At 38.5% G+C, this 72,089-nt stretch overlaps 1 protein-coding gene across 1 annotated transcript; it reads right to left on the bottom strand.

Annotated features, from left to right (window-relative positions):
• Positions 1–34,632: 34,632 nt before the first annotated feature.
• On the bottom strand, positions 34,633–49,189 carry LOC127108337 (uncharacterized). The gene is made up of 16 exons (XM_051045799.1): positions 49,022–49,189; positions 48,729–48,806; positions 47,642–47,691; positions 47,476–47,529; positions 47,273–47,325; positions 46,016–46,088; positions 45,613–45,674; positions 44,902–44,970; positions 43,307–43,412; positions 37,939–38,003; positions 37,675–37,775; positions 36,820–36,915; positions 35,973–36,040; positions 35,782–35,827; positions 35,103–35,184; positions 34,633–34,959 (listed from the first exon to the last, which is right to left on the bottom strand). Exons 1-15 carry the CDS (start codon positions 49,061–49,063, stop codon positions 35,107–35,109), a joined length of 1,041 nt encoding a protein of 346 aa, XP_050901756.1. The 5' UTR covers positions 49,064–49,189; the 3' UTR covers positions 34,633–34,959; positions 35,103–35,106.
• Between the last annotated feature and the right edge of the window lie 22,900 nt (positions 49,190–72,089).

Genomic DNA, 72,089 nt, shown 5'->3' on the forward strand with positions numbered 1-72,089 from the left:
CATTGGTCCCATCCAATGAGAACATTTCATTTTGTTTGCCAATGCTGTGTCGTTTCATTTAAGTTGGCAGAAATTACACAATTGCCACCGGTTGACTTTATTTGACCATTTGCCATGCCTATTGTTTCATGTTTCATCAATTATTTCACTTAACTTTGCAAATTATTTTCTCTTTCATATTTCATCCAAAAATCTTGAAATTTTTTCCTCATACTCATGAATGTGTCTAGAATTTTATTGTGAATTTTAATTATTTTTCCATTGGCTGGATTTTTAATGATAAATATTTTCTTGACATGTATGCATGAATGATACATTGTGCCATTCTCTTTGTGAAATTGTCATATTGCATCCAATGAGCTTGAAATTTTTTGTGGTAGAACTAGACACATTGACCTTCATTTCCATATAAAGTTTGTGCATTTATCATTTGTGGATTGAGAGTTATGATTTTCTGAAGTTATGTGTTACATTTGGTGCTATGCCATGATCATGCATTTTCCTGATTTTTGTTCACATGCTTCCTCTTATCCAATTGACCCCAAATTTTGCATGAATGATCCCTTGTATGTCTAATTGATGTATGAATTTTCTTGGAATTAATCTTTCTGTTTTCCATTTGATTGAGAACTTTCTTCCATATGTGGTCATTTGTTGACTTTTTGTGCTATGCCTTGCCAAATCCTTTGTGAAATTCTCAAATCATATTGTATGTCCATGAAATTTCATATGTGATAACTAGACATCTCAAGCTTTGCATTGGTGTTAATCTCATTCATTTCTCTTCTGTTTTCAAATTGATATGATTTTTTGAAGTTGACCCATGCTTGTTGACTTTCACCATGCTTACTTGAATTTGATTTAACTTCATGATTTTACTTGACTGCCTTCCTCTCATCCAAATGCCATGAAATTTGACATGTGTACCATGTTAGATGTTAGGATTGAGTGTGATTTATTTCGTAATTTTTGAAAATGTTTGAGTTGACTTTTGAATGAAGTCTTTGCTGTTGACTTTTGTATGCTTCTCTTGCCATGCTTTGCATCCTTTTGCATATGAAATGACCATGATGCATGATATGATTATGAATCCAATTGAGAATGCTTCTTGAATGTTTAAACTTGGTTTGGGTTGACTTTTTCCTTGCTGCCTTGATTTTTTCTTTCATCTTTGACCCTAGGCTAGTCCTAGTGGTCTTCTGAGCTTATGTTGAGTTCATCTGTTTCAGGTTAAGCATCAATGCCTTGAGGATCATTCTAATGTGCTTGATTTGAATTGTTTATATTGTGCTAACATTTGTTTTGTAGGTGACTCATATGCTTGAGTCTTTGTGCCTTGCACAATTGGTCCCTCTGTGTGACTATTGGTTCATTTCCTTTTGGTTTTTGACTGTTGACTTGTTTGCTAATAAGTTTGACTTTTGCAGGTACTTTAGTTGCCTAAGTTCTTTGAACTTGATTGCTTGCTTTGCTTTTTAGCATTTGCTTTGAGGTATAATTACTTCTTCTTCATGTAGTCTGGAGACCCGGTCTGTTATTTGACCGGGCAAACTGTCTGAAGTCCTCCTTAAGAGGCAATGCCTGTGTTTGTTTATATTTGTCCTAAGCAGGAAAAGTCCTTCAAGTAAGGCAATTGGTGGAAGGTAGGGATAAGCAATCTATCCCCCACTATTCAGTGTGTCCTCTCTTTGCTCCCATTACATGGTTGAAGCAATGAGATAAAAACCCAAGATCTAATCGAGTCAATAATGTGGAGAGAGTTCCTACTTTCTGAACTCCCACACTTTCTTTGATGCTCTCTCTGATCTGAGATAGAAGCAATGAGGCACACCCCTCATCTCCTTTTCATCTGCTTCACCTGAGTCCCTCAATGGCCAGGTTAAGAGCGACCTTCACCCATTACAGTGGACTTTTAAAGTCAAACCCTCTTGTGTGAGCCCCCATTGTTTGGCTATAGAGTGTGCTGTTTGATATTCATTGCTTGATTGATTGCTTCATATGCACTTGCTTGCCTGTATGCTATGCATCTATCATTATCATCAATTGCCATTAATGCATGATCATCTCATCTGTTTTGTGATGTTATCATTTGTTGCTTACCCATGGAGGACAAATTGTAAGTCCATCGCTTTTGGCCTTTTGCTCCTATGATATGGAAGGATAGAGTGTAAGACCTCATTGGTCACTCATATCTTCTGTTTGGTTTTGTATGTGAGGATACAGTTATAAGTCCCTGTAAGTTGGCATCTGTTGTCCTGTGATCATAATTTGATCTGTTTAATTTGTATGTGAGGTTGCAGTTATAAGTCCCTGTAAGTTGGCATCTGCTTTCCTGTGATCATAAGTTTGTTTTCTTTGTTGATGTGAGGTTGCAATTATAAGTCCCTGTAAGTTGGCATTTGCATACCTGTGATCATATTGTTGCTTTTGTTCTTGTATGTGAGGATCCATTATAAGTCCCAGTGATGTGGCATTGGTATTCCTATGAGCATATCTGTGGAGTTAACCTAAGTCCAGACAGATTGGCAGTTAACTTCCGTTTTTCATTCTTGTTTTCTTCCGTGGAGATTAGTGTAAGTCCATTGAGTGGCATCTGATATCCATTTCTGTTTTAGGAGACTGGTGTAAATCCATCTATTGGTATCCGGTATCCGCCTTTTATTTTCTTTGCCTGTGGAGATTAGTGTAAGACCATAGAGTGGCCTCTGATATCCTGTTTTGTTTTAGGAGACTGGTATAAGACCATTGATTGGCATCCGGTATCTGTCTTTGTTTTGCTTGTTTGTTATTATTAATTGCTATTCCAAAGGACACACTTGAATCATCTGCTATATGATTTCAAGAAGTGAACCTTCTAAGAAGTTTTACTTTCCATCTCCATCCATTCATCATTCATTATGTCCTAAACCTTTTCACACTTTATCTTTCAAACTTGACATAAGTGTTGTGCAAACATTTTCATGTTTTCTAACTAAAAACCTGGACTCAAGTCCTTGACCTTTTTTCCAAACTCCATTTCATAATACTTATTTGAATTGATCTTAATCATACCTTGACTCCATTTTCATAATCTTAATCAGTAATTCCACTCATTCACTTGTTTTGGCTTTGTCCATTAATCTTTTCATACATGAGCTATAGGTTTGATTTATCTTAGTGGTTGATGTTAATCTCGCCTTTTGTCTTTAGTGATTGAATTGTAAGCCTTCCTTGCCTATTATAGGGTTAACCCCTCCCTGGCAAGTTGAAGCTGTTCTCACATGGTGGACGTTGTTGTTTGTATAAGGTTGAGTTTTCTCCCGTGGATAACGTAAGACCTAGGGTTTGTGTTTAAAATTGAACCTAACCCACTTTTGGAAATCTTTTAGCCGAACTACGGCGTTCTGATCCTTACCTTTGATGGAAGGTACGTAGGCAACGGGTTCATCCGTTCGAACCCAATAATCCAATAAAAAATGTATATTCTTTTCCCATCATCCCAATCATGTTTGCACAATATTTATGTCATAACAAATAATAATTTAGCATAACAAGTGTGAAAAGGGCTCCCTAGGAGTACCTAGGACGTAGTGGGTGCCTAACACCTTCCCATTGCGTAATTTACCCCTTACCCAGACTCTCTGATCTTTTTATTAGTTTTCTACGTGTAAAACTTCTTAGGCTTTTGTTCGCTTTTTAGCCAATCCTTCGGATAAATAAAAGTGCGGTGGCGACTCGAAATTTTTCAATGTATCTCTTAGCTTATGGTTTAATCGATAGATCATATAGCGACGAATACACCGCTACAGAAAAGTGGCGACTCTGCTGGGGATCGAACCCAGAATCTCTGGTTGTATTGCCTACTTTTCACCCTTGTTGTGCTATATTATTATTCTTTATCTGACATATTTTTGTACAATTTGGGATAAATGTATTGACTGTAATGTGTGAATTGCTTGATATACATTTGCTTGTGTGCTTTGGTGATCTGTGAGATGAGTTCTATACCCGAACTCGAGTGCTCTCTAGGATAGGAGAATGGCATAGTCTTGTCGACTGGTGTGGAGTAGTCCTTAGCCAGTTGACTTGCGAGTCCATTCACTTGGTGGAGGTCATGTTGAACTAATAATGTCACACAAGTTATTTGTGGTTAGGCATTATTCTTTCAATCATGTTCTGCAGAAGCCAAGGACCTTAGTTTACCAAACCCATCTTGGCCTATTTTTAGGACCGTAGTGCGGAGGTCGTTCAGATGTCAGTTCTGATACGATTGTTACGCGATACTACACTCATAAGAGTTTCTCTTGAGAATATTCTTGGAATACGAGTATTCGTTCCTCCGATAATATTCGAAAGATGGAACGATGATTATGGGAACCTCTGATAGAACATGTCTGGCAGGTTTAAACCCTAGTACACTCCCTTTGGGTGGTTCTTAACCGAGACTCCATGCTCGTGACTCTCAACAAACCCTTGATTCGTGGTTGAGTCGTTCAAACATTGTTAATATCAATGGATCCCGGATCAGGTGTAAAACCTAAAATCCATCAAAGCGGCTGGTTGATATTAGGAATGTTAGAGCCGGTTCATGTACCGTTAATATCAATGGAACTTGGGTGTCGATAAGGTGAAAACCTAAATCCACCAAAATGGATGATTGATATTAGGGATACATAGAGCTTTCCCACGACCTTTGTTTGGTGTGCTTTGCTTGATCCTTGAGTGTGTTTGTTGCATTCATGCATTCACGCATTCATCTGCATTCATGTCATCAAAAGAGAAAATTTTCAAGGAACTTAAAGGGTTATTTGCAAAATTTTCAGACATGGAAAGACCAAAAAGGCACACAAAGAAGTACAGCTTTAAGCAGCCTGATGTAAAAGAGTTAAGGAATCTGACATCGTATGTATTAGATCCCTTGGGTTTCAAAGCTCGATATGGGAAGCTTCTGCCGTTGCTGACTACTCAAGTGGATGAGGGATTGATGAGCACTCTCGCTCAGTTCTATGATCCGCTCTATCATTGCTTCTTATTTCCGGACTTCCAGTTGTTGCCAACTTTGGAAGAATACTCTCACCTTATTGGGATTCCTATTCTGGATCAAGTGCCGTTCAGTGGCTTAGAGAGTATTCTATCTGCTCGAGAGATTTCCAGCTTGTTGCACATAGATGAAGATCTGATTAGAGCTAATCTGACTACCAAAGGCGGAATTCAGGGTTTTCCCTCCGAGTTCCTCATTGCCCAAGCTACCTTTTATGGGAAGGCCATGAGTGAGGATGCCTTTGAGGCTCTATTTGTATTGCTTATCTATGGATTGGTGCTGTTCCCCAACTTCGACAAGTTCGTCGACATGAATGCCATTAGGATCTTTTCAGTTCTTAATCCGGTTCCGACCTTGTTGGGTGATGCGTATGTCTCCTTGCATCTAAGGAATATGAAGAATGGAGGAGTCATTGTCTGCTGTTTACCCCTGCTATACAAGTGGTTTATTTCGCACTTGCCGCAGACAGTTGCTTTCAAGGAGAACAAGGGATGTCTACGGTGGTCTCAGAGACTCATGTCTCTCACCAATGATGATATCACCTGGTATGATCGCGTGTATGATACCGTCCAGATCATCAATTCTTGTGGAGAATTCCCTAATGTGCCTCTTCTTGGTACATGTGGTGGGATTACCTACAACCCTACGCTTGCACGTCGTCAGCTTGGGTTCCCCCTAAAGGATAAACCCCATAACATTCTGTTAGAAGGTGTGTTCTTTCAGGAGGGTAAAGATCCCCAAGGCCTGAAAGCCAGATTCGTCCGCGCTTGGCGCAATATTCGCATAAAGAGTAGGAATGAATTGGGTCCAAAGAACTGCATTGCTTTGGAGCCATACACCTCTTGGGTCAGACAGAGGGCTGCTACCTACCTGATGCCGTATGATCATCCGAGACCTACACTGTTGGATGTGGCTGGGCCTTCAACCCTCCCTACCCAACGTGTAGAGGAGTTGAGAGAAGAAGACCTTTCGCGTGCCTGGATCCGCGAGAGAGAGGAATTGCTGCAGCAGCTCAAGGAGAAAGATGATATGATTGAATTTCTCGAGCACTGAGTGATCGACGATCCGAACGACACTTGGACTTCTCTGCTTCCTCAGTCTTCCAAATTCTGGAAAAGGAAGTATGATCAACTTGCAAAGGAGAAAGCTGATATGGAGGCCGCCTATGAGAGAGAGATCAAGAAGTTGTACACTTCTCGTCTTCCAGCATCCCGAGCTAATAGGGATCCATAGGATGTCATTTACCTTTTCTCTTTGTAATAATTGAATCAAAAATGCTGTATTTCTTTGTCTTAATATTTTGAATGAAAATATTTTCCATGAGCAATTAAAATGTTAAATATTCGAAATATTGCAAACAAAACCCTAAGGGTTCCTTGAAAATCAAAGCATTTGCACAAAGCATTTCATGCATCATTCTTGCATAAACAGGTACCCTTTGTTTCTGGTCTTCCGGTTCTAACAATCTGTTCTTCATTTATTTTGAAGACAAGCTGACTCACCGGTATTATACGAGAGTCAACTCTGCAAGGATTATGGAGCAATTGGAACAAGAGAACCAGAGCTTGAGAGATGAAGTCGCCAGACTTGGCGCATTGATGGAGCAACTTCTCGCTGCTCAGAATCAGCCTGCTCCTCAACCAGCAACTCCGGTTCAGCGGACGGTTATCTCTGAAATAGCTACTTCAACGGTGCCTGTTAGTGCCCAGCAGCCAAATGCCATGCCTCCCGGTTTTCCTTGGGGGATGCCTCCTGGCTTTATGCCTGATCTACCAGCTCCTACCTTTGCTCAAATGCCGGCATCTAGCCCGGTCCCTATACCTGTTCCTCCTGTCGTGCATACCATGCCGAGGGTAGACGACACCATTTATCACTCTGAAGCGTCTGAGGGCTCAGATGTTCATGAGAAAATGGATGCAATGAACGATCAATTCCTCGAGCTGAGAAAGGAATTGAGAACTCTCAGAGGCAAAGATCTCTTCGGCAAGTCAGCAGCCGAACTTTGTCTAGTTCCCGGTGTGAAAATACCTGTTAAATTCAAGGTCCCAGACTTTGAGAAGTATAAAGGGAACACTTGTCCTTTGGCACACCTGGTCATGTATGCCAGAAAGATGTCCACGCAGACAGACAACGATCAACTCTTGATCCACTACTTTCAAGACAGCTTGTCTGGTGCTGCCCTCCGTTGGTACATGAGCTTGGACAGCGTCAACATCCGCTCTTTCAACGACCTTGGCGAAGCTTTCGTCAAGCAATATAAGTACAACGTTGACATGGCGCCTGACAGAGATCAACTCAGGTCTATGTCGCAAAAGGACAAAGAGACGTTCAAGGAGTACGCCCAGAGATGGCGTGAGCTGGCAGCTCAAATTACTCCACCATTAGAAGAGAAAGAGATGACCAAGATCTTTCTGAAGACTCTTGGGTCATTCTATTATGAGAGAATGGTGGCCAGCGCTCCCTCTGATTTCACCGAGATGGTGAACATGGGGATGCGTCTTGAAGAAGGTGTCCGTGAAGGACGGTTGTCAAAAGATGATGGTTCTTCCTCTAAGCGGTATGGAGCGTTTAAGAGGAAAGAAGGTGAAGCTCATGCTGTGCAATCTCAGCCAAAGCATCGAAGACCCTCTGTTCAGAGGAAGCCTGCACATCGTGCCGGACATCAGCACCAGGTGGCTCATGTAGCGCCTGTATTCAAGAACAACGCTCCTCAACCTCAACAATATCAGCATCAGCAGCAATATCCACAACCGCAATATCAACAGCAACAGCAACGTCCACAACAACAGGCTTACCAGCCTCGTGGAAGTACAACCAATCAAGCAAATGTGAATTATGATAGGAAGAAGGTCAGCTTCGACCCTATTCCGATGACATATACAGAGCTTTATCCCTCCTTGTTGGAGAGAAAGTTGATTTCACCCAGGGATCCTCCTGCTATTCCTGCAAATCCGCAATGGTGGTACAAACCAGACCAGCATTGTGTCTACCATTCCGGTGCTCCGGGCCACAACGTTGAGAACTGTTTCCCGCTGAAGAATAAGGTTCAAGACCTTATGAGAAGCGGAATTCTGAGTTTTGAAGACTCCAACCCTAATGTTACCAGGAACCCATTGCCTTCGCATGGGAAATCTGTGAATATGATCCAGGAAGACCTTGGGAAGTACAAGGTGAAGTATGTCAGTCATATCCGGCAATCGTTGGTTGATTTACATAAGATGCTGTGTCAGCACAGTTATTTGGAGCATAACCACGATAAGTGCCGTGTCTGTTCTGTGAACCGCTTGGGTTGTAACCAGGTTCGCAAGGAATTGCAGATATTGTTAAATGAAGGTACCATTGAGATTCTCCAGAATCGCAATGTTGATGTTGTTGAGCCCGAAGTGAGTGTCATCTCCCCGGTGTTCAAGATACCTGAGCCAGTTGTTATTCGCTACAATAGCAACAAACCAAAGGCTTCCCCTGCTTTGATCATCAAGCCAGCTGGCCCTGTGCCCTATTCATCTGATCGAGCTGTACCTTTCAGATATAGTCCTGTTGCTGTCCAGGATGGAGTTGAGGTACCTTTGCCTTCTACTTCTGTAACCACTATTGCTGATGTTAGTGGGTTGACCCGAAGCGGTCGTGTGTTTTCTGCACCTGCCAAAGCTCCTGCTGTTGCTTCTGAATCTGTTGAGCGCCCTGTAGGGAATGCTGTGAATGTTCAGAATCCGGCACTTGATGTTGCCAAACCCTCCTCGTCTGTACAAAAGACTCCTGTTTCTTCAGATGGCCCGAGTGGCATTGTTGATGAAGAATCTGACGAGATGCTGAGGCTCATCAGAAAGAGTGAGTATAATAGTGTAGACCAGCTTCTACACACGCCCTCCAAGATCTCCATTCTTTCTCTATTGCTGAATTCAGAACCCCATAGGGAGTCTCTGCAGAAAGTCTTGGACCTGGCATATGTCGATCATGACGTCACCCTTGAACAATTTGATAGCATTGTTGCAAACATTACCGCTTGCAACACTCTGAGCTTTTGTGACGCTGATCTCCCCGAGGAGGGAAGAGACCACAACATGGCTTTACATATATCCATGAATTGCAAATCTGATGCAATGTCCAATGTACTGGTGGACACTGGATCGTCCCTTAATGTATTGCCAAAATCCACACTCTCTCGATTGTCATATCAAGGTCCTCCTATGAGGCAGAGTGGGGTTGTTGTTAAAGCTTTTGATGGGTCGCGTAAGACCGTGATTGGGGAAGTTGATCTCCCGATCAAGATTGGACCAAGTGATTTCCAGATCACTTTTCAAGTAATGGATATCCACCCATCTTACAGCTGTCTCTTGGGCAGACCATGGATTCATGAGGCTGGCGCCGTAACATCCACCCTACACCAAAAGCTGAAGTTTGTGAAAAACAAGAAATTGGTTGTAGTAGGGGGAGAAAAGGCTCTCCTGGTCAGTAATTTATCTTCTTTCTCGTACATTGATGCTGAGGATGAAGTTGGAACTCAGTTCCAAGCTTTATCTATTGATAAACCAATCGAGAAGAAGTCTCCTTCATTCACTTCCTACCGAGATGCGAAGCTGGCCATTGAATGTGGTGCAGTTGCTGGTTTAGGGAAAGTGCTTGAACTTGAAGATAATCGATCCCGGGCTGGCATTGGCTTTGGTTCTGGGGCATGCAATGAGCAAGGTCTGTTCACCAGTGGAGGATTCATTCACGCTGATCAACCTGCAGAAGAGGAAGCTGCTGCTATCATTGAAGAAGAAGATGCGGAAGACTTGGACAATTTTGTTATTCCTGGTGGTGTCTGCCACAATTGGGTCGCTGTGGATGTTCCTACAGTTATCCATAGATCAGAGTAATTGTTTCATTTTGTTTAAAACCCTTCTCCCATGCCAAAAGGAGAAGTGATGACATTGTTGGCAAAGCATATATACAATGATATTTTCATTCAATTTTTGCATTGTCAAAACATTTGTTTTTCCTTTGTTTTCACTTTTTGCTTTTCTTTATGAAATCAGTGATCACAAAAAAAACCATAAAAACAAAAATAAAAGCTGTAAAAGCAACATCTTTTCATCTGCATAATGATTTGCTTGTTTAAAATTCTGAAGTTTTTTTCTTAACCAAAATCATTATGCAGGTTGATCCTAAAACCCATTGAACATAATGATCCAACGCCATCTCCCAATTTTGAATTCCCTGTATTTGAGGCAGAGGAAGATGACGTTGAAGAGATTCCTGATGAGATCACCCGTCTCCTTGAGCACGAAGAGAAGATCATTCAGCCGCATCTCGAAGACTTGGAAACAGTCAACTTGGGATCTGAAGATTGTGAGCGCCTGGTGAAGATTGGGGCACTTCTTGAAGGGTCTGTTAAGGAAGATTTGATCAGCTTGCTACGAGAATATTCAGATATCTTTGCTTGGTCCTATGAAGACATGCCGGGTTTAGATACAGATATTGTGCAACATTTCCTGCCTTTGAAGCCTGAGTGCGTGCCTGTGAAGCAGAAGCTCAGAAGAACTCATCCAGATATGGCAGTGAAGATCAAAGAGGAAGTTCAGAAGCAAATTGATGCGGGGTTTCTGGTGACTTCGACATATCCTCAATGGGTGGCCAACATTGTGCCTGTTCCTAAGAAGGACGGAAAAGTCCGTATGTGCGTTGATTATAGAGATTTGAATAAAGCTAGCCCAAAAGACGATTTTCCTCTACCACACATTGACATGTTGGTAGACAATACAGCTAAATTCAAAGTCTTTTCCTTTATGGACGGATTTTCCGGATATAATCAAATCAAGATGGCACCAGAGGATATGGAGAAGACAACATTCATCACACCTTGGGGAACATTCTGTTATCGAGTGATGCCCTTCGGTTTGAAGAACGCCGGAGCCACGTATCAACGAGCTATGACTACCTTGTTTCATGATATGATGCACAAGGAGATAGAAGTCTATGTTGATGATATGATTGCTAAGTCCCGAACGGAAGTTGAGCATATTGAGCATTTGTTGAAGCTTTTTCAGCGTTTGAGGAAGTTCCAGCTTCGTCTGAATCCGAACAAATGTACTTTTGGAGTCCGTTCCGGAAAGTTGTTGGGTTTTGTGGTAAGCGAAAGAGGTATTGAGGTTGATCCTGTAAAGGTCAAAGCAATACAAGAGATGCCCGCCCCCAAAACTGAGAAGCAAGTCCGAGGTTTTCTTGGCCGCTTGAACTACATTTCCAGATTTATATCCCACATGACTGCCACATGTGCGCCGATATTCAAGCTCCTCCGGAAAGATCAGTCTCATGATTGGACCGAGGATTGCCAGAAAGCTTTCGACAGTATCAAAGATTATCTGTCCGAACCTCCGATTTTGTCTCCGCCAGTAGAAGGAAGACCTCTGATTATGTACTTAACAGTTCTTGAAGACTCGATGGGTTGTGTACTCGGTCAACAAGATGAATCAGGGAAGAAGGAATTTGCTATCTACTACCTCAGTAAGAAGTTTACTGACTGTGAGTCTCGGTACTCTATGCTTGAGAAGACGTGCTGTGCTTTAGCTTGGGCAGCTAAGCGTTTACGCCAGTACATGATTAATCATACCACTTGGTTGATATCCAGAATGGATCCAATTAAGTATATCTTCGAGAAGCCTGCTTTAACTGGGAGGATTGCCCGTTGGCAGATGCTGTTGTCTGAGTATGATATTGAGTATCGAGCTCAGAAAGCTATCAAAGGTAGTATCTTGGCTGACCATCTAGCGCACCAGCCAATTGAAGATCATCAGTCTGTTCAGTATGACTTCCCGGACGAGGAAATTCTGTATTTGAAGATGAAAGATTGCGATGAGCCTACACTTGATGAAGGTCCAGAACCTGGTTCCAGATGGACGATGGTGTTTGATGGCGCTGTTAATCAATATGGAAATGGAATTGGGGCAGTAATTGTTAATCCCCAGGGTTCGCACATTCCATTTACAGCAAGGCTAACTTTCAAATGCACGAATAATATGGCGGAGTATGAAGCCTGTATTATGGGACTGGAAGAATGCATTGATTTGAGAATCAAGTATCTTGATGTCTATGGTGATTCAGCTTTGGTTGTCAATCAGATCAAAGGTGAATGGGAGACAAATCAACCAGGTCTCATCCCATACAGAGATTATGCAAGAAGAATTTCAACTTTCTTTACAGAAGTTGAATTTTATCATATTCCTCGAGAGGATAATCGGATGGCAGATGCCCTTGCTACGCTTGCTTCCATGATAGTTGTCAGATGGTGGAATGATGTTCCCAATATTACTGTGATGCGCTTGGACAGACCCGCTCACATATTTGCAATCGAAGAAGTGAAAGATGACAAGCCTTGGTATTTTGATATTAAGAATTTCCTCCAGAACCAGGTCTACCCGCCTGGGGCATCTGTGAAAGATAGGAAAACTTTGAGAAGGTTGTCAGGCAGTTTCTACCTCAGTGGTGAAGTGCTGTACAAGAGAAATTTTGATATGGTTTTGCTCAGATGCGTGGATAGACACGAAGCAAACCTGTTGATGACTGAGGTCCATGAGGGTTCATTTGGTACTCATTCCAATGGACATGCCATGGCTAAGAAGATGTTGAGAGCAGGCTACTATTGGCTGACAATGGAGTCTGACTGTTGCAAGTATGTGAAGAAATGTCACAAGTGTCAAATTTATGCGGATAAGATTCATATTCCTCCGACACTCCTGAATGTGATTTCCTCACCATGGCCTTTCTCTATGTGGGGAATCGACATGATCGGTATGATTGAGCCGAAAGCGTCCAACGGACATCGGTTTATTCTCGTAGCAATTGATTACTTCACCAAGTGGGTTGAAGCCGCGTCGTACGCAAATGTAACCAGACAAGTGGTTGTGAAGTTTATCAAGAATCAGTTGATTTGCCGTTATGGTGTGCCAGAGAGGATCATTACTGATAATGGATCCAATCTGAACAATAAGATGATGGATGAGTTGTGCGCTAAATTCAAGATTGCACACCATAATTCCTCTCCTTACAGACCTAAGATGAATGGGGCTGTTGAAGCTGCTAACAAGAATATCAAGAGAATTATCCAGAAGATGACTGTCACGTACAAAGATTGGCATGAGATGCTGCCATTTGCTTTGCATGGATATCGTACGTCTGTACGCACTTCAACAGGGGCAACCCCTTTCTCTCTTGTTTATGGCATGGAAGCCGTTCTCCCAGTAGAGGTGGAGATCCCATCAATGCGAGTCTTGATGGAAGCCAAGTTGACTGATGCTGAATGGATTCAGAGTCGTTATGACCAGTTGAATTTGATTGAAGAAAAACGTTTGACTGCCATGTGCCATGGTTAGTTATATCAGCAAAGAATGAAGAAAGCATTTGATAAGAAGGTCAAGCCTCGTGTGTTCCGAGAAGGTGACCTCGTGCTCAAGAAAGTTTTGTCTTTCGCGCCCGATTCCAGGGGCAAGTGGACTCCAAACTACGAGGGTCCATATGTTGTTAAGAGAGCCTTTTCAGGCGGAGCTTTGATGCTTACAACAATGGATGGGGAGGATTTCACTCGTCCTGTGAATTCAGATGCAGTTAAGAGATACTTTGCCTAAAAAAAAAAGTATATGCAAATGAAAAAAAGAAGAATGAAAAAAAACAGAATAGCTCGCTAAGTTGAAAACCCGAAAGGGCGGCTTAGGCAAAAATGAGCGTCTCGGTGGAGAACCCGCAAGGGTAATCCAGGCAAAAATTAGAGACTTGGAAAAAAAGAATATATTTGCATCCCGCTAGATTGAGTACCTCACTCTGGGACAATCTAGGCAAAAATTAGGGATTTTTGGCAAGTAACTGCATCCTGACCAGACTTTCTGGTTCATCAGTCGTCATTTCGTCAGAAGATTCTCGATTCGTCGTCAACCGAAGCTTCGGATACATCGAGATTCAAATTGGTAGAGAAAGGATCATTATGTTCAATGTAGCCCTCTTCCAATATATATCACTGATTTCAAATTTGTACAGATCTATGGAGTCTTGCCATTTGCAGGCTACCATTCCATCAAATCAATTTGAGCTTTTTATCCAATTATTTGCACTCTTACTTGTTTCGATTCAACAAATGTTTTGCATGTTTTAAATTGATAAAATGTCATTGTTTTAAACAATCAAATTTTTTAAAATTTTGTTCTAAACAAAGTGAACATTCACAAGATTGAAAGGGTACTCAAGAATATCTCAGTGCTCTCCCGAGGGTGGCATGATTCCCAACAGGTAAGACATTGGTTCATATTCCTGGTTTGGTGGTATCTTCTTTCTTCAGATCTTTGTTGAGGTTGTTCCTCAAACAAAGTTGTTGTTGGGGTTGTTCCCCAGTACAGTAGCAGAGTGTTGTTGAAGACTTCGTTTCTCCAGCAGCAGTTTCCCCCAGCGTGGGTATTTCTTTAGAAGTTTCGGCGGTTGATGGTTTGTCATCTGGGTGCCCGTCACTTTCTCCAGTGGGTCGTATTCCCCGGACTTTATTTGTCTCCTCAACGCAGTCATGAGTGTAACTGATTGATTGATACTCCCCTCGGAGTCGTGAGTAGAGCTGTTATTAATATCCCCACCAGGGTTGCAAGTGGATTTGTTACCGCTTCTCCCCATGCAGTGTGCCAGCAGGATTTGTCTGTTTCCTCAGCACGTTTGTTTTCTTTTGAAGACTTGGTAAGTCAGTGGTTTGATACCCGGCACTTTACCCTCTCCCCGGCGAAGTCGTCTGTGGAATTGTTGCTATCTCTCCATCAGAGTTATTCTCTCCGGCAGAGCAGAATTTATTTTCCTACTCAGTGGTTGTTTGGGTTGGTATCCCAGTATTTCAACCATCTTTTCCTCAGCTTAGTCTGCAGCATGTTTGTTGTGGCAGTTTCGCCTGTTGAATACTCTTTCAATCCCCGTATGGTCGGATGATGGCTCTAGCCTCCAGTGAACGGATTGATTTCCTGACTGTTTGTGATCCCCAGTAGAGTGGCTCTATATTGCAGAATCTACTTGTCGTGATCAGTTTGCTGTGTGTTCTCCCCAAGTGGAGTGGTTCGTTGCAGAATCTACTTGTTTGATCTGTCCTCCCCCAGTGGTTTATTCCCAAGAGAGTAGCCGACAGTTTTCCCCAGTAGAGTTGCTTATGCAGTTAGATTCTATCTGGATGATATCATTCTCCCTCAGCGGGTTGTTCCCTAGTGGAGTTATGAGGATTGGCTTCTACAGCAGTCTGTGCTTGTGCAATGCACCTTTTTTTGTTTCTCAGTTGACACTGGGATCCCCTGCAGATATCTTTGGGATTTCTCTTGTTCCCCTACAGATTTGTCTTGGTGGCTGTCTTGCCCGTTATGACTTTCTGTACCCTGATTGGGTTGTTGCCTGATATTTCTGATTCTCTGCTTCTTCAGCAGTACCTGCAGATCTTTGCTTTACAGCATGTAGATCTCCGCAGATTGGCTTTCCAGCTGTTTTTCCCCTGGAAGTATAATACCGGACGTTGTTCCTGAACCTGTTTGTGTTAGAACTGTCTGTTTTGTCAGCATTCATCAAACATCAATCACGCATATTCATGCATATTCATAAAACATTCAGATATTCATGTTGCATTTCTTGTCATATATCTTTTGTTTGTCGTGTCTCCTGCTATGGTGATATAGATCTCTTTACAGATCTCCCCAAGCAGATTGTCGGGTGTTATAAATCTCTCCATTTAGAGTCAACCCCATAAGCAGAAAAAGTTTGTCTTTCCTTCTGCAGTTCCCCACCGAGATAAACCCTCGTGGATGACGGTTTCTTCCGTTTCCTCCCAACACATATATTGGGATGGATTTTCCTATTTGAGTTACATCCTCATTAGGACGTGTCTTGATTCAGTATGTCTTTCCGGATCATTCCCGAATCGACTATTTATCACAATGTCTTGTGCTTCCCAGTGGGTTGTTCCCCAGCGGAATGTTTTTGGGCCTCTACCCTCATAACCGGTAGTTGTAAGTCCTACTTTTCCTGGCTTTCTTGACAGAATTTGTGGTTATACACCTTTTATTCTCCAGCCAGAGTTTTTGGTTTTCTACCCGTATACTCGGTAGTTGTAAATCCTATTTTCCTGCTCTTCAGCAGTTTGTGGTTTGTTATAAACCCTGTTTTGGTTTCCCGTGCGGATTTGTGATTTGTTCTATCCCCACGCGGAGTTGTTGGTCTTCTACCCCGTATTCGGTAGATGTAAACCCTAATTTTGTGGTTATTTCCATCTAAGTATTTGATGATGATTTTCCTTTGCTTGTATAAGTTGCTCAGATCATCACTTATATACTCAGCAAGTCTTTTGTGGATAATTGTCGTATGCTAGCAATTTTATCCCCAGTGGGTCTTTTCACCGTATGCTAGTGATTTGTTCCCCGGATCATTGGTTGTTTACCAGTGCATCCCCAGCTAGTCCCTGTCGATAATTGCCGTATGCTTGCAATTTATCCTCAGCAGTTCGCCTTTCATTTGCCTCTTTGTTGGTAATGTCTGTTGCTCCTTTTGATTGGTTATCATTATATACCTGATTTGGTATCCCGATGCCTTTCTGTTCGGTCGATTTATCCCTTGTCAACCCAGTAACCGGTTGTGGATAATCTTCCATGCGAGTATATTATTCACGGTCTGCCGGTAATGAATAGTATATCTCATGCACTCCTCAGTCGAAGCATTTTGTGTTTCCCCAGTCGAGTAAGATTCGTTATTTCCCTTTGTGGAGTCGAATATTTTCTTTGTTGTCGGATAATTGCCGGATGCTTGCAATTTATCCCTTTGAGTTGTCTTTCGTTTACCCGTATGCTTGGTATCGATTGTCTCTCTTTTTGGTTAGTCACCTATTATATACCCAGTAACCGGTATCTCTGGTGTCTTTTCCTTGCGAGTGTATTATTCACGGTCTGCCGGTAATGAATAATATATCTCATGCGCTCTTTAGTTGGAATCCTTTGTTGATTTTCCCCAACTGAGCAAGATTCGTATTCTTTGTAGAATCGAATATCCATCCTTTAACCAGTTTGTGTTTCGGATGATGAGTGTTTTGGAAGTGAAAACCAATTCACGTTTTCGGTAAATCACCTATTATATACCCAGTAACCGGTATCCCTGGTGTTTCTTACCATGCGAGTTTATTATCTACGTTCTGACGGTAATAGATAATATATCTCATGCGAGTATCTTATCCACGGTCTGCCGGTAATAGATATTATATCTCATGCACTCTTTGGGTTTGTGTCCCCATTTGAGTAAGATTCGTTTCCCGTTGTGGATTCGGATGTCCATCCTGTAAGTCAGTTTGCTTTTTCAAGCCCTCCTTTCGGATGATGAGTGTTTTGGAAGTGAAAACCAATTCACGTCTTCGGATTTTATCCTATAAACAACCCAGTAACCGGTTCAGGATAATTTTCCTTTCGAGTATATTATTCACGGTCTGCCGGTAATGAATAATATATCTCATCTGAGTATTCTATCCACGTTCTGACGGTAATGGATATTATATCTCGTTCATTCTTGAGTCGATCTTTTGATTGTTTCCCCTCAGAGTAAGATTCATTTTCCTTGTGGAATTGAATGTCCATCCTATAAACAAGTTTGCTTTTCTAGCTCTCTTCAGGATGATGAGTGTTTTGGAAGTGAAATCCAATTCACGCTTTGGTCGGTCACCTATTATATACCCAGTAACCGGTATCCTTGGTGTTCCCTCCTTTCTGCTCCTTTTTATGACTTCGGTCCCCCTGTGGAGTCAGATTTTCCTGAGTTTGTTACCCGTATGCCTGGTAACATCTCATTTCTTTGTTACTTCCCCAGTGGAGTTTTCTTTTGCTTCTCCTCAGGAGTCAGCTTGTGTCTCTCCAATGGATTTATTTTCCATTTGGAATTCTCTTCCCAGTGTGAGTTCTTCACTCCCCAGTGATTTCTCCAGTCTGTTTTCTGTTTTCTTAATCAGAGTCGTGTTTTGTTCACGTTATGTCAGTTTTTTTTCCCCAGTTTAGAGTCGTGTATTGTTCACACATTTCTTTTATTATCCCCATTAGAGTCTTGTTAGAGTCTCTGTTCCTGGTGAGTGTACTACTCCGATGGATCGTCTTTTCTTCTGTGTGAATCATATTCCTCACAGAATTTGTGTCTTTTGCATACATACATTTGCATCATGAGGTCTCTTAGGGACCAAAATTTGTCTCATTACTGTTATTTAAGTCCATTCTACCGCGTCGAGATGAAGATTTCTAAACTTCACTTCTCCGGCTAGAATGACCTTAAATAGGGGCATCTGTAAGACCCCAATTTTGGGCCCTAAGATCCCTCATGGCCCATATCATTCATATCATAACCTCAAGGATCATTGTATGCCTTTGTCCCCTTCTAGTGGGTTAGATTGCCTTGTAGGTTTGTTTCTTGATCACCAGGCATACTTTGCATTTGTATATCTTTGCTTTCATATGTTTATCATTCAAAAAGTACAAAAATATTGTCAGTCTAACCTTGTTGCTTGCAGTGGAAACAATCATCAGCAATTAGGTCAAAGATGGTCAACAGTCAGTCAAGGCAATGGATGGTGGCCATTCTTGCAGAATTTGGGCACCATGATCATTAATCAAAGGTTCATACATCTTGAGACATCATTTGAAGTCAAGGTCTCAAGGATTTAGGGTTTGGAAATCACCAGAAGAAGTTCAATCAGTCCAAAACCCTAGAAAAGTCAACAGACAGTCAAACTTGGTCAACTGTGGATTTAATCAAGAATTTGATGGATAGAATTGATTTGAAGGAGTTCATTCATGCTTGTATAAGCCTCATATATCATGTTCAACCTCATCATGGAAGAAAATCAAGTCAATCAGAAATTTTCCAGAAATAGCAAGTGGACCTGTAATTTCAACTGCCAAAAATGGAAACTTCTTGATCTTAAACTTACATCATGATACAAGCTTCAAATGAATTTTTGCCCAACATGAAAGTTGAAGATCTTGTCTTCCCATTTTCAAAAAGTCCAAGAACATCAAAATCCCATGTGTGGTTGTCAAGATATGATCAAATCATTTTCACCAATTTTTGAACTTCAACAAGCCATATCTCTCAAACCATAAGGCCAAATTTGGTGGGGTTTTTTCCTACAAACCACATTTTTCATCCTCTTTCCAAAAATATAAATTTCATGACCTAAAACCTTACCATTCAAAATGGCATTTTTGGACCTTTTGCATTTAAATTCAAAGTTTGACCAAACTTTGACTTTTTGAGTTTTTGACTTTTTCTTGATTTGGTCAATTGGGAAATGCTTTAAACCATATTTGAAACTTGCCTCGAGCCATAAACCATCATCATACCACCATTTTCCCATCATTTTGAATCAAAATGCAAATTTGGCAATTTGGCAAAAGAAGCTTCACAAAAGTAAAAATCAGTACAGCATTTTCTTGTACAACCAAAACAGCAAATATGTTGTCCTTTTTGCAGCCTGTAGCGGCCCAATTTCTCAGCAAAAACACACCTCCACTTCATTTGGACATAATTAGCAAAAATGCAAATGAGTGCATTTACACTAAACAAGCTTACCATTTAATTAAGTGATGTTAAACAGGTGATATATAAAGGTTTTTCTGTCCAAACAAACCCTAGTTTTCAGAGCCTACACACAGAAATTCCTGACTTCATTCCTTCTTGCATTTTGGCATTTTCGAGATTCCTGCACAAACCACCAAAAAAATCCTGAACAACCTTCATTGTTCCATGACCTAGACAGTATTGGGAAGCTCATTCAAGCATTACTCATCACCATCACAGCCATCTTCTCACTCTGTTTTCCTCATGTACATGAAATGGCAACTTGAGATTTGAAGGGTTCCAAGTATTCTCGAGCTAGAAAAGCATCATTATCCAGCACTACAAAGCTCAAGGACCATCTGTTTCAACACGATACCATCAATACCTCACTGCATCTTGAGTTGCTTCAAAACTAAGTAAGTTTTCGAACCCCTTCTTTTGCCATGCCATGATGCACTTCTGAAAGATCTTTTTGAGATGTTTCTAATGAACTAAAGCATGCTTGATTTGGTTGTTGTTTGGCCAAGAAATCTTGAGTTTCATTTTTGTGTACAAATGCACTATCCATCGATTTGCTCATGTGGTTGTGATTCCTTGAAAACCATTGCTATATGATGTTTGTACTTATTTTGATGAAGCTATTGATACGCATATGGTTGATTTCTGAGCATGTTGATTCTTGGTGATTTTGCATGATGCTGATCAATGTTGCTGTCTTGCTGTTTTTTTGAGCTGCCAAGAAAATCCCTTTGATATGCTTATGTTGTTGTTGATGGATAATGCATGAGGTTGTATGTTTGTTTGAATCATGTTGTTGATGCTGTCTTTCATGATGATGATGTTGAATACTGTTGCATAACTCTGTCCAGAAAATCTCATTAGTGTGTTTATGCTGTTGGTGATTGATGTTAGTTGATGTTGGTTATTGCATGAGCATTGAGGCTGGTTAGGTTTATTTTATTCATGGTTGATAAAAGTTGCTATTGACTGCTTGCTAAATCCATGATGATGTATGTTTGTGCTAAGTCATTTTGATGTTGAAGAACATGTACTGCTATGTTGAGTTTCAATTGGTTATGAATTGATTTCCATGTCCTATTGCTGTGATGATGAGCAACTGCCCTGCTGCTATAACCTGCCCTGTCCAGATTTGTTTTCATGATTAATAGTTGCTTTGTTGTTGATTGATGCTTGAATGACAATGATGTATACCGTGCTGTCTATGTGCTGTTGTTAGATTAATTAACTGCTTGATGAATGATGCTATTATTTGAACCATGAACCATGACTAGAAACTCCCATGATTGTGTGCTTGCTATTTGATGCTGTTTGGATGTTGGCTGAATTTGTTTGAAAATACCATGAGCCATACTGTCATACCACTGCTATGCATTGCCCTGCTGTTGTTTGTTTGCTTGTTGGTTGGAACTTCAATTGAGGATGATTTTGATGAACACATTATGCTGTTTTGAACCTTATAAACACTGCCTAAAATCCATTTGATTGCTGTATACTGTCAACCTGCTTACTGCATAAACCTCACCCATACCATGCTGTTGGTTAATGTTTGTTTGGTTGATGATTGATGTTGCTTGATGGTCACTATGCCATGACATTGTGTGTTTGTGTTGATGAACCATGAACATGAAAATGATGTTGATAATACCATGCTGTTGTTTGGTCTGCTGTTTGAATGATGATGATATCATGCTGCTATTTCCAAAACATACCCTATCCAGAAATTCCATTTGTTTTTGTTGTTTTATTGTTCATGTCATGATGCTGCTATGTGCTATTGTTCATGTGTTGGTTAAATAAGGAACATGGATGTCCATTGCTGTCTGCTTGATGCTGTTATGATGAGTACATAACAATGATGAATATGCTGCTATGTGCTGTTGTTTGGTTTGATATGATGCTGATGAACACATACTGCAATGCATATCCTGCTGCTGTTTTGCTATTTTCAGCTGTCCATAAATCCATATGGCTGGGGGCTGTTGTTATTACATGATTGTATGCTGTGAAATGCTGTTAGAGTTTTTGTGGTGCTGCTATACCATGCTATGCTAAAACCCTGTTGTTGTGATTGCTTGCTCTACTTTGTTTCATGATGATGAAATTGAAGGCTGAAATACTGTTTGATGATGAAATCCCATGCTGTTTCGAAACCTAACTCTGCCCAGCTTGTCCTTGAATTTTGTTTAAAATTTGTTTGGTGCTGTTGTTTAAAAGCTGCATGATGCTGTACATATGCCTTGCTATTGAGTGATTTTGCTCAAGACCTGTTTGGTTGCTATGTGAACATTGTTAAGTGCTATGTTGATTGTGTGATGGTTGAATTTTTGTTTTGACATTGAGCAATGCCAAGCCATGCTGCTACAATCCTGTTGATGTCTTGAACTCGCCATGAAAAAATCCATTTGATGGTGCTATATGCTGTTGCTTGCTATTGTTTTGATGAACATGATGATGATGAATATGTCAATGCTGGCTGTTTCGAAACTTACCATGTCCAGATTTTTTTCTCATGATTTTGTTGGTTTGATTATTGAATGTTGCTGTGTTCACGTGCTGTTGATTTAAATGATAAATGATGATGAATGCTGTTGTATGCTAGTCAAGTTTTTGTGTTGCTGTTGATCACCATTGCCATGTCAGTTGTTGGTTTGTTCGGATTTCAATTGATATTGAGCTTGGGGATGATGCTTGAATGCCATGCTGTTGAATTACAAACCCTAGTACTGCATGAAGTTCCCAGAATTTTGAAGCACGATTGGCTGTTGGTTGTTTGTTCCCCTGCATGAGCACTGTTCCATTGGTCCCATCCAATGAGAACATTTCATTTTGTTTGCCAATGCTGTGTCGTTTCATTTAAGTTGGCAGAAATTACACAATTGCCACCGGTTGACTTTATTTGACCATTTGCCATGCCTATTGTTTCATGTTTCATCAATTATTTCACTTAACTTTGCAAATTATTTTCTCTTTCATATTTCATCCAAAAATCTTGAAATTTTTTCCTCATACTCATGAATGTGTCTAGAATTTTATTGTGAATTTTAATTATTTTTCCATTGGCTGGATTTTTAATGATAAATATTTTCTTGACATGTATGCATGAATGATACATTGTGCCATTCTCTTTGTGAAATTGTCATATTGCATCCAATGAGCTTGAAATTTTTTGTGGTAGAACTAGACACATTGACCTTCATTTCCATATAAAGTTTGTGCATTTATCATTTGTGGATTGAGAGTTATGATTTTCTGAAGTTATGTGTTACATTTGGTGCTATGCCATGATCATGCATTTTCCTGATTTTTGTTCACATGCTTCCTCTTATCCAATTGACCCCAAATTTTGCATGAATGATCCCTTGTATGTCTAATTGATGTATGAATTTTCTTGGAATTAATCTTGCTGTTTTCCATTTGATTGAGAACTTTCTTCCATATGTGGTCATTTGTTGACTTTTTGTGCTATGCCTTGCCAAATCCTTTGTGAAATTCTCAAATCATATTGTATGTCCATGAAATTTCATATGTGATAACTAGACATCTCAAGCTTTGCATTGGTGTTAATCTCATTCATTTCTCTTCTGTTTTCAAATTGATATGATTTTTTGAAGTTGACCCATGCTTGTTGACTTTCACCATGCTTACTTGAATTTGATTTAACTTCATGATTTTACTTGACTGCCTTCCTCTCATCCAAATGCCATGAAATTTGACATGTGTACCATGTTAGATGTTAGGATTGAGTGTGATTTATTTCGTAATTTTTGAAAATGTTTGAGTTGACTTTTGAATGAAGTCTTTGCTGTTGACTTTTGTATGCTTCTCTTGCCATGCTTTGCATCCTTTTGCATATGAAATGACCATGATGCATGATATGATTATGAATCCAATTGAGAATGCTTCTTGAATGTTTAAACTTGGTTTGGGTTGACTTTTTCCTTGCTGCCTTGATTTTTTCTTTCATCTTTGACCCTAGGCTAGTCCTAGTGGTCTTCTGAGCTTATGTTGAGTTCATCTGTTTCAGGTTAAGCATCAATGCCTTGAGGATCATTCTAATGTGCTTGATTTGAATTGTTTATATTGTGCTAACATTTGTTTTGTAGGTGACTCATATGCTTGAGTCTTTGTGCCTTGCACAATTGGTCCCTCTGTGTGACTATTGGTTCATTTCCTTTTGGTTTTTGACTGTTGACTTGTTTGCTAATAAGTTTGACTTTTGCAGGTACTTTAGTTGCCTAAGTTCTTTGAACTTGATTGCTTGCTTTGCTTTTTAGCATTTGCTTTGAGGTATAATTACTTCTTCTTCATGTAGTCTGGAGACCCGGTCTGTTATTTGACCGGGCAAACTGTCTGAAGTCCTCCTTAAGAGGCAATGCCTGTGTTTGTTTATATTTGTCCTAAGCAGGAAAAGTCCTTCAAGTAAGGCAATTGGTGGAAGGTAGGGATAAGCAATATATCCCCCACTATTCAGTGTGTCCTCTCTTTGCTCCCATTACATGGTTGAAGCAATGAGATAAAAACCCAAGATCTAATCGAGTCAATAATGTGGAGAGAGTTCCTACTTTCTGAACTCCCACACTTTCTTTGATGCTCTCTCTGATCTGAGATAGAAGCAATGAGGCACACCCCTCATCTCCTTTTCATCTGCTTCACCTGAGTCCCTCAATGGCCAGGTTAAGAGCGACCTTCACCCATTACAGTGGACTTTTAAAGTCAAACCCTCTTGTGTGAGCCCCCATTGTTTGGCTATAGAGTGTGCTGTTTGATATTCATTGCTTGATTGATTGCTTCATATGCACTTGCTTGCCTGTATGCTATGCATCTATCATTATCATCAATTGCCATTAATGCATGATCATCTCATCTGTTTTGTGATGTTATCATTTGTTGCTTACCCATGGAGGACAAATTGTAAGTCCATCGCTTTTGGCCTTTTGCTCCTATGATATGGAAGGATAGAGTGTAAGACCTCATTGGTCACTCATATCTTCTGTTTGGTTTTGTATGTGAGGATACAGTTATAAGTCCCTGTAAGTTGGCATCTGTTGTCCTGTGATCATAATTTGATCTGTTTAATTTGTATGTGAGGTTGCAGTTATAAGTCCCTGTAAGTTGGCATCTGCTTTCCTGTGATCATAAGTTTGTTTTCTTTGTTGATGTGAGGTTGCAATTATAAGTCCCTGTAAGTTGGCATTTGCATACCTGTGATCATATTGTTGCTTTTGTTCTTGTATGTGAGGATCCATTATAAGTCCCAGTGATGTGGCATTGGTATTCCTATGAGCATATCTGTGGAGTTAACCTAAGTCCAGACAGATTGGCAGTTAACTTCCATTTTTCATTCTTGTTTTCTTCCGTGGAGATTAGTGTAAGTCCATTGAGTGGCATCTGATATCCATTTCTGTTTTAGGAGACTGGTGTAAATCCATCTATTGGTATCCGGTATCCGCCTTTTATTTTCTTTGCCTGTGGAGATTAGTGTAAGACCATAGAGTGGCCTCTGATATCCTGTTTTGTTTTAGGAGACTGGTATAAGACCATTGATTGGCATCCGGTATCTGTCTTTGTTTTGCTTGTTTGTTATTATTAATTGCTATTCCAAAGGACACACTTGAATCATCTGCTATATGATTTCAAGAAGTGAACCTTCTAAGAAGTTTTACTTTCCATCTCCATCCATTCATCATTCATTATGTCCTAAACCTTTTCACACTTTATCTTTCAAACTTGACATAAGTGTTGTGCAAACATTTTCATGTTTTCTAACTAAAAACCTGGACTCAAGTCCTTGACCTTTTTTCCAAACTCCATTTCATAATACTTATTTGAATTGATCTTAATCATACCTTGACTCCATTTTCATAATCTTAATCAGTAATTCCACTCATTCACTTGTTTTGGCTTTGTCCATTAATCTTTTCATACATGAGCTATAGGTTTGATTTATCTTAGTGGTTGATGTTAATCTCGCCTTCTGTCTTTAGTGATTGAATTGTAAGCCTTCCTTGCCTATTATAGGGTTAACCCCTCCCTGGCAAGTTGAAGCTGTTCTCACATGGTGGACGTTGTTGTTTGTATAAGGTTGAGTTTTCTCCCGTGGATAACGTAAGACCTAGGGTTTGTGTTTAAAATTGAACCTAACCCACTTTTGGAAATCTTTTAGCCGAACTACGGCGTTCTGATCCTTACCTTTGATGGAAGGTACGTAGGCAACGGGTTCATCCGTTCGAACCCAATAATCCAATAAAAAATGTATATTCTTTTCCCATCATCCCAATCATGTTTGCACAATATTTATGTCATAACAAATAATAATTTAGCATAACAAGTGTGAAAAGGGCTCCCTAGGAGTACCTAGGACGTAGTGGGTGCCTAACACCTTCCCATTGCGTAATTTACCCCTTACCCAGACTCTCTGATCTTTTTATTAGTTTTCTACGTGTAAAACTTCTTAGGCTTTTGTTCGCTTTTTAGCCAATCCTTCGGATAAATAAAAGTGCGGTGGCGACTCGAAATTTTTCAATGTATCTCTTAGCTTATGGTTTAATCGATAGATCATATAGCGACGAATACACCGCTACAGAATGTTATGCAAAGTATCATAAGTTATTCTCATGGTGATAATGGTGTATACCACCCTTTGACCTGAAACCACTATGGACCCTAGATGTAGAGTCGAGTGTCTTATTGCTGATCAAACATTGTCCGTAATTGGATGACCATAAAGACAGTTGATGGGTACTCCACGAAGCATGCTAAGGGACATGAGTGACCTAGATGGAATTTGCCCATCCTGCGTAACAGGATAAATGTCTATGGGCCCAATATTGAACTGGACAAGGATGACACGGTCTATGCCTTGTGTTCAATATAGACATAAGGGCAAAAGGGTAATTATACACATAATTATTATCACAGAAGGATTTGTCAGATCACATGACATTTTCGTATCTTGGATAGCAGTGATGTGTTGCTAGATACCGCTCACTGTTTATTATGTTAAATACGTGATTTAATATAATTACCAATGCCGCGAAAACCTATAGGGTCACACACAAAGGACGGATTGATGAGAGATAGAGTAATTAAGGAATACCGTAATGTACGGTGCCCTTAAGTGAATTATAGAACATCGTAAGGTACGGTGTACTTAAGTAGAATATGAAATATGGTAAGGTACCACGCGCTTAAGTGATTTTGGCATATTATAATATATGGGCCATATACACTTGAGTGGGCTTTTTAGCTTGCAGTCCACACAAGTGGTTCTATAAATAGAACCCTTGTGTACAAGCATTGTTGCAGTTGCAATTTTGTTTCTCTCTCTTTCTCACTCAAAGCCTTCATTAGTAGCAGCTAGCACTGAGATTGAAGGAATACATTCGTGTGGACTGAGTAGAGGCGTTGTCATTGTTCAACGTTCGTAATCGCTCCGTAGATCTGCATCAAAGGTTATAATCACCACAAGAGGTAACGATTCTATCACTGATCATGCCCATTCGTAAGGATCATTAAAGGAGAAATTTTAAATTCCGCTGCGTTTTGGATCGCCCTTCTCCTTCATGTTGTCCTTTAGACTTTGATTTTAGAGGCGCAACTCATCCATGGCGGCATGCATCTCTGAAAGGGTGTTGGCATTACTGCTACCTCTGGTGTCTTTTGGTGTGGGAGATTGGGCTCTCCTAGCAACCATGATTGGGAACAATTAGGTTTTGGAGCAGAGGTTTAATGAGTATCAAATTGATGATGGTAATGAAAGGTGTAATCCATGTTAGTTTTATCAGGGTCTCACGGTGGACGTGAATGTACTTGCAGGATGTGTGGTAACCCTAAGTTAGTAAGGGTGACCATAGACTTTAGTACTTTTCAGGTGGTTAAGGGTTCGTTAAAAAATTAAAAATTCTCAATTAAAATAAATTTTTAAAAATAGATGTGAAAAATGTGTTATCGATCAAAATACGCAAATGTGATACATATTAATTAATTAAAATAAAATCACTTCAATGTGTATTTGAGATGTGCACGGAAAAAATATGATTTTTTTACAAAAATAACCCACTTTTTCATTGAAATTCCCAAAATACCCCTGGTTTCAAAAAAAAACTCAAACTACCCCCCACTTTTAGGAGGAGGCGCAATTCAATTGGCGACTCCTCTTAAAAATTGAATGGAGGCGCCAATTGGATTGGCTATGGCACATGCCCTAGCCAATCCAATTGGCGCCCATGTGTATTACTTGAGAGGAGGCGCCAATTAGATTGGCACCTCAGTGTAAAATGCATTTTTTTTGGTAAATGGTCTACGTGATACATAAATTTGAAATAGGACCAATTGATATTAATAAAATTTTCCGTTTACACAAAAAAGCCTAATGGTGATGACCGGGATCACCTAACAGACCTCCGGTCCCACATCCCCTAGCTACCCTAACTCGTGGCCCTAACCCATGTTGATGATTCACCACTGATGTTTGAGCATCTAAGGACCCAGGAGCGTCACTACCAACTACAGGAGATGGCCTGTTGAGGTAGTCAGACAAGTCGGCATAGTCTTCAGCATGCATCGAGGGTGTACCACCGTAGCTGAGTTCATGACCCATGCCAGAGCAGTTGGGTTGTGGTTAACTCATTGGTGGGCGACCGGGACGGTTGAAGGGAGACATGGGTGTGAATGATGCGTAGAGGAAAGGTTGGAAAGGTTGTTGGGGTGTTTGGTAGAGATAGGGTTGTTAGATATTTTAGTTTTGTGAGGTTTGGGCTTCTTGGCTATGGTATGAGGAGGGGCGGTTGGTGTTGAATGATCGTTGGGTGTTCTAGCTAAGGAGGCTTTAGTAGGGTGGTGGGGTGGGTGCGAAGCGAAGTTGGGTCTCAGGTTGATGGTCAATTTGTTGGTGGTGGTATGGGGTATGCTCTTGGTATTGGGGTTAGGTGTATGGCATGTTTTGGTTGTATGTTTGTGTGTTGGTTAAACGGAACGTTTGATGAACAGGTGGTTGTGTGTATCTGGTCTGACATTGTTGTTGGGGGTTTGATGTTGAGGTGTCAGGTGCGTAAGTCATTTGGCGTGGGTCGTAGAGGTACATATCCTCGGCGATGAACTGAAAACCAACCGATCTATAACAAGCCATATAAGTACGACTTGGTTTTTCTTCATTTGGCATGACTACGTCAGTTAAGACATGGTCATGACGGTGCTTCCATTTGCGACACTCCGATCTTGCGAAGCTTTTCCATGGATTGAAGTTTCATTGGTCGTTAACTTTGTGCAGATGCCATTCTCCTAGGCTTGATGGGGGATCTGGGATGTTTTGGGGCATACCGAACTACAATTTCACACGATCACTGTTGTGCATCTCCACAATTGTGAACCGTATTATCGGTGTGCATGCAACCCATACGGGCGCGTCTTTAGCGTTGACCTCATGGTCATGATCCAAATTAAGGTATGGACGCCAAATGAACTGAAATGTGAAAGAAGATAGGATTATAATCTAGGTAGAAGAAGTTAAAAAATTATAACGAAATAATGAAGTTATTATCCTTACGTCTGTCGGTCGAAGGTGATCCAACAGATTGAGATACTGATTAATACATTGTCTAGGACATCTGTTACAACTCATACCACGTGCAGACCATCTACACCAAAAAGATAAGAATATTAGTTAGAGATAATAATCTTTAAAGAAGTAAGTAAAGATCTAGCAATTTAACCAACTTACTTTTGTGCATACGGGAATGTGAAAGGGTTGTTGTTGACGGGTGCTAGGGACGGTAGTCTTGACCAACCCCATGCTTGTAGCAAAACAGCACATCCAGAAAATATAGATGTGTCTTTGTGTGAGTTTTTGCACAAGGAGCTATAGAGATAGGCTAGACAAGCAGATCCCCGTCTATAACTTCCTATTCTATCTGCATGTCTAAGTAAAGGTAAATACATAATATGCATCCTAGAACCACTACCTTCGAGTAATAAAAACGAACCAATTAACAGCATAATGTAACACCTAGTTTTTATTATTCGAGCATCTTCGGTAGAATGCTCATCTAAGTATAAACTATTATAGTATGACTTAAGGCGTGAAAGTAGTATACCTTGACCTCTTGAGTTATTATCTAACAAATCAGTCTCCAAGAGGTCCATGCAAATTGAATTTGCATAGTTGGTTTTACCATTAATAGCCTTACCTTCAACGGGCAGTCCCAAAAACATTTAGATGTCTTCTAACGTCACAGTACACTCACCGGTTGGGAACCAAAATGTGTGTGTCTCTGGACGCCATATTTTGCATAAAGCAAGAATGAATTTGTTATCTACAGACCAAGACAAAATCTTGCTTATATGACCAAAACCGACGAGTTCAGCATAAGGTTGAATCATCGGGTCTGTATGGACATATTCGTGGACCCGAGTTCGGAACCTTGAAACATCCTATAAAAGAAAGAACAAAAAACTTGACTAAGTTGGTATGTTAAAATAAAAGGGACTCTATTAAAACAAATAACAAAAGAAAAAAACTTACATAAGTTGCTATGTTTGCAACCGTTCCTCTATGTGATTCGCTCATTGTGAGGATAGACATTTTGTAGGGAAAGAAAGCAGTTGGTGCAGATGAAACTACAAGAAGTTGTTGTAGATGAAATTGTAGAAGAAGTAGTGAGAGTGATGGTGTGGAAGAATTGTTGATGGTGTGGATGTATTTATAGGCAAATGAATGGGAGCATGAAAAGTTGTGCTTAAATGTTGTCTCCAATTGAATTGTCGCCCATGTGCAATTTGTACATGGTGTCGCCATTCAAATTGGCGCCTCCATAGGGACATGCATGCAAGACCTAGGTCTGATTGCTTGGCTTCGAGGTCTGAATGCATGCAAGACAAGGTGTCGCCAAATGGATTGGCGCCCATGTGCAAGGAATGAATGGGGGCGCTAATTCAACTGGAGTGTGCGTCTGCATGTGTGACATGTGGCTGTCCTCACTCTTGCATGGTTTACACATCATTTCGGACTAGCTTGCATGTGTGACACGTCAATTCGAACTAGCTAGCATGTGAGACACATCATTTCCCTATTTAAGTGTCTTACTATCAACATCCAAGACACATCACTCACATTCATCTACAGCAAGAAAATAGTTTTCATCTACACAATGTCATCTTCACCAAAATACAGTGTCAACGTTCACTACAACGGTGAAACATACGAGTCTGAGTTATATGGTTTTTGTTTTCGAAACACTGATACCATTAGACTTACAACCAAGAGAAATGCAACCTTCTTGCATTTGAAAAAAAAGAATACAATCCTGTATAGGATCGGGTATTGTGTCAAAGATCACGTATCAAAATCCAATATTTTCTAGAATAGCCAATGCAAGTTTTTCCCGCTTAAGGTACGAGACGATGAATATGTTGAATACATGTTTGTTAGTCATGAAAATTCAGGATGCAACTGTATTGAGTTGTACATTACTCTTCAACCATGTATACTGTCTCAGCAATCTCAAATAACCATTCAGGATGAATCTGGTGAATTTGATCCACAATGGCCAGATGACGTCAACCCAGAAGCAGAAGCAGAATGGACGTCGTTGATGAAGAAGAAGAGGAGACCGAGATATAGGTTGATCACATGCTGAACAACGACATTGAAGATGATGATCAACCACCACCAATACCTCCTAGTCATGTCTACAATCCGCCTCAACATATGACAAATATGGATTTGCACGACGATGATACATCCAACAGTATTTTCTATAACCCGTATCCACGATTAGAAGGCGAATTAAAGGTGGGAGACATGTTTCGTACTAAAGAATAATGTATGCGAGCTATCAAAAAATTCCACATGAAAAACTCTGTTGATTTTACAGTGAAATGCACTGATTCAAGAAGGTATGTTATTGAATGTCGTAACATCCTTTGTAAGTTTCGGTTGGCTGCGTCTTACAAAAAGAAAAACGAATCTTGGGAGATTGCTTCAATAGACCCACCTCACAGTTGCATTGCAACTAACGTTGAACAAGATCACCGTAAACTAAGCGCTGCATTGATATATCAAGACATTCTGCCGTTGGTCAATAAAGACCCATCAGTGAAGGTGAGTATAATTATATCCCATATCAGAACAACATATAATTATACTCCATCTTACAAGAAAGCCTGGATTGCGAGGACAAAGGTTGTTGCACGGGTATTCGGCAACTGGGAGGATTCATACAAAGAATTGCCACGGTTTTTATGGGCACTAAAAACATATGTCCCAGGAACTGTGGCAATTATGGAGACATTGCCAGCAATGATGCCAGACGGAACCTGTGTTACATGGAATAGAATCTTTCACCGTCTCTTTTGGGCGTTTGACCCATGCATCAAAGGTTTCGCATTCTGCAAACCTATTATTCAAATTGATGGCACTTGGTTATACGAAAAATACAAGGGTACTTTGCTTATGGCGGTTGCACAAAACGACAACAACAATGTCTTTCCCATTGCCTTTGCTCTAGTTGAAGGTGAAACGGCTGGTGGATGGGGTTTCTTTCTTCGACATCTCATAACGCATGTGGCTCCACAAGCCAATCTCTGTTTGATTTCTAATAGACATGCTGCCATTGAGAGTGCCTACAACAACCATGACAATTGATGGCATGATCCTCTTTCTACCCATGTCTATTGCATTAGACATATTGCACAAAACTTCATGCGTGCAATAAAAGATAAGAATCTTCGCAAGAAGGTGGTGAATGTTGGGTATGCTCTAACTCAACCATCATTTCAATATTATCGTGATGAAATTAGACTGTCTAATGCAGACGCATGGTGATGGATAAAAAACATACCAGTAGAGCAGTGGACAAGGGCATTTGACAGAGGTTGTCGATGGGGCCACATGACAACAAACCTTGTGGAATGCATGAACGGGGTATTCAAAGGAATTAGAAATCTGCCAATAACCGTCTTGGTAAGATCGACCTATTATAGGTTGGCTTCTACGTTCGCAACCAAAGGTGAAAGATGGAGTGTGGTGTTAATGTATGGTCAAGTATTCAGTGAGTATTGCATGAAAGTCATGAAAGAGGAGAGCATCAAAGCTAGCACACACGTTGTAACAGTCTTTGACCGTCATAGGAAAAATTTCAGCGTCCAAGAAACAATGGACCACAACAAGGGGAGACCAAATTTAGGCTATGTTGTTAGACTAAATAGAAGTTGGTGCAACTGTGGAAAATTCCAAGCCTTCCGCATTCCTTGCTCCCATGTCATTGCAGCATGCGCTTATACTCGTCAAGACGCTTACAGCCATTTATCTGATGTGTACAAGGTCGTCACCGTCATGAATGTATATAATCAAAGCTTCTCGGTACTACCAATGGAGGAATACTGGCCTCCATATGAAGGTGATATAGTTTGGCACAACGACGAGATGCGTAGAAAGAAAAAAGGAAGGCCAAACAGCACACGTATCAGGACAGAAATGGATTCCACAGATAAAATGATAAGATTATGTAGTATCTGTCGTCAACCAGGACACAACAAGAACAATTGTCCCAATCGAGGAGCATCATCTGGGTCTTAAGCTTTTTGTAACATTGTATTTTTGTAACCTTCAAACATTATATATCATTAAGTTTTTGTTACAACGAGGTTCACAACAAACATCAGTATAAAATAAGCTATCTGAAAACAGAAATATTTCTAATTGATTACAACAATCAAATTGATGTCATCTCGACCGAACATCATTTCCCTAGCATCCTTATCAGTCTTCATTCGCATCCAACCATAGATATTGTCGAGTCTCTCAATACTTCTAATTTTTTTCCCTTCTAGTATTTTCCCATCTAACCAACGAATCAGCTCCCTCTTCAGTTGATCGAACGTAGTGATGTTCCAGAGCAGCATCAGCATCTGAGGTTTGTCTCTCGCATAAATCACCTTTCCGTATCGACGACGAGCATCAAACATGATTGCCAAATGATTAATTGAGATGTGGAACAATGACTCACACAAACATCTATTTATAATAAAAATATTGCATTTTACACTGAGGTGTCAATCCAATTGGCGCCTCCTCTCAAGTAATACACATGGGCGCCAATTGGATTGGCTAGGGCATATGCCCTAACCAATCCAATTGGCGCCTCCATTCAATTTTTAAGAGGAGTCGCCAATTGAATTGGCGCCTCCTCCTAAAAGTGGGGTAGTTTGAGAATTTTTTTGAAACCAGAAGTATTTTGGAAATTTTCTTTAAAAAATAGATTATTTTTGTAAAAAATTCAAAAAATATGACAATGACTCGAATAAGATTAAAATGTCTTACTAATAGGTTAATAATTATTTCGCGGGTTAAAAATGATTTTATGGGATAATGTGTCCATAATTGTAACTTCAATAATTTAAAATATTATTAGATTAATGGATGTCATTAATGCAAATACGGGATAATATACTAACTAAATTAATTTAAAAACAATAATTGATCTAACTAAGATGCAAATATTTCTCATTAAGATTTTCTTTTAAATTTTTGTTATCTAAATATGAGTATTTCTTAAATATTATTTTAATGTATGTGGGGAAAAGGGTGTACTATTGAATCAAATATGAGAAAAATATATATTTATTATAAATTATTTTAGAATATTTTTTACATTAATGATGAATTTTAAATTATTTGTTTTGGTAATTTGAGTATATCTTACTACTATTTTGTACAAAATGAAGATTTCGATATTCAAAATTTATTTCTGTCTTATTCTTTTTTAATTTATTTAAAAAAAAAAACAAAACTGACAATATACCAACTATCTTTCATGGATGCATAATTATCACAACAATATTTATTTTTTCAAATAAAACGTCGGCTATAAGCTATTACAGTCTAAGTCATTTAAATAGGCAATGCTCTTGTATCTTTAATGCTCGTGAAGTTTTAACATTCTCACTCTCAAAAATTACCTCAAAGAAATATCCTTAAATAGATTCTTGCATAAAGCTAAAAACTTTTGCAATATGGGAAACAAATCAACTTGAATAATCAAAAGATTCGACTAGCTTTCCTTTACTAAATAACACTCAGATAGTTGAATTCATCATTTTTTTTTGTAACATACTTCATAAACTACAGAGTTGGACGGTAAGTTTCGTTCCATTACATAGATGTAACAATTTAACATCTGGTGAAAGTAATTTTAATAGGCTTTCTTGGCCTTCAAGCTTTATTATTATTCGACGTGAGTTACAAGAATTTTTATTTTCTATTTCTTATCCTATTACCATGACACTTCTGCACAGCTTCATTTACTCCCTTGAATTAACAGTTAGTTAGCATGGGCCATCTCTCCAGCCAATTAATTCTGTGAAAAGTTCAGAGTAACAACTTAGACCCTGCAAAATAGAATGAGTTAAGAAAACACTGAAAAAAATGAAACAGAAACCAATGCCAAAAAATATGGTTTTTGATTAACAATCAACATAAGTGACTAAGTAAGGTGTATACATTGCTATTTTTTGTCGTAATATTTGCCAAGCACCATCTCTGAATATTCTCCGTAAGTAAGGGAAGCATTTGATGGAATAAGCTGCAAAAGTAAAAGAAGCATACAAATACAAAATCAACCCAATATTGACAAGAAATGTCGAATATATATTTAATATAGAGAAATGATTCTTTTATAAACAAATTTACACAACGATCACGACTATATGGATAATGAGCTATTCAAATGTTGAAACTCAATAACCACCAACATAACTTTATTAACTACAATTTTGGATGTGGTTAACTAGAATTTCCCGTGTTCAGCTACATGTAAATTTAAGATTTGAATGCCTGAAAAGTATGGTTAATAACGTCTAAACTAGTGGTTAATGAAACTATGTTAATTAATGAGTTTTGACACTGATATATCTATTAAGTATCTACTAATCATAATTAACCATCTATTTGACTTACATCAACCACTTAGACTGTTGTCGCAAAAGATATCTAAGTTTTGTAGCTCAAATAACACAGATGTTAAGAATTGTATAAAGACATTTATTGTCTTACATGTAAAAAAAAATATACTTGAAATTGCAAAGTCTCTTTCTCTTTCTAATTTTTACTGTCAACTTTTATCCATAATCTGTAATGGCTGAATGTGAAGAACAATAACAACTTTCAGGGAATATCATACCTCTTTATGAATGTGAACTTCCTCAGGAAAACTTAGTTTTTCATCCCTGAAAAGGAAAATTATTGACACACAATTATAAATTGAGCTCATATGCAACATAGACCTCGTGCTAACTTGTAACTCTACAAGTGAAGACAAATCCAAACAAAATTTAAGCTACCGAACAGCTTAGTCGCTCTCATAAAACATACCAGTCAGGTTGCATGAATAATGCAAATGTTGAACGTTCAACACCAGAAGACTCCTTCCCTTTTGGAGCCTAAGAATACAATAGCATCCAAGTTTTATATCAAATAATGTGAACCGAACAAGTGTCAAAGAAAAATTCATTGGCAGTATCTAGACAAGGTAAAGTTATGTTGCTTTGGCATTGGACTTGGACATGCCTTTTTCTTGGACATTCCTTTTTGTTGGACATGCCTTTCAGGAATATACATACCTCTTTATGAATGTGAACTTCCTCAGGAAAACTTTATTTGTTTTCTTTTTGAGTTCTTAGATTGGGATACTGGCGGTTTTTTTGGATACATTTGAGTACTGTCTAAGATTAGAATAGGCAGTAGGCACAAATAAATAGAAAAGGGAATAACACTTCATATTCTAATGCTGAAATGAATCTTATAAAGCATCCTATTAAGAGAGATATCAGTAACACACTCTTTAACACTTTTTTTCATACTTTCCCTCCATTTTAAAGAAAATCGTCGGATTCTTCAAAAAGGTATATTTAGAAAGCAACAATTTTTTAGAGAAATGACCATCAATAGAGTGTGTCAAAGATCAGAAAATATATAGTGTGTTCTTTGCATTCCTTTTATTAAACAAGAACACTATAAATCACTAGAAGAAAATAAACTAAGATATAATTGTGGCATCAATAAAAGCATAGTGGAGTACAAGATACCTATGATGTAAAGTAGAAAATAAGAAAGAATATAATCACTGACTATTTGATTCAACTGGATGGCAATAAAATATAGCTACAAGTCTACCATAAAATAAAGAGAAAAATTCCCTTTTTGGAATTTGTTGAATTACCTGAACACAATGAGGTGTTGCACGAAGAATACCTCCAGAAAGTATTTCGGCAGTTTCACCAATTTGGTAAGCTATATTATCTACTCCATAAACAACCTATAAGAGAAAATACAATGAATAAATGCATTGTACTAATTCACAAGAATTCTAAGCGTCACATTTCACACCATTTAGGAATAACTATCAGATTTTACTACTTAAAATCCTCCAAATGCCTGTATCTTTACATCTTTTTTGTAAAAGGAAAAAAATGGTTCATAAAATGCTTTCATTGTTTAAGATCAAGCATTATTCCTCGCAGCTGCTGTGTCATATAGAATTTATTCATCACCCAGACATAGGGAAGGAGCTAAAATGCAATCCTAAAATTCCACAATCAATCATGTGCCCCTGACAAAGACTAACATAAACGAGATTCATTCAATAAGTACAAGTTCTATAATGACATTGCAGTCATTTTAATTGGCATACCTATTGACAAAAAGAAAATAGCATACTTCCATTGATCTAATGCCCCAACAATTAAGTAATAAATAATTACCACTTCACAAAAAAAATGACCGTTCAAATTATTTAATAGAATTTAGGTTAGACCTAACTCAACACTACAACATCAGCTTTGTAAGGTGAGTTGTATAAAAACATATTCAGCCCATATCTGATCTAAAGTGGAACTCTCAACACTGAAAAGAAAGGAGACAGCTTACCATTATGAAATATTTGCTTAATACAAGAGATTGAAGAGAAAAGGAATCTTCTAGTTGAAAGAAAGATGAACCAAAAAAACATTTAATGTTGCAGTTATCTACATCTATTTTACCTAGTTACTTGCAATTCCAGATGAACAATGTGTACCTTGACAATTTGATCATTTCTTGTTCGAATATAGAGGCCAGCAGCACTATCAGGACAAGGTATCTCTTCACCGTCTCTTGTAAATATAGCACAAGTCAGACCTACATATTAATACTCTCATTAATAGTGTATGTTTTTAGTATCCATGGGGTTCTCTAACCAACATGACTTGAGGACTAGAGTCTAAGATGTTAACGTTGTACAGAATGAAAATATGCAGAAAGCAGAATCCATATTGCATACAAGTACGAATATATTAATAACCTGTCAGTGAACCATTGTCTGTATGCCATCCACACCAAGAAGACATAGAGTTGTCACCTGGGATTCTGTAACAAGTCATATGTAACTTAATAATACACCGGATAGTGAACTTGAAAGCTTCAATACAAATTAAACAGCAATTGAGAACTGAAATATTTATAATTCAAGACTTTAACTAAGCCCAGAAGTAAAGGTAATTGTTGATATTTGTAAATACATAGTGTTAGAATATTTGTATATAGAATAGTCCCACATTGACTATATCATGTAATTAGTTGTAATCTCTCTATATATAATAAAGTCTCCGTAGTGCTTTTAAAACACACGGTTTAATCTAAATGTCTCTTAGTCTCTCTTAATTCAATATGGTATCTAGAGCCTACTAAGAGACAACTTTTTGCCGTGTTTTACCCGGTTGACCCACTGTCTTCCGGTGATAATTCTTTTTCCTTCTCAAATCGTGTCATCACTCCGGTTTGCCTCTAACTTCTCCGGTTTTGCCTCTAACTTCTCCGGTTTGCCTCTAACTTCTCAAACTTCTCAGGTAAAACCACCTTGCCGCCCGATCCGGCCGTTTTCCCAGCCGCCCCACTCGGCTCCCTCCATCGCTCACAGATCTGGTCTCCACAGCCCCGATTTTGTTTCTTTAAGCCATGGGAGATGTTGATTCCATCTCGTCCGCTTATCCCATGTGAAAAACTAACTGGATCAGCCAACTACAACGTATGGGCTCGTGCTGTCGATATGTGGTTTCATGGTCAGGGATATGAAGATCACCTAACCACAAAATTGGTTGATGTTGCCGCCGCAAAACTCGCTAAATGGAAGAAAACGGATGCCTCTCTTTGTACTGTGTTATGGTTTTCCATCGCACCCAACCTCCAAGCGCAGTATCAAGCCTTCTCCACTTGCAATGAGGTTTGGGAAAAGGCTAAGAAAGTCTTCTCCAATGACGTTCATTGTCTATACAGCGTCATCCTCAAACTCGACACACTGAAGTTGCAAAATATGGATATGCAAGCCTATCTGAGTAAGCTTGATGCCTTGAAAGCGAGTTTCGAAACTCTCATGCCTTATGCAAAAGATGCAACAGCTCATTCCGAACAACAGAGTAAATTTTTCATGGTCATGGCACTTAAGGGACTACCACCAAAACTCGAGTCCGTTCGTAATCAGATTTTATCAGGTACTATTGTTCCTAACTACGATGCAGTTAGTAAACAACTGTTGCGCTTGGCTACACCTCATGCATTTGGTCCGGTTTCCCCTCCATCTATTGTTGCTCTGACACCAGGTGACACTGTTGCCCTTGCATCTCTTGGCAACAATCAGAATCGCCTTCAAGGAGGGTCATCCAACTCCAAACCTCGTCCCAAGTGTGACCATTGTAACCGGCTTGGACATACTATCGACCGTTGTTGGAAGTTACATGGCAGACCTCCACGCCAGGTAAATGCAGCTCAAATTGATAATCCAGATACTAGGCAAACTTTACCTTCTCTTCAGAGCCCTACGCCAAGCTACGAGGATTTTCACAAGTGGTGTCAGAATAATCAGACCTCTGGTTCCACGGCTTCGGTTGCACACACTGGTAATTCATCTGTTTGCTTCTCTCAATCATCTCCTATTGGTCCTTGGGTCCTCGATTCCGGTGCGTCTGATCATGTTACCGGTAATAAAGGTCTTTTTTCTTCCCTCTCTACCTCTGGTTTCTTACCGAGTATAACTTCCGCAAATGGTTCTTAAACCCGATCCCAAGGGATTGGTACTGTTCAAATTTTACCATCTCTCTCTGTGACTTCTGTCCTATATGTACCTAATTGCCCATTTAATTTACTGTCAGTCAGTCGTTTAACTCGTTCTCTAAATTGTTCTATCACCTTTACAAATAGTAATGTTACTCTGCAGGATCGGAGTTCGGGACAGACGATTGGCGTCGGATGTGAGTCTCAAGGCCTCTACTACTTCTCTATGTCATCTACCACATGCTCCACCACAGATTCTCCACTCATTATACATGCACAGTTAGGTTATCCAGGTCTTCCCAAGCTACAAAAGTTGGTGCCTAGTCTATCTAAATTGTCCACTTTACATTGTGAGTCTTGTCAGTTAGGGAAACATACTCGTAGTCACTTTCCTGATCGAGTCAATAAACGGGCTGCGTCCCCTTTTGCTTTAGTTCACTCCGATGTTTGGGGTCCCTCGCGTACCGTGTTGACTTTTGAGTCTAGATATTTTGTAACTTTTATTGATGATTTTTCACGTTGCACATGGCTATTTTTAATGAAGAACAGATCTAAATTGTTTTCTATTTTTGAACAATTTTATCGAGAAATAAGGACCCAATTTGGTTTGTCTATTCGTACCTTAAGAAGTGACAATGCACGTGAATATTTATCCCAACAGTTTCAAACTTTTATGTCATCCAATGGTATTCTGCACCAAACATCTTGCCCTCATACACCCCAACAAAACGGGGTAGCCGAACGCAAAAATCGGCATCTTGTAGAAACCACTCGGACCCTACTAATCCATGGTAATGTTCCTCTCCGTTTTTGGGGGGATGCGGTGCTCACAGCATGTTACCTCATAAATCTCATAAATCGCATGCCCTCATCTGTCCGTAATAATAAAATCCCTCATTCAATCCTGTTTCCAAATTCTCCTCTCCACCCAATTCCTCCTTGAGTATTCGGGTCAACGTGTTTTGTACACAATCTCTCCCCTGGTCTTGATAAACTAGCAGCTCGATCACTAAAGTGTGTCTTTCTTGGTTATCATCGTTCCCAAAAGGGTTATCGTTGTTATTCTCATACTCTACAACGATACCTCATATCGGCCGATGTTACCTTCTTCGAGTCTGTTCCATATTTCGGGTCCAACCCAGTATCTCCGGAACCTCTTCAAGAAAGTACTTCCACACCTTTTCCGGCAGTTATTAATGTCCCGCCTACCATTATCCCCCACCAGTCTATGGCTCCTGACCCCCCTACTTCTCGACCACTTCAAACATATCAGCGTCGTCGCCCAACGTCTATCGTCCCCGTCCCTGAGGTCATACCTGTCCCTGAGGTCATTGCAGACTCTCCTCCGACGCCTCCGCCATCACCGGATCCGATCCTGCAACCTGAGTCCGATCTTCCGATTGCCCTTCGAAAAGGTATACGTCAAACACGAAATCCGTCTCCACATTATATTGATTTATGTTATCATCGTCTTTCCCTTTTGCAGTATACTTATTTGTCTTCTTTGTCTTCTGTTTCTATTCCTAAAACTCCAGGTGAAGCATTATCTCACCCTGAGTGGAGGCAAGTAATGATTGATGAAATGTGTGCTCTTCAAAGCAGTGGTACCTGGGAACTGGTTCCTCTACCCCCTGGGAAATCTTTAGTAGGTTGTCGTTGGCTTTATACAATAAAGGTTGGTCCAAATGGTAAGATTGATTGATTTAAAGCTCGCTTGGTAGCCAAAGGATACACTCAGATTTTTGGATTGGATTATAGTGATACCTTCTCGCCTGTAGCCAAGATGGCATCTGTTAGAGTTCTTCTAGCCATTGCAGCCATTCGGCATTGGCCTCTTCATCAACTTTACATCAAAAATGCTTTTTTACATGGTGATCTTGAAGAGGAAGTATATATGGAGCAACCACCTGAATTTGTTGCTCAGGGGGAGTCATTGAATATGGTGTGTAGGTTACACAGGTCTCTTTATGGTCTTAAGCAATCTCCGAGAGCTTGGTTCGGCAGATTCAGCGCTGTAGTACAACAGTTTGGTATGGTCCGCAGTGAAGCTGACCATTCTGTTTTTTATCGTCACTCAGCCCAAGGGTGTATTTATCTTATTGTGTACGTAGATGATATTGTTATAACTTGTAGTGATCAGCAGGGTATACTCCAGTTAAAACAACATCTCTCGAATCAATTTCAGACAAAAGACCTTGGTAAACTCCGCTATTTCTTGGGTATTGAGGTAGCCCAATCTAAAGATGGTTTGGTGATTTCTCAGCGGAAATATGCTATGGATATTTTGGAAGAAACAGGTTTGTTGAATACCAAACCAGCTGATACTCCTATGGATCCAAGTGCCAAACTACTACCAAATTAGGGGAAGCCTCTATCTGACTCAGGAAGGTATAGGAGATTGGTTGGAAAGTTGAATTATCTCACAGTCACACGTCCAGACATTTCTTTTGCGGTTAGTGTGGTAAGTCAGTTCTTAAATTCCCCTTGTCAGGAACACATGGATGCTGTTATCTAGATTTTGAGATACATCAAATGTGCTCCAGGAAAAGGTTTAGTGTATGAAGATAAAGGACATACTCAGATAATTGGATACTCTGATGCTGATTGGGCAGGGTCACCCATTGATAGACGATCCACCTCTGGGTATTGTGTACTTGTTGGAGGAAACCTTATATCCTGGAAAAGTAAGAAACAAAACGTAGTTGCAAGATCAAGCGCCGAGGCAGAGTATAGGGCCATGGCAATGGCAACATGTGAACTTATTTGGTTAAAGCAGTTGCTCAAGGAACTTCAAATTGAAGAAGCAAGACCAATGACACTTATTTGTGATAATCAAGCTGCATTGCACATTGCTTCAAATTCAGTCTTCCATGAGAGGACCAAACATATTGAGATAGACTGTCACTTTGTTAGAGAGAAGATCGAGTCAGGTGACATCGTCACAAGCTTTGTCAATTCTAATGATCAATTGGCAGACGTGTTTACAAAATCTCTGAGAAGTCCCCGAACTAATTATATATGTAACAAGCTTGGTGCATTTGACTTATATGCTCAAGCTTGAGGGGGAGTGTTGATATTTGTAAATACATAGTGTTAGAATATTTGTATATAGAATAGTCCCACATCAACTATATCATGTAATTAGTTGTAATCTCTCTATATATAATAAAGTCTCCGTAGTGCTTTTAAAACACACGGTTTAACCTAAATGTCTCTTAGTCTCTCGGTCTCTCCTAATTCAATAGTAATGATGAAATCAAACAGTTTTATTGTGCAAGTAATATTTTGCATTTAACCCTCTAGCAAAAATGTAATTGTTCTTCTATGACCATCATATCAGTATTTCAAAAGAGAACATTTGATATCTTTGATATCAGTATTTGATATCCAGGGTTAGAATATTCTAGTTATCAACGAAAAAGAGGGAAATCGATAGTACCTTGAAAAGGTCAAAGGAAAAGAAAGATCAAAATAAACTCAATCAATAAAGTCCCGCCCACAATGTGAACATTTATTTTGGTGGACAATGTTCTTAAGTAAATCAACAAAAATAAGCATGGTGGTTACATCAGATATCAATATAAGTATTCTAATAAGAAAAGAGACATCGTAAAGAAAACTACCCCTGTTGTGCAGGAAAATAATATAGCAAACGTCCTTTGTGACAGCGGGAGCGTTTAAGTATTGATTCCAGACCTTCATCCTTATGAACTTTTATTCCTTTGGATACTAACAAGTTTTGAATGTACAATTGATCAGAACAGAATTGATATGAATGAGGGAAAAAACAGGTATAGGAACATGACTATGAACAAGGCAGAGAGCAAAACTGCCATCCTACCCAAGGTTTAGTACACCACCAGTTATATCAGGTACATCAGACCTTAAATTTGCCAACTTTAAAAAACTAAAAGATGACGCCTAGCTTAGTGAGCAATGTGAAATAGGTAAAAAGGGGAATAAAAAATCATTAAGGTGACTTTTTAAACTAAATGTTTGTTTGCTATTGCCGTTTTTATTTTTCATGAGATATTTTGGGGTAAAAATAAGTGAGTTATTTTCTCATTCTTAATCCACCTAAAATTATTTAGAACATTAACAGTATAAGAAACATGGTGGAACTCTAAAATCCATCAAAAGAAATGAAGTAAGAAAATATATCAACAATGTAAAATATTCAATAGATGAAGAAAGAAAACAATATAGAAAGGAATGAATTTCAATCTATACCAAAGCAAAACTCCTGAGAGGAGAGAACTCTCTTCCTAACCATAATGGTTCATTCAATATTCTAATATAATGAATACAATTCACTAACATCACTGTTTATACTACTAAGGCATAACGAACCTGTCAACTAAGAATTCTAATTCACTATTTATTTATCATATATCCTTACCACACTCATTATTACATTCCTTACGACCCATATTTGGTCTCTATCAAAACACCACTTCAATTTGCAAAGAATTGTATTAGATTTCAAAATTCAAAACAGGACAGGAAATTACTGTCCCTAGGAAAAAAATAATTGGTCCAGTTCCAACAAGTTAAAGAGTGTATAAAATAAAAAACTAGAGTAACACCACAGTTAAGATGCCTTTGTCTAAAGCCAAACAAATATCACTAGCGGGTAGGGATGGCAATGGACAGGGTTTGGGCAGGGTACTATAATACCCATCCCCATACCCGCAATTTAAAAAAAATCTCCGTGCCCGAGTCCATACCCACTTGGGTGCCAAAGTTAGCACTCATACCCATGCCCTATGGGTATCTAAGTACCCGTACTCATACCCGTGACCCGCATTCCTATTAAAAAAAATATATCAATTATAAAATATCATATAATTTTAAGTTTTTAAAAACATTAAAAAAATTTCAAACAATTTATTGTTGAAATAAACGAACACTTATATTAAATATGTAATAGCTTAACATTGATATACGTTTTATAATTGATAGACATGCATTTTTATATAACAATATAAACTAAAATATATAAATATAAATAAAAATACATAAATATATAGTGTGCGGGTATGGGACGGGTTGGGTACCAAGGTGCCCATACCCGCACCCGTACCCGCTTTTTTTATGGGTAATTATCCGAGCCCATGCCCGTACCCATTTTTGCGGGTTTTTACCCTACCCGTTATGGGTAAATTTGCGGGTGCCCATTGGGGATGGGTCAAATTGCCATCCCTACTAGCTGGCTTACCATATTGATCGCAGTGATATGCCACCATCAATCCAACATCAAATATCAGCTTCCCAAGTGCTTTGAAAGCTACATGCCAGAAACAAAAGAACAGTATACATGTAACAAGTCGTGTTACCCTTTAGTAAAACATTAAGATCAAATGATTTGGGACAACTTATTACTGTTATCTAAATTTAACATGATTTAGAAGATGTATAAAAATCATGCTCTTAAGCTTGTAAATTGAAGTTCAAATTCCAGAAATCAAGGAAATGACAGAGCTAAAACATCGCTTCAGCTCAATTTTAAAAAAAATTAACGCCTAGTAACCATTTCCCCGTAAAAGATTAAAAAAAAATAAACAGAATCATAGAACAACTATTTAAAGTTTAATAACACTCAACTTGAACTGATTAATGATACTCAAAGTGATTAATAATAAGCAAGCACTTATTAACTGAAATTACTTTTATCAAATTTTTTTGTAATTTTCACAAAAGTATAATCTGCCAAGGTGCCATTTTCACAAAAAACACACAGAATGGGTTGATTACTTCATGCACAGGCATAGCACCACATGAAAAACAAATTGTGACCTACACAATCAGCATCTTCATGATTGTTCATGAAAACCCCAAGGAAAGAAAACAGATAACAAACACAGAAATCTATATCCCCGAATATCAGAAAAACAAACATTGCAAATTCAATTTAGGCATCAAGGCATACCCAACTCAAGCTCTGGTAATGTGCTTCTGGGCCATACATTTGATCCGCAATATGATGGGTATCTACGGGGACACAAAATCCAAGGAATTGCATATGATCAAAGATACAGAATCACAAACAGTATAACACAATAAATAATGCTAAAAAAAATTAAGCAACGTGTATAAATTACAATAAAAAGTAAAACATAAATCTAAATGCGTATGGATAACCCGGTATAATTCAGTGACAACTTGCATGAAAATCAGTATAATTCTGTGACATCTTGCATGAAAGTCATATATCTAAAAGAATAATGGTTGAATCAAGATATAGCAAGAATTGTATAATATCCATATAAGATAAGGAACAGTCTAAAGCAATAAACAACTACAAACAAATCATGTGTTCTCATCCACATTACCGTTGTATCAAAGATTTATCTGTTGTAGGCGTATCAAGTATGGGATTGGCATAGAAAGATCCTTTTAATAAATCTGCATTCGGAGAAGAAAAAAGTAGATAAATAAAACTGGCCTTACTTAATAATGTAGACAACCAACTGATTTTCCGTAAAGCATCCATGCAACAGAGTAATACCATTTTCAAATTAACAGATGAAAATTAGATATAATTTAAGAAATATGATATACTTGAAGTTACTTTTTGGTATTACAGTTCAGGTTTACTGCTATGAAGAACTCTATCTGAAAGTCATTTCCTGAGCATCCATTACCATCTCAAATTACACTTATTTTTTCTCCTATACCAATGAAAGCATAATGGAACTCATAATCGAATAATCTTCGATGATTCCATGTCCTCAATTCAGAAAGTAATTAAGAAAATGTCTCCAGTGGTTACAATAACCATATCAATAGCAAGATCGAAGGAAATCTGACTGGATTCACATTGAAAGAATCTGATTTACAATGAAGAAGCTAGGTCTCCATATGAAGCCTTGCACTGCAAACCAAAGCACAAGTGCACAATACCACACCATCAACCAGAGTTCTTGGCCTATTATACATCTAAGTACAACATTACACTGGCAGGGGTTTCATATTCCTTTCAACATCATTTTGTTTCAAGCATTAAAGGCTCAGATTGAATTTTAATTGTTCTATGCAATAGAAACGATCAATTTCTACGGGCCTTGTCCCATGATAAAGTAATCTAAAAACAACAGCTCTATGTAATTTTTAACTTGATAATGAGTTATGAGGAAATAACAATGCCTTTCAAATAAAAAGCATTGCACTGCAAACCAAAGCACAAGTGCACAACACCAAACCACCAACCAGAGTTTTTTACCTATTATACATCTAAGTTCAACATTACATGGGCAGAGGTTTCATATTCCTCTACCTCTAGTTGTTTGACTCTTCTTCATTTGATCTACTCTCCTTACAACAAAACCTACATGTCTTCTCTCTACATGCCTAACACTATATGTACTACCTAAGCCTATTTTCCACCATCTTTTTTACTATAGGTGCTACCTCAACACTCTCTCAAATATTGTCATTTATAATCTTATTATGTCTAGTACTACCACAACCAATGGATATAAACAAAAGAGAAATACCAGCAATAAACAAAATCTAATGAGAAGCTAATTAAGGCTTCCCAGAGGGACACCACCAAAGTATTCCTTATATGCAATAGATGAGAGAATTACCAAGCTTGCCAGATTCAAGTTTTTCTTTCCCGTGACTCCACCCAAAATTATATCTACAAATTGATGGAGGGTAGAAAAAGAAGTCATTTGCTGCTGTAAAATGCTACAATTAATGGCCTTGAGCTAATGGAAAAAGAAAGCTGAATATTTTGATGATGGAATGAAGTGGAAGTGAAAATTTAGTAATCAATAAGTTAGGTTACCTGCTGTTAGGATCTTCAAGATCATCCTTCACTTCTTTAGGAAGATTTGCCAATCTGAGATAAGTAAAGGAAAAATACTATTATCAATAACAACTTGTGCTCCCATTTGAATTTTAAAACTAATGCACTATGACAATAAGTAGAAATAGCATCTCAAAATACTTACTTCGGTGCAAGATGCAAAAGATTTCTGCGCAAGGAAGAGTATCCTGGGACCTATAATTAATTAAAATTAAGTATGAAAATACAAATTGTAGTAAAGCCAGAAAATAAACACGTGAATTTCCAGTTCTAAAGCTTTATAACATATCTACAGTCATCACGTTTAGGACAAAATAGAATTAATGACAAAAACTGGGCCGAGCCTAACACTGTTGTCATTTTTCACTGAAATAAATTATATTGTGTTTTCTAAGTTTGTACCCAAGATCTAACAAAAATTGTGATAGTTGAGAAATTGTAACCAAAAAAAAAAAGATAGCCCAGTCATTTGTTCAACTCTTTTTTTAGTTTGATTTAGGAGTGGACATCAGTTAAGGCAGGATTTGGGCCGAAATCATCCACAGCAAACTGAAGAGAGAAAACACTGACCCATCTCAGCCTACTTAAGTGCAGGTTAGAGGAGACAACATTAGTAGTAGCATTGATGGGACAATTCAGTGCAGGCATAATACTGAACAATGTGAGGGACCTAAAACACTCTAAATACTTGCATCGAGCAGGTTCGGCACCACTAAATTTTACTTTGAGCAATCAAGCCCACCAAAATGAAGCCATTTTAAACGGGTGTTTTCTCTTTTGGTCCCTGAAACCAACTGCATTACAGTTTTAACTTTCAGATAACTTGGTTTTTGGGCAAATTTTAATGTGTGTACTCCCCTAGTTTGATTAAGGTTCACATACTTAGTTAAACTTTACATCCAAACACCCAATGCGAAAGCGTATTCCGAAAATCAATCAACATACTTTAATACAATTTGCCTCTAACACTTTTAGTTTCCTAGTAGAGATCTTTTACAAAGAGTCCAAAGACTCTGCATAGCAATAGCAATGTTGTGTCTCCCAGGCAGATGGATGTAATTTTAAAAAATAAAATAAACATTAAATTCATCCAACAGCAAATTATCCAATAAATGAATTCAATTCATTCCTCCATTAAATAGAAGGAAAAAAAATTGCAATTGTTATTCACCAGTAATAATAATTCTAACAATAAAAACAGAAACACAAATGAAAATGATAGATGCACATACATCAGTGACAGATAGAATCCCCAAACCATCAGGTCCAAACCCTTGCTCGATCTTCAAGGACAAATCATAGTCTTTATCCTGCAACAATAAGATTCAGAACAATACAATCAATAATCAAAAACTATATAGCCATGGTGAAATTTCAAACCAAGTAAAAGTTAGTATATTAATCAAAAGAAACAAAGGATCAAACACGCGCAACAACACCAGTGGTAGTAATTTTTTGTTTAAAGATGAAATCAACTCGAGAGTTGATTAAACTGTTTACAGAAGAAGGAGCGAGAGAAAAATACTTGGAGGTGAGAGAAGGGAATGGATACGGTGGAGAGAGACATTGCGATTGTAGTATGGAGGGAAACGACTGCGTTTTGAGGAACGGTGGCGGGAATGGAGAGAAGGTCAGCATGTGAGCGAATGCCCAATTTATGTGAAGCAGACACCCTGTCGTCATGTTTGAATTTGAAGATTGCACGACAAGTCGAAATAAAATATTATTTCATTTAATTATATTAATAATATTCTATTGATTAATTAACTAATAAAATAAATTATTTCAAACAAAATATATACGTGTCATTGTCATGCTTGAAAAAGTCCAATCTAAAAAAATTATTCATATTAAAATTTTAAAAATAGAAACAAACAATAAACAATTTAAATAAATGTAATGATACACATTACCTAAAATGTCTTTTAGAAAAATTAATGGCATTCATTAAAAAAAATTACAAATCAAAAATATAATAAATATAGATAAGGAAAGTACAAACCCTCTATAATATATTTATAACTATGAGAAAATGGATCATACATTGACTTGATTTCATATCGTAAATTAATTTTATACGGTAAATTAATAATAATTATATATTACGGAAAATTATACTAAAAATTTTAAAATTATTTGTATAATATGATAGAGTGATATATTTCAACCATTGAATGATAATTAAAAAAAAAAGTATATTGTATCTCCATTAAATTTCTATCATTTTTAATAGATAATAAAATATAAATAATTGTATCGCCGTCACATTAAATAATGCTAAAGTGTTAATAGAGTCTAATTACAAAAAATAGGATTATATGAAAGGGTTGTCAAATTCAAACAAAGAAGAGGAGAAGAGCAAGATTTTAATGAAGGAAATGGAGACGACAGATTTTTTTAATATATATATGTTTGATTAAAAAAAGAGAGGAATTTTAATTGGATTGTTCACAAGTAGAAGAAAGAAAAATTATTAATAATTTACATTTTTATACTTATAATCTTATAAAATCTTATATAAATTATGTGAGATTCAAAAAGTGAAAAATTCATAATTTTTTTTTTTTTGGTTACAACAATTATATAAATAATTAAACACAAAAAATTTATTGTTGAATGATTAAAAAATTATAATTTATTGCATAATGTTAAAAAAAACTAAATATACTTAAATCGCAATATAATTCTCCGACACAAATTAAATTATATATTGATAAAAAAATTAAATCGTGATGAATGATATAATAAAAAATATATAAAAGAATTTATTTCGATATATATATATATATATATATATATATATATATATATATATATATATATATATATATATATATATATATATATATATATATATATATATATATATATATATATATATATATATATATATATATATATATATATATATATATATAAGACCCTAATTTTGATCCTAAGATCCCTCATGGCATCATATCATTACTCATTGCATTGTCTCAATGATCATAGCATGTGTGGCTCCTTAACCCTTCGGTTGAGACTTGTGTGAGTTAGTTTGAGACCACCAAGCATGCTTGAATTGTATATTATTGCTTTTCTTATTTTGTTTACTAACCAAAAGCACAAAAATATGTCACTAACTTGTTTTGTTTTGAAGCTCAAGCAATCATAAGATCCCTTGCTCCTAGGAGGCCCCTATGCTCAATGAAGTGGCTAGATGAAGATGAAAGCAAGCATGACAATGGTCCACAAAGTTCTCAATCATCATATATGTCTCCCAAGTATCTTAATTTTCCAAGTTGATCAAGATAAACCAAAGAACTTGAGGTTTGTTTCCCAAGGAAACCCTAATTCATTTGTGCATTGATTGTGCCTTGCTCATGAAGAAACCTCAAACTATGATCAAATACAATCAAGGGAAGTTCTTTAATTCACTATTTTATGAATATATGAGCTTATGTGAGTGTCCTCAATCATTCATTCATCAAGATTTGAAGTTTGGACTTGAGAAGTTGACCGGTCAAGTCATCTGACTATTTTGAGATCCACTGAGACCTAACTTTTTATGTGTTTGTCAAATGAATATGACCCCAAGAGAAAAAATGTTTTTAAGAACCATATGAACAACTTTAATTTTCATCAAAAATTCATTTGAAACTTGGAAGGTCATCATTCATTTCAAAACATTATAGGTCATTTTGACTGAAACCATAATTTTAGGTCACCTTCCCAAGGACCTAACTCCTTCATTTTTTATGATTTTGAGGTGATACCAATTGCATTGGAAATCTTAAGATGTCTAATTCAAATGTTATGTTGGACAAAATTTCATAATCCTAAAATAAACACATGTGATAATACAAAACATTATAGGTCACTTTGGACCAAAGCCATTGAATCTTGAAAAAATCCAACTTCAAGTTCCCATAACTTTCTCATAAAAAATCCAAATGATGCAACATTTAAGTCCAAATTGATCATATTGAAAAGATCTACAACTTTTAAGTTGGAGGTTTTTCCATTTGAGGCTTTCATCATTGAAACATAAGGGCTTGAAGTTGGTCACTTTTGACAAAATTTTCAAAGACATGTTTTGTACATCAAACTTCATGACCAGTTTTCATAAATTTCCGAACTCCAAAGGAATTTTTGTCCAACATAGATTTTGTTCCTTATCACAATACCTTTCCAACCATTACTCACATGCCTATGTTTGGATTTTCTATATGGGACTTTCTAAGAGGGGAACATTTGTGACCAAATATGCATTTCAATTGGAATCTTCATGCACAAGCAATTGCCATTCAAATTACACGTCCATTTCACTTCAGAATTAGCTCAGCTTGCATTTCCAATTGATTTTGGGCCTCACATGCGCCTGTACAGGCCCATGCATGGAGGACCCAATGATCATGCACACGGATTCTACACCTCATTGCCTTGCACTTCAGCTATAAATACATGCATTGCCTCATTCAAACTTCAACCTGAAGGCACCTGAAGCTCTGTTGAAATCCATACCCAACCTCACTTAAAAGAAATTCTGATTTTTTCTCTCAATTTAAAACTTGAATTTCAACTTCCTTGGTTGATCTTCAGTTTCCAATTCTTAAGCCTTGCATCATCATCATCTCAAGATCAAGTTGGAAGCAAGAGATTGAGTGGGGCGTGTTGTTTAAAGTTGCACTTCAAAGGTTCTTTGCTCAACTGTTTTGATCCATATCTCATCATATATTGTGATTTGCTTGTGTTTATTTGGTTCTCTAAAGTCCTCATGTGAGAGGCAAGCCATTGGTGGCTTTAATTTTGTGAATTGATGCATTTCAGATTGAACACCTGGATTTTCCATCTCAGATTTCTCATTCCATAGAGATCTTGAGAGAAATCCAAGGTTACAGGGGTGATGTACATCACCCCAACTTCATTTTGGTATAAGGCACATGTATTTTGGTTGAGGTTTGAAAACCTGCAATTGGTGGCCGGATTCAGTTGGTTCACCGGAGAAGACGGTGGTTTCCACCACCGTCCCCACGTGGAACACCCCGGGCCTTTGGATCTCATGTGCGCGTTATAATCTCAGCCATCCATCCTCTTGACTTTTTTTAATTCAGCGTGTGTTGCTTTTGACTCATGACCACAATGCGCACACGCCTCAGAGCTATTGGATTTGTCCACGTCAATTAATGAAGTGGATCCAAGCGCTGTGGATTTTCCAGATTTTCTAATTTCTGTTTTATTTTCTTTACTTCCTTTTTATTTTCAAAAATTCACAACTCTTTTATTTGGAATCACAAAAATATGAGACCAATTGCAAAAAATTTCTTTTTAAAATCTAGTTTCATAATCTGATTTTTAATTATTTTTGTGATTCCATTTAATAATTTTTATGAATTATTTTATTTCTATTAGTTTTTTAATTCATTTTAAATACTTTTTGATATCCAAAAATTCCAAAAATATTTTCTTAACACATATGGATGATGATAAGTCTATGAAAAATATTCTCATCAATTTCTTAATTGATTTGAGATTTATTTGAGATTTTAGTTCATTTGTGTTATTTTTATTTGTTTTTAATTGTTTTAAAATAGTTTCTGTTTTCAAAAAATGTTGAGAAAATTTGTCAAACCTTGTTTGACCATGTTAGACTTATGATAATTCAATTGGACTTATTCAAGTTGATTTGAATTGAATTTGAAGTTTGACCATACTTTGTTCATTTTATTTTATGTATTATTTTAATTCCAAAAATACCAAAAATATGTTTGACCTTTCTTGACTTCTAATCTTCATTTCACTTCTGTTTACCATTGGTTGATGATGATCCCATTCGCATTTGACCATTATATGTTTTAGTTATGTCATTTGAATTCCTCTTTATCCATTTCATTTTCATCTTCATCTTCTTTTTTCTTTTAGCCAATGATTTAGTGATTTATGGTTAGTCTTGACATATGAGAGGCTTAACCTTCTTTGATCCAAATCAAACTCAACTTGATCAAAGATCAAGTGAGTCGCTTTGTATCCAAGATAGGTTGCTTCTTGGTCAAGCAAAAAACCTAAAATCTATACAAGGCCTTCATTCTTTTCTTTTGGCATGGCAAGTTGTAGGAGCTTGACTTACTAGTCATGATCTCTAACTTGTGTTTATTTGCCTATAGTTTTATTGACCGGCCTCAGATAGGTGTGACTACTACATTAGTCCACTTACGATTGCTTAACATAGCGCTAAATTACCTTATGGTACACTAACATTAACTACTAACACTAACTTTAATTCAAGCATTTAATTCTTGCAATTTACTTTAATGCAATTTAATTTCTTGCTCATTTATTCATATTGCCTTTTCCCTTTGCTCACTTGAGCTTATATTTTATGCTTATGTCATTTTCCTTTTTGCTCACTTGAGCTCATTATTGTATATAAATATATTGTGGTTTTGTGTTTGTTTTGTGATTGTTTGTGTGAACCCAATGCAAAAAGGAGAAAGGACTTAGAGTTAGGACCTTACCTATGCTTAATGGATTTTCAAGAGCAACTAGGTCTCATGCCTTTAGAATTCTAAGTTTGTTGAAGAGCAATTAGGCCTCATGCCTTTAGAATGCTTAATCTTAAAGTTGACTTGAAAGGACCCCTAATCCAAAATTCTTTCTTTGTCAATTCCTCTTATTGCCTTGTGAACTTTTTGATTGTTTGTTCTTGTGTGATAGGGATTCCAAACTTGAGATAGTAAGAAGGACCATTGTCATGAGTATCCAAGTTAAGAAAGACAAGCCCAATGGAGATCCTTAGTGATTGGACTATAAGTTTTCCATACTTATTATAGGATGGATCCCTCACTAGTATGTTGAAGCTCTCCTCACATGGTGGATTATTGGTTTAGGTTGAGTTTTCTCCCTTTGATAACAAAAGACCTTAAGGCTTTTGATCAAATCAATTCACCCATATTTTGAGATTTTTACCCCGAACTACGAGGTTTTGATCCTACCTTTGTGATGGTACATAGGCAATGGGTTCATCCATTCAAACAACAAATTGTAAATAATATGTATATTCTTTTCTCATCTCCCCAATCATGTTTGCACAAATATTTTCACAAATATCAACCTACAATGCACTTTGCAAAAAGGGCTCCCTTAGAGTACTAAGGATGTTTTGGGTGTTTTGGGTGTATGAATGCATGAATGCACGGATGCAACCCAAAACATCCTTAGTACTCTAAGGGAGCCCTTTTTGCAAAGTGCATTGTAGGTTGATATTTGTGAAAATATTTGTACTCGCAAGGATGTCGCATCCACTGCCTACGTATCTCATCTGAGTATGAGAATCAGAGTCTTCGTAGCTCGGCTACCTATGGGTTAAAGATAAGTGTGCTCGGTAAGACGTCGCGTCTTATGCCTACGTATCTCATCTGGAATGAGAATCAGAGCAAAACGTAGTTCGGCTAACTAGGGGTTAAGGATTGCCATCTGAACATGGACTTACAAAAGAGGACACCAACTGTGTCAAAGGAGGGTGGGCAGTGTGTTCAACGTCCTAGCAGTAGGTGTCACAACTCGCTGAATCGAGTCTTAGGCAGTTACCTCTTTGCAATAGAACGGACTGACATGCCACAAGATCGGAGACGCACGGAAGGTCTAAAAGCGGGGAAGCTCTTCTCTAGAGTTGTCATGCAATATGAACCTATGTGTTAGGATTTACAAAGGGGAACATCTACCTAATGTTAGCATGCCAAGAATACGGGAATTCTACCTATGTTATCATACAAAGGGTTCTACTTAATGGGTGCTACCTAAACGGAACTAGAATCGACGGATGGAGCGCGGAGAGGAGTTACGGGTAAGGGTAGATGGCGATGCCGGAGGCAATCGACTTACAGGTAGATGGCGATGCCTGAGGCAATCGACTTACAAGAGGATGGATGAATGCGTGCTGGTTCTGTTAAGTTTTGAAAATGATTACTCGACGTTGGATCGAGCTTTTGATCTTATTTTGAAATGGTTATCGGATGTTCGTTTTAATTCTTGTATTAACAGGTGACTAAAGAAATAAAGAAATAAATATTATACACTTTATGGGAGAGGGATACATTTTTTATGATTGGGGATTGTTCATGGCAAACAAACAATAAGAATATATGCCTCATACATCATACAAGTAGGCAACAATTATCAATCAGATCGGATAAATAAACAATATATAATCAAACCAAAGAATCAAATAATGGAGCATTTAAACAATGCATGGGAGTATGAACATGTTAAATAATCAAGCAATAGAAAGCATGAATGAGAGAAACAAGTATAAAAGATAACAGATGAATCAAACAGATGAAGATATACACACGAAGGGTCCACTGAATAATTTAATCAGGAAATGAGGTAAGGACCAAATAAAATCAAGGTAAAAGTCCTCTAATACATGGCATGTGAGATGAACAAGGGAGGATCAAAAGATCTCTTCAATTGCCATAAGCAATCCCTAAGTTAAACATCGATCATAAAGAAGTCAATTGAAAATTCAAGTCAACTTAAAAAATAACAAATAAATAGCAAATTAATTAAGAAAATTATGAAAAATTAAAATAAATGATGTGGGGTCACGACATCATCATCCCCTAAAAAGATTTTAAAAATAACGAAAATTGGTACATAAATTAATTAAAATAAAACAGAGGTCAGACCAAAAGTCAATTAATGAGACTAGGTTAGAAATAAATCAAGAATAAATAGTAGATTAATCAAGAAAATTATGAAAAGTTAAACTAAATAAGATGGGGTCAGGACATCATCATCCCCCGAAACAAGGAATGTTAGCCTGAATACCAAAATAAATGGTAACACAGAAATAACTATGGCCTGACTGCCGCTCATCAATCTGAATACTCGAAATGACATCGACCTGAGCATCGGACGATACTTGAGTATCAAACATCGGTCTGAACACCGGGAAACTGGCCTGAATGCCACTTCGGTCTGAATACCGGAAAACTGGCCTGAATGCCACAAGTTGCATCGACCTGAATGTTGGAAACTTCTTCGATCTGAACATCGGACGATACTTGATTATCAAACATCGGTCTGAACACCGGGAAACTGGCCTGAATGCCACTTCGGTCTGAATATCGGAAAACTGGCCTGAATGCCACAAGTTGCATCGACCTGAATGTCGGAAACTTCTTCGATCTGAACATCGGAAGATATTAGATTATCAAACATCAGTCTGAACACCGGGTGTCATACCCCAAAATTTGCCCGTTAATCTTGCAAGACATTTTTCAAGGCACTCCAACTCATTTTTCAAGACATTGATCTTAAAGGAACAAAGACCCAGCACACAGGTGGCCAAATCCAGAAAATGACTTAAACTGGCTTACTCGCTAGGCGAGCAAAATCCTTCGCCTAGCGAACCCTTCGTTGCACCACTCGCCTAGCGAAGCTTGCGAATACCAGAAATTTTGGGCTTCATTCTGAGCCCATTAGGTCACAAAAACGATTATAAATACCAAGACCTCATTCAAGTAGAAGGGGGGAGGAAGGGAGGAGAAAGAAAAAGGGAGAAACACAAACCCACACAGACAGCAAACCCTGGAGGCTAACCAAGAGAATTCAGAGCAACCCTAAAGGAAACCCTGAAGGAAACTCATCTGCACAAAGGTTACCTCCGTCCAACTCAATCCGGCACCAACCCTAAGAGTGATCTGCCAATTCAATGTTGCAATTCAATTGCAAACAGGTTTGCACCACCACTACCGCTTTATGCTCCCAATTTACATGTGACATAATGATTGAATTTATAAATATATCTTAGGTTTTGCATGTGGATCTAAGTATGCATGGATGTCTTGAATGTTTAACCATGTAATTTCTGTAATGGATGCCATAGGGTTTGGAGCTTGCTGAAATCGTACTGTTATTAAAATCAAAACCCGCAGCCGTTCGCTAGCACATCGCTAAGCGAACATGTAACGAGTGTTCGCCAAGCCTTCGCTAGGCGAGGCAGTAGCGAACATGACAGTCGCTGATTTTTTTCTGTTTTGTTCTGTGTTTATCTGACATGTCCTATCATAGCTGTGTAATATTTGCCTGACATTATTACTGCTGCGATTCCTTTGTTCGGTGCAATTCACATGACCACTTGACAGGGGACAAAATAATTGTGCACGTGTGGATTCACATGAGATTTTTTCCTGACATAACTCTCAAAATAATTGTCCAATTCACATGAGATTTTTTCCATTGTTTTCCTCAAGATCTCTACTATTTTATGGTGATTTTTCCAGAATTTGTGCACGTGTGGATTTTTAGTTTGGCTAGGGAATGTTCATACATGTGTTTCCTTGCACCTTGCTTGCCTTTTCCTTTGTGAAATGATGATGATTGATCCAATAGAGCTGAAAATTTGCATGCTTAATCTAGACACCTTTAGGGAGATTTTGGCATTGAGTTTGTGATTTTATCATTTCTGGTTGTTGAGATATGAGCTGATCATTGGAGGTGTGACAATGTGTGTCACACCATTTCTTGTCCACTTTGCTGATTTTATTTGCCATGCCTTATGAACTTCAAATGACCTTAATTTTTGTATGATGATACTTATGGATGTTAATTTTGAGTGTGAATTTTTGTAGAATTTTTGAGTGCATTTTCAATTTGTTTGAGAGTTTCTCTTCTGCTTGACCATTTGTGGACTTTTTGAGAGTCATGAACTTCTATGATTTGTGAAATTCTTGATGTTTATTAGATGGACCTGAAATTTTGCACATGTATTCTAGACACCTTGAAGTTTTCCATGGCTTTGGTTTGATGTCCATATCATGTTTGGATTCTGTTTTATGCTTGAGTGAAGTTGATGCATGATTTTGTGCCTTGTATGAGCTTGTTTAGCCTTGCCTTGCCTTAGGGAATTTATTTGATATGCTTCCACTTGTCCAAATGACTTGAAATTTGGTATGATGATCATGTGATGAATGCTGTTTAGCCATGATTTTTCTTGGGATTTATTGAATTATTTTTTAGTTAGTTTGGAGTGATTCATTCTGTTTGGTCCAATGAGCTTTGAACTTGCATGTTTTGCACTATTTGCTTTGTGAAATGAAATTGGTGTATGATATGAATGTGAGACCACTTAGACATTGTTCTTATTTGATTGAACTTGATTTGTGCCATTTTTCATGTTCTGTTTTGAATTATTTCTCCCCCTTTGACCCTAGGCCTTGTCCTAGGGGTTTGCTTATGTTTGAGTTGTGTTTTCAGGACAAAGAGGCATATGGCATTGAGGGAATTGATTCACATTGCTTGAGTTGACTAATTGGTCAATGTTGAACTAATCTTGAGTTTGTTTTGTAGGTGGCTTCTAAGTCATTTGAGTTGAGCTTGAGCTTTGCCTTGATGCATAGCTTGCTTGTCTGTTTGCTTGTGTACAGTTAATTGTTGGCTTTTAGTTTGTCTGTTTGACTGTTTTAGTTGTGTACTGACTGAGTTAGATTGATTTCAGGTACATTAGTTGCTATAGTTCATTGTGAACTTGCTTTTGCTGTTGCTTGGTTGCTTAACCAATTGAGGTATAACCCACTAACTCCATGTAGTCTGGAAGACCTGGCCTGCTACTTGGCCAGGCACCTGTATGAAGTCCTCCTTAAGAGGCAATGCTTGTGCTTGTTTATCTTTGTCCCCAAGCAGGAAAAGACCTTTGATAAGGCAATTGGCAGATACAAGAGATGTGCAATCCATCTCCTACTATTCAGTTGAGTCATCCCTTGGCTCACATTACATGTTGATGCCTTGAGGATATTAACCCAAGATCTCTGTTGAGTCAGTCATAAGTGTATAAGGGTTCCCACTTTCTGAACCCACATTTCCTTTGTCTGAAGCTCTCCCTGGCCAGGGATAAGAGTTGTGAGGCACACCCCTCACTCCCATTTCATCTGCTTCACCCTAACTCTCAATGTTAGGGTTAAGAGCTAACATCACCTGATACAATTGGCTTGCTTTTGCAGCCTAACCCTTGTGTGAGCCCACTTTGTCTGTATATAGTGTGTGCTATTTGTGATTGTTTGCTTTGATTGCTTGTGCTGTTTAGGTTTAGCTTGCTGCCTGTGCAAGTTAGATAGACAACTCAACCTAGGACCATTGTGGATTACATGATAACTATTAGGCTCGAGTCAGTCTCCCTTCTAGTTTGTCATTTCCCAGTCTCTGGTTAGGAGAAAGTTTCTCCCCTGTTCAGGGGAACTACGTTGCCCTGATCCTCATACCAGATGAGGTACGTAGGCAGGAGGTCGTACGAGATCTCTCCGGGCACCCTTTTTCTTCTTGTGTGTGTTAGGAGATGGATGTAAGCCTAGCATTGGCATTCCATATCCTATTGTTGTGTGCTTGGAGTCCGATGTAAGTCCATCAAGTGGCATTTGGTTTCCAGTGTGGGTTTGTTTGGTTCGGAGTCTGATGTAAGTCCAGCAATTGGCATTCGGTTTCCATGTTCGCCTGTTTGTGTGTTTGTTCTGACGTCTCAGCGTCTGTGCGTGTGTTTTGTTTCGGCGTGCGTGAGCTGAACTACGGTAGCTCTGATTCTCATTCCAGATGAGATACGTAGGCATAGGATGCGATATCCTAGCGAGCCCTTTCCCCTCTTCCTCCACCTGTGTTGTCTTCAGTGTGTGTGTGTGATGTTTATGAGCAGCTTTAGCAACCTTGTTCTATCTTCTGAGCGTGGATCCCATCGAGTACGACGGATGCGTAGGGGTGCTAATACCTTCCCTTCGCATAACCGACTCCCGATCCCATCTCTCTTTGGTCGCGAGACCATGTCTTTTCCAGGTTTACTTCGAGCGTTTCCTTTCCCTCTTTGGGATAAATAACGCACGGTGGCGGCTCTGTGTTTGTTTTGTTTAGCCCGCCGGTTGTTTTTCGCGGATGCGACAACTGGTGACTCTGCTGGGGACAAATTAGAAGTTGACCTATTGCTGGTCCATCTTCCCTAAGCGAGTCTCTCCTAGCGTTCTAGGATAGTTTAGGTTGCTTGTGTTGCTCTATTTATTGCATTTATTATTCTGATGTGTATATATTTGCATAAATATTTGCATGCATCATGTTATCATGTTGCTGTCCTCTGTACAGGTGGTTCCTCTGTTTTGGGGTGGGTGTTCTGAGTGGGGCTAAAACCCAGGCCCGAGTATACACCTAGGATTAGTGTGGTCTCATGTTGCCTCCCTCATGTTAGGTCAACATGTTTTTGGCAACGTGATGTACCACAAGCCGGACGAGGTTCTTTTGAGGGAGCTCTTCCTTTGTGGAGTATCCACTTTGGTTGAGTTACTTCATCTGAGCTATTGACTTCGGTGACCGTTCTTTCCCGGATCTTTGGTTTAGACGATCTTAAGGGAGCTGCAACGGCACACCCGAAAGGGCAAACCCGTTGAGTATCTTTGCCCGATTGTCGAGACCATTATCCGCCTTAGGATGACCTGATTAGAATTTACCTGTGAGGGGAGGGTGATTCTTACAGATGCATGTTCAGATGGCGACTTTGATGGTGACTGATGGTTTCGTTGATCAGAGTCCTATTTATAAGTCGGATTTATGGATTTATTTCTGAGACGCCGGAGTGCTGTCCGTGGTATTTATCAGTGGGGATCCGTTTATTTCAGGATTCCCCGGGCCGATTCAGAGATTGTTGTGGTTATCTGCTCAGATATTGTCTGGTGATGATGGTGATGTATCTTTTAGTTCCGTTTATTTCGGAACCCAGAGTCGGATTGGTGGTTACATATTCCTTCAGATGGTTGTGATCAGTTCAGAGATCAGGCTTTAATGCAACAGATGTTTAGATGACTAGGAGGATGGCACTATGCATTGCATTCATTCATCAACATCATCACATTTTGCATTTACCTGCATCTAACACATGTTTATCCATATGCAAGGACATTTTTGATTGAGATCCTGGTTGAGAGACTTTCTTTGCTCAGATATGAGGACCGGCTTGAAGGACGACGTCGCCTACAGTTTCTTCGACCCAGAGATTGGTGTGCTGAGAGATATGATAACCTTGATTACACCCGACCATGTGGGGATGTTCCGTGAGGCATACGGTGGTATTCTGAAGCTGGTTTTCAGGCTCACAGACAGCGACAGAAGCGCCATTCATACTCTTCTTCAGTTCTATGATCCGGGTTTGAGATGTTTCGTCTTCCCGGATTATTTGTTGGGACCTCTGATGGAGGATTATGCTAGCATCCTGGGTATTCAGATCCGAGATCAGATTCCTTTCTATGCCACTAAGGTGGAGCCTGACATCGTGGAGATTTCTCGTGCTCTTTATTTGAGCCCGGAGGTGACCAAGAATGGTTTGAAGGAGAAGGGAAAGCTACCTGGTTTTCACCTGAGTTTCTTGGAAGCTAAGGCTAAGGAACATGCTGTTGCGGGTAATTGGAAGACCGTTTGTGCCTTGATTGCTATGAGCATTTATGGGACCATTTTGTTTCCTAATCAGAAGAACTTCGTGGACATTAATGCCATCAGATTGTTAACACAGAGGAACCCTATTCCTACTCTGGTTGGAGATGTCTATTACTCGGTCCATAATCGGAATGAGAAGCGGCGTGGGGGACTGATCAGATGTTGTGCTCAGCTGTTGTATAAGTGGTTTATGGGGTATTTGCCTTCCAAGGGTGCCTTTGCTTTTCTTGATCCTATTGTCAAGTGGTCATTCAGATTGATGGGTTTGCGGGCCAAGGACATAGCTTGGACTCACAACGGTATGGCGGGACGAGATTTCATATGCAGTTGTGGGAGTCTTCCCAATGTACCTCTTGTAGGAGTTCAGGGTTGCATTAATTACAACCCGGTGCTTCTTAGGAGGCAGATGGGGTTTGCTGTGGAGGGTCCTCCTCTCGGGCGAGAGATTCAGGAGTCCTTCTACTTCCCAATTGAGGGCAATCAGGCCAAGTTGAGGCAAGTGTTGGATGAATGGCGGGATATTCAGAGAAAGGGCAAAGTTCCTTATGGCAAGGTTAATAGCCGATATTTTCCTCTATTTGATGATTGGCTTCGGAAGAGGATAGAACTCACACATCTACCATTTCCGGAAGGCGATCCTGGATGTCCTTTGATTGAGGGTCTGCGTTCTTCTGTAAGTATGGAAGAATTCCTCGAGATGAAGAGGGCCAGAGATCAGTTGCTTGCAGAGAAAACCGAATTGGAGATGAGTGTTGCTCGGATTCAGATGACTAATCAGGAGATCAGAGTAAGGATGGAAGATCAGGATAAGCGACATGCCATGGAAGCAAAGCGCTTTGAGATGGATACTGCCTACTATGGGAAGATCAGCCAAGCCTTAGCGTCGTCGACAAAGGAGCACGACATCACTAAGGAGAAGCTATCCAGAGCTGCAAAGGTCATTGAAGATGAGAAGAGGAGGCAAATCATCGTGAAAGATCAGAGGGAAGACAGAGTCAGAACCCTTATCGTTGAGTGGGAGGCAAAGCTGAAGATTAAGGAAGCAGAGAAGGTGAAGATCATTGCTGAGAGAGATCATTATATCACCGAGAGAGATCATTATCAGGCTGAGAGAGATCATTACTTCAGACAGATGAAGATTCACCAGAAGGAGGTGGGGAGATTACAACAGGAGAACACCGAGCTCAGGTTCGCCGCAGAGTTTGCGAAGATGGTTGATGATATAGGACCTTCTGTGGGACCTTCGTTAGACTAGACCTTTCTTATTTGTGTGGATTACCGTCAGGCTTGTTGACAGAATTCACTTGCTTGTATTTCCTTTCTGATTCTGGAGAATTGTATTTGACTTGTATCAACTTTGATGTATGAATATGGCGCTTATTGTGCATTTTGATATACGATGGTTATTTTCATTCAGTGACTAATCTTCAAGCTTTATTTGCTTTACTGTATGCACTCGCATAACACACACATGGTTGGGTGGTATTTTGCTAAATCATATATCTCTGATCTGTATGATGAAGTCGAATGATGAATGTCAGAATATTGTTGTCGGGTTATTATCTGTCTCGATGAAGCCAGGATCGAGAGATAAAGTGTTCCTCATGAGGATAAACACTGCATTCATGCATGATCATAATAACTTGTTTTTGTTTTGCAGGTATCAGTTCTAACGTGTGTCATACCCCGATTTTGATCCTGAATTTTTTCCATTTTTTTTTCATTTTTATTTGGCACTTGGCCTAAGGTTCATCTGCATACATTCATTCCCAAATCCATATTTTTATTACACATTGGTCATTGTCTATGCCTTTTTGATCATGGTGCTTTTCATTATAAAATGGATTTTAATCATTTGACTTTTTAAATTTTTCAATTTTGATTTTAATTTCAAATTAAGTTTAATTCCAAATTTCAATTTAATTTTAATTGTTATTTTTACTAATGATTCAAACTCTAATTGATTTTAATTTTCAAATAAACATTAGAATTGATATCAAAGTAATTTTAACAAATTATGAATTAATTTGATTTTAATTTGGTTTTTACTGATTTTTTATTATTATTTAAATTGATATTTAAATTAGTTTTGGATTATTTCTAAAAATCCATTTTATAACCCAACATGATCCATTTTCCATCCCTAATAATCCCAAATCTAGCAACAATGCATAGTCCAAAAACTGACGCCTTAATCAATAAGCGGTGGATTTAGACTCTCAATTTAAAATTATTATAACCAAAAATGGTCAAAATACAAAAAAAAATTAATTCCAAAACTATCTCAACAAAAACTGCCAATGCGCCGAACCAGTAGGCCTCCTCAGTTTCCCCGTCGATGTGACAGGAGAAAGACATCACAGAACTTGACATGAAGCCACTACTACACTAATGGGACAAGGATTTCCATATGATGGAAACAGTGAAACTTCAATCGGAGACTTGAAATGAAGGATCCACAAAAAGTGAAAAGAATTGATACTTTCATCCAAAGGTAGCCAGAAGCACTAAACTCCAGTTTCCTGAATCCGACATCCACTGAAATCAATGGGAGCTTCAGCCTACTAAACTCTTAAGGCATTTCAAAACTGCAAACTCTTAACTCATGGATCAACTAGGACCACCGAGCCAATAAATGCTTCAAATGTATAACTCTATATGCATCTCTTACAAAGTATCGGTGCAAGAGAAAAACCCGATAGCATAACAGCAAAACAAGAACCAAGAATGTACACCCAAAAGCTTAAGAATCTGTGATAGCTGACGTTTTCAAGGAATTACATGGAAATATCGTGAAAGAAGCCGGGCCTATTGGCATGACATTCACTGTACCTATGTACAACTCTTCAAGGCTTCAGGTGGAATTGCTAAGCCGGTTGCATTCGCCATATTTGCTTGCATTGCTTGGATACTGTTCTGATCATAATCATAAGCTGTTGGTGTATGAATTTACGGTGAATGGCGGCTTGCAAGAACATCTTTATCCTGTCAGCAATAACAAACCATACCGCCATAATTCATGTTAACCGTGAACCTGCAAAGGTGACTGTAGAAAAAGACCGAAGTGTTGTTGATGCCGCAATTTTGTTAGAGATTGATCGAACAATGAAGAAACATATGGACAATTTGCATCATGTTCTGGAAGGTGTTAGTGCACGGTTAACAAAACTAGAAAGCAGAACTCACCATCTTGAGAGTGCTATGGATGGTTTGAAGGCATGTGTTGGAAATAACCATGGAACCACTAATGGGAAATTGAGGCTGTTGGAGAATATTCTCTATGAGGTGCAAACAGGAGTGCAAAATATCAAGGACAAACAAGATATTGTGCAAGCTCAGCTGCAACTGGCAAAACTGCAAGTGTCGAAGACAGGGCAACAATCAAAACCCCAAGCTAGTGCAGTATCAGATCCTGTGCAGCAAGCTTCATCTGCTCCCCAGCAATCTCAGCAACATCTACCTTCATCTTTTAACCTTCCACAATCAACTCCTGTGATTTCTCCCCCTAATGCACCATACAACCTGTTCATCAAAAACCAAGCTCCGTAAAACCAGTCCCTGCTAAGCATCCTACTCAATGTGACAGAAGCAGAAATCAACATAAGTTCATTTGCTAAATTTCTGCATAACTTGACAAGAAAAATAATTACAATAGAAGCCTTGTTCTCTGCTAAGCATTCGGCAGAATCTCATATTCAGTCTCGAATAATCCTCAAATTCAACCTGCAGTACAACAACCAATGAGCAAGTCAGAAGCAACCTTGCAGGTAAGGCACCATGGTTAAGCACAACAATGTTATCCCCAATGAACATTTTCGTAAACATTGGCAAAACTACGTGAAGACAAGGTTTAATCAACCAGCAAGGAAGACCAGAAGACGCTTGGCTCGCCAAAAGAAGGGAGTTAAGATTACTGATGAAATGAAGGCATTCAAAGCTTATTACAAGCTCCGCCTTGAACGCACAAACAAGCGTCACCTTGGTGCTCAGCTCAAGAGGGCCGCTGAGGCAGAAAAGGAAGACAGCAAGAAGAGACGATCAAATGGAAACGCTACAAGCCAAAGCCATTCCTGCGTTAACCAAATTTCACTGCAGTGACACAAAGTAATTGCCAAGTGTTAAAATCCAGAAATTTCCCAATTTGGGATTAAGACAAAAGCGATTAGAAAAAGCTAAGTTCAGAATACCTTTTCAAATTGCAGCATCAAACAGGACCAATCCAATACTGAACACAAAAAAAGTGTTTTGGCAGAAACCTCTTTTGATCTCTAGAGACCAAATTCGAAACCCTAGCCTGTGAGGATAAAAGGGGAAGATGAAATCAAAGGGAGGCGGATTGAAAAAACGGAGCAAACAGAAAAACCCTAAATCTAAAAATCAAAAACAAACCTATTGGGAAGAGGCGAAAGAGGGAGGTTCGAGATTCGTCATTGTTGTTGCCACCGCCGAAGGTGAGCTTCTTCGTTTCAACCATTGGATTCTTACACAATTTGAGTGAGGTTGAGGGTATTTGGAAGTTGGGGACGCGATCGAGAGAGAGGGGTTAGGTCTGAGTGAGCGAAGTTTGGGGCGTTTACTGAGAGTGATCGAGAGGGATTCGTTGAGAGCTCGCGAGATTGTGAGAGACGCGAGGGTAAGATTGTGAGTGAGATTGGGAGAAGAGGATTCGAGAGAGCTAGACGATGAAGTCTGTTTTCTTTTCTTTTTTTCAATTTCTTTCCCTAATTTATTTTAGATAGAATATTTCTTTTAAAAAAAAAACTATTAAGCCCATTTAATTTTCCTAGGTATTTAGTTAAATGTTTGTTTATATTTTCAATTTATTTCCTCCTTTTCAATTCACATTCCCCATTGATAACCCAACAGCCAAGCGGCTGGGTTCAGTTACTAGTAGACCAACAGTTTTTATTTATTTATTTAGTTTTCTTTATTTTAATTATATTTTTAACTTATCTTGGTTTATATCTCTAAAATAGCATTAAGATAACAACTAATGATAAATATCCTAGTGGAGAGAGGGTAGTTCCATAGTCTCAAGAGTAGTGAGTTCAATACTCGTATGTAGCACTTTTTTAGTATTTCTTTTTCTTTTAGTATTTCATTTTCTTTTCTTTCAGCATTTTATTTTTTTAGTGTTTTATTGTCTTTTAGCATTTTGTTTCTTTTAATATTTTTTATGTCCATGTTTTTTTATTAAATCCATCATGCATGCAAAACCATTTTAAAACTATAAAAATCATTTCTTTTCTCGATTCAATATCGAGCCCATTTTCACACCCTCGTAAGTCGATTGCTTTTTAAGCACCGTCGTCAACCTCACATAGCTTACTCTTGGGCTTTCTTACAATGAGCCGGTTCCCTTGCACTTACACTCATACTTTGCATTATTCGTTTGTTTGGGCCCGATTTAATTATTTCATGATCTTGAATCCCCATTTGACAAAATGTACCCCACTCCCCCAATATGTATATAAATTTTGTATTGTTTTATTTCTTTGTTTTAGATACTAATACAAGAGTAAAATCAACAATTTCAAAAAAATACAAAAATATGACTCGATCCAACGTCGAGTATTTTCTCAATAAGCAAACCAATTCATTTCTCCTTCCTATTCTATTCCATTTCTTTCAAACTCTCATCAAATGCTTGATCCAACGTCAAGCCCTTTTTTCTAATCAAAACTCAAAAAATATTAATCCCTATCTAAACATTTTTCAATAAAGATGGAAATGGAACATGGTGTATACCATGCACTCCTGAGACTAGGATTCGAGATGTATATCTCGCCAATCCTAGCTCTCGCCATCATCCAAATTTATCCACTTTGCTCTATCAAACATTCATTCAAATCTTTCTCAAACGTCCATCAATACTTGATCTAGGTCAAGTCATTTTACAACAAAAACTCAAAATACCTAATTCTTATTTAACACCTTCTCAATAAGGGTGGAAATGGAACATGGTGTATACCATGCACTCCTGAGGTTAAGATTCGAGACGTATGCCTCGCCAATCTTAACTCTCGCCATCGTCTAAAATTGTCAATGCGGTTTCTTCAAACCCTTTTTCTCAATCAAATTCCAAAATACTTAATTCCTATCTTAACTTTTTTTAATAAAGATGGAAATGGAACATGGTGTATACCATGCACTGCTGAGGCTAGGATTCGAGATGTATATCTCGCTCATCCAAGTTCTCGCCATCACTCAAAATACATCCAACCAATCAAACTCTTTTCTCGTCGCCGTGCGATTAATCAAAAACCTTTTTCATAAACGAAAGATATATTGTCTTAAGTGATACAAAATAATGTTTCGGCCACGATTGTTGAGTAGAGATAAATGACGCTTTTCCGAATGTAGATTTATAAATCCGTTCGATGTGTGGTATGCGTCCACTCCTCAGCTGTTTTGGGTAAAACAATGTTTTCGTCGATTAATACAGTATAGCTTTCGCTAAAATCGACCAACAAACAAACATTTTTCTACCCAGAACTACGTAAGCCTTGATTTCTCTTTTGAGATACGTAGGAGCAGGATTTATAAATCTTGTCAGGCCCACTAATAAAAAACTTAGGTTTAGTCCTTCGTTAAAAAATTCAAAAACATTTCTTCTCTCTTATATTCTTTCTTTCCCACCTAATAAAATGAAAAGCCTAACATTTCAAACTAACATTAACGCACACAACTGACCTAATGGTTCCCGTTGAGTACAACGGACGTGAGGGGTGCTAATACCTTCCCCTTGCGTAATCGACTCCCGAACCCTGATATTGGTTGCGATGACCATATCTTATCCTTTCTTTTGTCTTGGGTTTTATCGATATTTCCCCTTTCCTTTTTAGGAATAAATAAAGTTCGGTGGCGACTCTGTTCAGTCCATCATTGCGAGCGTGCGATCGCGCTTCGCTTTGAGGTCGTATCCCCATTTTTTCGAGGTGCGACAGATGGCGACTCTGCTGGGGACTTTTGTTCAATCCTTAAGCGAGTCAAGCCTAGTTAGGACGTTTGTGTGCCTTTGTTTGTTTAATTGTGTGGCTTTTCCTTATTTATTGCTTTTATTTATCTTTATTATTATATTGATATATCTGTTGTATATTGGTTCTATTGTGATTGTTGGTACTTGGGTATTTGATTGCAAACCATGTGGGAAAGACTTTACACCCGAGTCTAGAGTGAAAAAATAACATAAGATAGGACGATGGTTGAGTAGTACAGACTCCCGAGGTGTATACTTCGTAAGAGTCGGTACGAGAACCTCACTTAGAGTAGATCCTTTTGTAAATATTGTCGCCCGAGGTGTATACCTCGTAAGCGGCGATGTTTCAAAGGGGTCCATGACTCTAAGGACCTTTTAGAACATTAAACCTTTGGCTAACTAGAAATGATGGTTGCGTAGTATGGATTCCCGAGGTGTATACTTCGTAAGAATCGATACGAGAACCTCGCTCAGAATAGATTCCCTAGATGGAGTTGATGGCCGCAAAGTATTTTCCGTAAGCGTCAAACAGTCTTTCGAATCCATGACTCTGAGTACCCTGTCTAGAACCCAGTCGATGGTTGCGTAGTACGGACTCGCGAGGTGTATACTTCGTAAGAGTGGGTACGAGAACCTCACCCAGAATAGATTCCCTTGATGGAGTTGACGACCGGGAAGTATTTCCCGTAAGCGTCAAACATTCTTGTGAATCAATGACTCTGGGGATCCTTTGTAACAAAGCCCTAGATCATACCCGGTGAGAACCCCATTTTGGAAAAGCAATCAAATTTATCCATACCTCGGACCTTTGAACCTAAAAAAAAAACATTGCATCCATTCACTCATTGCATATGCATAAAAAGCAAAACTCTTAGTTGTTTCGCATTATTTCAGGAGTCCAAGACTTGTTAGCAAGATGAATCCTGAGAGAAGAGGCACTTTTCAGTTCAAATACAAGAACGTGGACCTTACCAGCCTGCAGAAGTTGAGTGCCAAAATAACACCACTCAAACTCAACAGCTTTGTACAAAACTATGGAAGAATTTTGGACATCCTGAATGAGAAGATGGACATGATGACCGCAGTGACTATTGCTCAGTTCTATGATCCACCTCTCCGTTGTTTCACGTTTTCTGACTTCCAGTTGGCTCCTACTTTGGAGGAGGTTGAGAGGATCATAGGCCGGAATTTGAAGGATCACAATCCATTTCCTAAGCTCGATGAAGATATCCCTCCCAAGAGAATAGCTTCAGCTTTGGGTCTGAAAGTTGCCGAAGTCGTGGACAATTGGGATGTGAAAGGACCTTTCAGTGGTTTTTCTAGGAAGTTCTTGGAAGATCAGGCCAAGAAGATGGAAAAAGAAGGGGATTGGGAAACCTTCTATGCTGTGTTAGCCGTGTTGATATATGGGATAGTCCTCTTCCCAAATATTGACCATTTCGTGGACCACCTGGCGGTGAGAATTTTCCTCTCTGGTAACCCTGTACCGTTCCTCTTGGCAGATCTCTACTACACTCTCCATGATCGTCATGAGAGGAAGGGAGGAATTGTCTTATGTTGCGCGCAGTTGTTGCACGCCTGGCTTAGATCCCACATGCCCGAAGAAGGTCCTTTTGTCTCAAAGGAACTCAAGCCCTTCCAGAAGTTAGCTTCCCTCACTTCCAGTCATGTTAAGTGGTATATCAAGGATTGGGAAACCGAGAATGTGATTGTCAGCATTGGAGACTTCCCCAATGTGCCTTTGATAGGAACCAAGGGTTGCATCAACTATAACCCCGTGCTATCTCTACGGCAGCATGGGTACCCTATGAATGGCCCTCCAGAAGCTAAAGCTCTAGAGCCTTTCATCTTACATGGTGTTGAAGCGGATCATCCAATGGTGAAAAAGATCAAGAGGTCTTGGCAAGCAGTTATCAGGAAAGGTAAGGAGTTGGGTAAGAGAAATGTCATTGCCCGATGTAACACCTCAAAATTTGCCCTCCTCTCTTGGGACTAGCTTAACATATTGCATAACATTTTTAGGTCATTAGGCATTGCATATTGCATATCACGTGGTTACATTGTGCAAGCCATTCCCCCAAGTCTTGATTAGAAGATAAGAGGTCATGGTGCAAGCTAGGATTTCAGTGGATTGGATCATTAATCATCTGAGGGTGGTGATTCAAGTTAGGGTTTTGATTCTCAAAGGATATTGATCTTCATCTTGATTGAAATGATTCATCATCATCATCATGGTTTGTCATCATCAAGTGTTTGGTCAGATACCTTGAGATTAGGGTTTTGACCACTGGTCAACCCTAATCAGTTGCATTGGGCCAATCAGGGCATAGCAAGGAGATGGGGTCTATGATGGACATGAGGATCATTCCATGATTTTATGGAGATTATTGAGGCTAGGGTTTCATCCTTGGGCCATTTCATCAGAGAATTGGGGCTCAGATTGATCAATGCATTGCCAAATTCATCTATCAGTTGAAAAGTCAACTGTGGTCAACTGTGCATGATTTAATGGATTTGGAGGTGGAAATGAGTTGGATACACTTCATTCATGTTGAAACAAGTGTTATTTGACATTTCAAAGCTCAAGAATGGAGAAAATCAAGTCAAGACAAAAATTGCCAAAAATAGAAAGTGACTTGTAATAGAAGTTTCCAAAAATGGAAAGTTTTTGACCTCAAAATTACATGTCCAAGGAAGCTTCAAATGAAAATTTGTTCAACATGAAAGTTGTAGACCTTGGTCTCACCTTTCCAAAAAGTCCAAGAACTTGAAATTCCCATGTATGGTTGGCAAGTTATGGTCCATTCAATTTCAAAAATGACCCATAATCAGAGGGGCATAACTTCCACATGGAGTGTCCAAATTGAGTGATCTTTTTATGTGAAAACTCCATTTGAAATGTACTTTCATGGTGCATAATTGGAATTCATCAAAAATGGTCAATGCAAAAAGTCAATTTTCAAGTGTACAATTAAAGATCCAAGGGCAAAATGGTCCAACTTGAGAAATAATGAGAATTTTGGAATGGGGATTTTTGCAACACCTCACAAATGCAAATTAGAAATTGTTTGAATGGTCATAAACATCCAAGATGCAATATTTGAACAAGTCATTTTTGAAGTGTACTTGAAAATGCATAAAGTGCCATAGCATGTGGAAAATGAGAAATACA

Source organism: Lathyrus oleraceus, chromosome 7, assembly GCF_024323335.1.
Source record: "Lathyrus oleraceus cultivar Zhongwan6 chromosome 7, CAAS_Psat_ZW6_1.0, whole genome shotgun sequence".
Classification (NCBI taxonomy): Eukaryota; Viridiplantae; Streptophyta; class Magnoliopsida; order Fabales; family Fabaceae; genus Lathyrus; species Lathyrus oleraceus.

Bases quoted from the DNA above. Each gene is read 5' to 3' on its own strand.
- LOC127108337 (XM_051045799.1), bottom strand. From the start codon at position 49,063: ATGTCTCTCTCCACCGTATCCATTCCCTTCTCTCACCTCCAA. The intron at 47,692-48,728 runs GTATGTGCATCT...AATTAATTATAG, and splicing joins GGATTCTATCTGTCACTGAT to GTCCCAGGATACTCTTCCTT. The intron at 35,828-35,972 runs GTATGTTTTATG...TTTCCTTTTCAG, and splicing joins TTATTCATGCAACCTGACTG to GGATGAAAAACTAAGTTTTC.